Here is a 72089-nt window from a genome sequence, read left to right on the forward strand (position 1 = left end):
TGAAGCTAAGATGAAAAATGGAAATTAGGGCAAATAAATATGTAAGATTTTATAATCTGTTATTAACTTTTAAAGTTAATATGGTGGCTAGAATTGTATATGAAATTTGAATCCATAAATTTGTGTTCTTTTTATTTAGCTATAGTTTCCATCTTGCAACCCTACTATTCCCAATCAACTAGTACTTTCCAGCATATGTTATACATTTATTGTCCCTATCATCACCATTACAAGAGAATCAAAGATTACAATTATAAATCGTTTCTCTGATAATTTTCTAAACTCTCCTTACTACTACTAGTCTGGTAGCATAGTCATTTATAATCATAATGGATATGAAACATTTTATATAGACTATAATTCTTATAGCATTTTAGCTTGAGATTTGTGATTTCTTTGCTTTATTAGGTTTTGTTTTTGAGGATATTTTCAACATCTATTTGAACCTAATATATTTTTTTCAGTGGAAGAGCCAACAGCCAAAGCCAAAGCCATAGCCGAGAGCCAGAGCTAGAGCTAGAGCCAGAAAACTTGAGAGCTTTAGAGATAGGGATAAAATGGTGTTCTAAGCCCATTGTGTTCTATGTAAACTAGTGGAGCTGAGTGTGGAGCTTTTAAAAGGACTTTTCCATAATCCGAGAGAGCCTAGTCGAGTTGACTAGAGCTCAAGGAGACGTAGCCCAAGAGTTTTGGCTGAACTCCACATTATATTGCTGTTATGTGTGATTGTTTGTTACTGCATTATATTTGTTGCTTTATTTCCTATTATATGTTTTATATCAGTTCAAGAAAATAAGCTTAAGGCACATAAACAGTTTAAAGACAAACAAAAACATACACCTATTTTCAAGTATTTTTTAATTCCACAATTGGTTAATCATTTGGGTCTTGGGAATATTTAAGCTTTGGAGGTGGGAGAGGTTCTTGTAAGCTGGAAAAGAAGCTTTAGTGTCCCATTTTCATATCACTCCCTTCCCAATCGGAACTGCAACATTGACCACAACAATCCCGATACATAGAATGTTGTGCCCTATCATAGCACCCACACCTAATTAAAATCAACCAATCATACGCTCATCTCTCAAATAGAATTCAATAAACCCACTATCATCAACCTTTCAAACCTAGTCCTAGACCACACTTCCCAATCCATCCTTCAAAAGGGCCTTAATTTCACCATCACCCCTAATAAGATCCCTGTTGATGATATAATTAGTAACATAGAAATAACCATAAAAGATTGAAACCTAACCGAAGCAGAAGAAATCAGATAAGACATTGCAAAGATTCTTAGAAATGCCAAACCACCATCTTGCAACATATCTAAGGAAGAAAAAATCGCTCTAAATAACCTGAAATGCTCATCAATCAGGGCTCCTCTTCGGACTGCTCCATCTATTCTCCCTTGTGGCTCACCCCCAACTGGATTACCCTCATGCAATTTAGCAAGTTCTGTGGTTTCCTATTCAGCTTTCCTCTACTCCCCATTTGGTTTGGTCCCTTTGTTTGTTATGAATAACTTCTCCTGTGGCTTATCAAGCTCTGACCATGGTACATCCTCCACTTTGTCGACGATTTCTCAATCCTCCTCTTCTCACCTATGCGTTGGAATCCCGTCCACCTATTCATTCCCCCCTCCTTCCCCGTTTGTTGATTTAGCTTCTGTTCCACTAGCTACCATAGTGAATAATGACGGTCCTCTTCTTTGAGCAGGAATTCCACTGCTCTTTTCCCCTGCTTCATTCTCGTCCAGCATCCTCCTTTCTCTACAGATCCTCCGATTGTGGCCGATCCACCTTGCATTACACCCTTCCCTCAACCAACCCACGTCCTTCTCCCTTGGCCTCTCCTATTCCTTCCCCGGCCAATCCCAATATTCCTTCACCTTCATTGAGTGATCGATTGTTGAATGGCTTGGAGATCCCAGATAATGGGGTTTTGAATGGTCCAACGCCCCTTCAACCTTCATCGTTGGTTAATTCCTTTAACTTCTGCCTTAATAATAAATCTAATAATAATAATAGTTATAAAAATATTAATAATAACAATGTAATTAATAATAGTAATAACTATAGTAATAATAATAACAATGTATTTAATAATAAAAATAAATATAATAATAATAATAAGAAGAGTAATAATAATATTAATGAATTTGATAATTATAGTAATAATATTAAAAATAATAATGAATTTGAACTTATTAATAACCATAATAAACACTGTTATATTAACTTGGAACCCAATAATATTTATCTTTCTTCTTTAGATAATAGTACTGGCATGGGGAAGCTGGAAACCCTAGAAGAAAGGTGGGAAAGCGGCGTTCGGCTCCAAGAATGAACCCTGGTTCTGCCGCCTCCATGCCCTCGGCCGCCGGCGGGGCTCGGATCGTTCTGGCTGCGAAGGGGGTCGAGAGACTCAGGCAAAAAACAAGATTCTTTCTGTCCGCTGCAGCTTTGCAAGACGGCCACACCAGAAACGCAGGCGCCGCAGGCTCAAACGCGCATGCAGACCTCTTGGCCGAGAGATCTGGGGTAGCATGGCCCCGATCCCCTGCTGCCGTAACGCGTTTACTCAGCCCACTTCAGAATTATGGAGCAGCGGCTAAGAATGATCACGCAGATCCCTTAGCTACTTATCCTCTGTCCGTGGCTCCTGGGAAAGAAGGGCATGCACCGATTGGCTGTACGCCTCTCACGCCCATAAGGCAATTCCAGGAAACAGAAATCAATCAATGCATTTGCCTGTCCTCTCCACAGATCTGCAGGGGAAAGGGGCTTTCGGAAGCCTCTTCAACATTTCAGATACAAATCAAGCTCATTACAGGCAAAACAATGTTACTATGGGTAAGCCAGATGGATCTAGTGCAGCATCTTAAGCAGACACTGAACATCAAACTGGGGATCCCCTCTGCAGCACAACGGCTCCTCCATGAAGGTAAACAACTTGAGGATCTCTATCCCATTTCTTTTTACGGCATTAAGAAAGATGCATCTATTATTTTAAACCTTCGTTTGAGAGGAGGAGCGGCTGGAGAGCCATCCTCAGCTAAAGCATTTTCATATAAAGACGCAGTCCACGCTAAGAAGCCTGACAAGACAGAGCCACCAGCTCAGGCTTTACCCAAGCCTTTTTTGGTTGACAAAGTGGAGGAGGTTCCCTCTGTAGAGATCTCCTACTCTAATCTGGCAGACGACACCCAAAAATTCGCTGAAAGGGCCATCATATGCAGATTCAATGGGCTCTGGCCACGCTCAAAAGATCTTCTGGACTGGATCTATGACAACTGGACACGCAGCTGCAAGATCTACTTCTGTGCAAAGGGGTATTTTATAGTGTTGTTCGACAATCTCGAGCACTACGAAAAGGCCTTAGAGGAAGGTCCTTGGTTCATGGGGACGGCAGGCCTATTCCTAACACCATGGTTCCCAGACTTTGACCCAGCTTCTGCTGTTATCACAAAAGCCCCTGTATGGATCAGACTTCCAAATCTTCCAATATATCTGTGGAAAACAGAAGTATACAGGCAAATAGGCAACGCTCTAGGCTGCTTTCTAATGGGAGATTATCAGAGGGAACAGCAAGGCCTCTACACATACGCCAGAATTTGTGTAGAGCTAGATCTAAGCAAGGGTCTGCCAGAGCAAATCAATCTCAAGATCAATGACACTGTTTGGACACAGTTTCTAGATTACGAAAATACTGCCTTCCGATGCCGCCATTGTCACCTAACAGGGCATCTTCAGACCTCCTGCCCATCGCTGACAGCAAGAGCGAAAAAGGGAATCTTCGCAAAAACCAAACCCAAGCGTTGGGCTCCCTGTGCTCCGCAGCCAGCTCGAAGCTCCAGCTCTCCAAGTTCGGAGGACGGGGATAGCGATTCAGATCCAGACCAGGTGCCTCAGCCGATGGATTCACCCATGAACACTATGGGGCACTCCTATGACTCAGCTATAGCCCAGAAACGCGCTCATGAGACCTCCTCAGAATCAGAAAAGGAATTCCCGATGAAAGAGAATTCCAGTCTTCAAGTTGTCTTAGCTCATTCCCCCCAGGATGGCTGGACAAAAGTCAGCAAAAAGAAAGGGAAAAAACAATGTGTTGTAGTTTCTGCCCCTATGGGGTAATCAGGCAGTTTGTGATTCCTAGTCATCTGATGTAGCTATGAGTTTGAATCTTTCCTCCGGAACCGAGGTTGATGGATCCATCATTTCCGGTTTGCCGGTTTTCTGCTTTTCCTGATTGTACTATATTTCACTTAATAGAATTAGTCTTTATCGAGAAAAAAAAAAAGATAATAGTACTGGCATTAAAAAGACTTACTATTCTGGAAAATAGGTTGTTAATCTTTCTAGTTTCTCTTTTGATTCCCATGTTTTTAATCTTTTAGAAAAAGGTCTTAACTTTGCTTTGGCTCTTAGAAAAATTCCTGTGAATGATATTATTTATGACATTGAATTTTGGATTCAAGATTTACCCGATTCCAATAAAGATATTATTAGGCAGGATTACACAATAATCCTTAGAAAGGCTAAACCCCACAATTTGAAGCTCTCAAATCTTTAAACAATAACAGGGACATCCTTGTTTTAAAAGCTAACAAAGGGTGTGCAACTGTCATTCTTAACAAGGAGGATTACTGCAAAAAGATGTTAGATCACCTTTGTAATAGCGGAAGCTGCAGATAGCTTGCGAAGAACCCTCTAAAAAAGATTTCGAAGGCTATTGCTCTAGCCATAAAATCGAGTAGTTTTGTTAGCTCCCTTAGCAAGAAGCTTATTGAAGGCAACCCTCTTACCACCAAGATCTATGGCCTCCCTAAGATCCATAAAGAAGGGGTCCCTCTTTGCCCCATTGTCAATAGTATTGGTGGGCCCACCTATCCTTTAGCGAAATTTCTTGCTAATAAGCTCAAACCCCTCATTGGACAGACATAATATTTTGTTAAAGATTCAGTGTCATTCGTGAACGAGTTAAAGGATTTTAGATTTTACTCTGAGGATCAGCTAGTGAGTTTTGATGTGGTCTCCTTATTCACTAATATTCCCATTAATAAGGCCATTGATGTTATCTATTGCATCACTGATCTTGATACTGCCTTTTTAGTTAAGATTTGTCTCACCTCTACTTTCTTTAGTTTCGAAGGTGAATTCTTCGAGCAGACCTGTGGAGTGGCTATGGGTTCTCCCCTATTGCCCATTGTGGTCAATCTCTTCATGGAGCATTTTGAATCCAAAGTCCTATCTCCGACCCTTTACCAACCCAAACTTTGGAAAAGGTTTGTGGATGACACTTGTGTCATTTGGTCTCATGGTAAAGAGAAGTTGGAGCTATTTTTCCATCATCTTAATAGTCAATCTAACCATATAAAGTTCACCATGGAATTTGAAGTTGATAATAGCCTTCCTTGTCTTGATGTTCCTATCTCTAAGAAGGATGATGGCTCTTTTTCCCATCAGGTTTCTCAGAAGAAAACTCACACAGAGCAATATCTCAATGTTGGTTCCCATCATTTTTATGCTCAAATGCTAGGTGTTCTCAACACCTTAGCCACTTGAGCGATGCGAGTTTCCGATGAAAATCACCTTGAAGATGAGAAATCCCACATCCTAAATTTTTTTAATAAGAATGGTTATAGTAGGTCTCAAGGTCTTAAGGCTTTTCAAAATGTTGAGAAAGGCCCTAAGAATAAAATTGACCCCAAGGATTGGTCTTCTGGTGTTTGTTTCCTTTTATTCAAGGGACCACATATATAATCGCAAGGATCTTAAGGAAGCATAAGGTTCATTCTTCCTTTACACCCCTTAACACTATCTGAAGTTCTCTTCATTCTGTTAAAGACCCGATTAATCCCATAGATGGAAAGGGTGTTCACATTATTCCCTGTTGTTGTCGAATTCCTTATATTGGTGAGACTAACCGATCCATTAACCAAAGGATTCTAGAACATGTTGCCGACCTTAGGCACTGAAGAGCTCACTCCCCTGGTTTGGCAGAGCATGCAGAAAAAACAAATCATCACATCTGCGTCGAAGAAGCTAAGATTATTGCGAGGATTGACCAATTTCATCATCGTAAATTCAAGGAGACCTTGGAAATCGAAAAGAGACCTGTTAATTTAAATAGAGATGATGGTTGGAGTATCAGAAGAAACTTGATTCCTGCACTTTCTTCCTAAAAATTATATCTATATCTATATATATATCTATATATATATATATATATATATAGATCTCTCGCTCTCTCTCTCTCTCTCTCTCTATATATATATATATATATACATACATATATATTTTAACCTCTTTTTTATATGGTAATTTATTCTTCTTAATTACTTTTCCCTTAACCTTGTGGTAAAATCCCTTTTCATTTTTCCAATTTCAATATCATTATATTATATAGTCTTATAAGGTTGACTATCACATATTAATTGATAATTATTTGAACAAGATTAAATATTATTTCCTTTTAGAATATCCTTTATTGATAGTACCCAATTTATGACTGTTAAAATTAATTTTAATATATATTAATTAATATAGTTATAACGGTTATTATTTTTCTAAATTATAACTTTTTACATTATAAGTTTATCCAAAAAATAACAATAATAACCATTTTAATCCTTTCCCTTCCTTTTTGGTCATTAACCTTTTCTATTTCCTACCCTCAGTCAAACTAGCTGTTGTCCCTAACGGCTAGTTAGAAGCTCTATACATCTATTTATCTAAATGCCTAGATCAGATTCCTCATCTTTTCCTGACGACAAACCACATTGGCTAGTTGAAAACCCGTCGATGAGAATCTCTCTTATGTGATTCTTCCGAAAGATGTTATGATAATTATTATGGATCAGAGAAGTCTAAGTTCAAAAATAAAGATATAATTATCTTAAAAGTAGACAAAGGAAATCCCACTGTAGTTATGAATAGATCTGATTATGACATGAAAATGGAAGATCACTTAAACAATAGTGGATGCTATAAAATCCTTGATAAATATCCTAGCGCTAAAATTCTTAGGGAAGTCACTAAGAAAATAAAAGATTCATCTCTTGACACCATTACAAAAAAGAAAATCACCCCAACTAGTTCCATCACTGCCAAAATTTATGGTGCCCCCAAAATCCATAAAGAGGGCACCCCATTAAGACCCATAGTCAATACCATAGGTTCCCCCACCTACCTCCTTGCTCAATACCTTGCAAAAAAGTTACGTCCCTTAGCTGGAAACACGTCATCCTATATTAATAACTCTGCATCATTCGGTCTCAAACTCATAGAGTAGCAACGGGATTGCCTCTCTCTCCTATCATTGCCAAGATATACATGGACCATTTTGAACAAAAAGCCCTCAAATCCTTTCCCTACTCCCCTGAAGAATGGAAAAGATTTGTCGATGATGTTTTCACAAAATGGAGCCATGGTAAGGACAAGCTAGAAGAATTTTTAACTCATATCAATGGTCTTTCAAATCACATAAAATTCACAATCAAAGTAGAAAAAAATAACTAGTTTCCCTTTCTTGACATCCTCTTAACCAAAATAGATTGGAAACATATCTCGACCAAAAGAAAATCCACACAGAAAGATACATTCATGCTAACTCTCATCACAATCCTAGGCAAAAACTGGGAATTATAAAAACCCTAACCACAAGAGACTTTATAATTTCTGACCCTAAGCACCTAAAAAATGAAATAAAACACCTTTTTCAAGTCTTTGAGCATAATCGTTATAATAAAAACATTGTTAACAAAATCTCTTTACCTTACCTAAAAGGAAAAACTAATAAAATTTCTAGAATCCTAAACAAGCACATCATAAACATTGCTTTTACTCCTCCTAACACCATTAGAAAATTTGTAGACTCTACAAAGGACCCTATAAACCCTAAACTACAAAAAGGGGTGTATGTGGTCCCTTGCTCATGTGGAAAACAACACATCGATGAAACATAAAATATTTAAACATTAGGCTCAAGGAACATGTTGCTGGCATATCTAGGAACAAAGCATCAAAATATGCTCTTATAGAGCATGCTCTCTCCTCCTCACACTACATTTGTATGGAAGAAGCCAAACTCGTCATCACAGAAGATCACTACTTAAATGGAAAATAAAGCAGGCCATTGAAATTGAAAAGAGGAAAAAACAATATAAACTCGGACAAAGGCCTTATCATAAGCAACACTTGGAAACTCTTAATAAACCATTCCTCTCTTAACAACAATTCTAATAATATGATCATTAACTTATAATAAAATTTATAAACACATAAATTTTGATTTATTGCTTTAACTTATATTAATTAAAGGAAAAAAAATAAAATTTGTTATTAGCTTTAATAAATTTATTAAGATCAAACTTAGTAATCATTAAAATATCTAGTAAATTTAATGCAAAAGAATAAAAATAATAATTAAAAAAAATCATTGTGAAATGTTAAATGATTAAAATGAATTTATAATCCTATTAACTTCAATTCATTACCTTAACTTATAATAATTAAACACAAAATTTATTATTTATTAACTTTAATAAATTTATCAAGTTTCAACTTAATAATAATGATATATTTAAGTAACTTAAACTATTTCTCACACATACAACTCCTAATAAATTAACAAATACTTTTAATAATAGTGATCTCTAAAATCAACCATAAAGTTAAATCTCATTCAAATTCATAATAACCTAAACTAAACCAAACATTACAGCTACACATTTTTAAATAACAATTAAATTTAATATAAAAATTAAAATAGTTAACAAATCATAATAAAAAATAATACATATTTTTTGAGTTTAAATATTTATATTCTTTTGATCATTAGTTTTATATATACATTATATAATAGTGTAATTTAAAATGAACTATGAATTAATTTAAAATATAATAAAATAATTTTATCATATATAGTTAATAGAATTGCTTTATAATTACAAAAAGCAGAATAATAATTTACACTAGTGAACCTCAAATCATTCTCCTTATAAATCAATCTATCAGTATATATATCCTACTTATCACTTGCCCTAATCTATATCAATCTTCTCAAAGAATCTAGGCATTCCCTAAAGATGGACTCACATAGTAGTCCAAAACGTTGGGTTTAAAAAACTCTCAAGAGGTTATTCCACCATTATTTTAAATCATGCTCCTTCTATTTTGTTTCACTTTTTCCCATTTACACGTCGTTAATGTTCTACCTTTTCTCCTCCTCCTCCTTTCTATTTTACCTTTTTCATCTTATTCATCCTCCTCATCGTTAATGTTTTACCTTTTCTCCTCCTCCTCCTTTCTATTTTACCTTTTTCATCTTATTCATCCTCTTCCTCTTCCATCTCCAATTTTGGCTTTTGTCCCATTTTCAATATTCCTTTTTCTCTCTTTTAGTTTTAGTTTTTGACCTTGGGAATTAATTTTAGAACAAAGTAAAATTGTATACCATTTTTTCATATATATATATATATATATAACTACACTCGTTTTCATTACAAAATATATATAGAACTACACTCGTTTTCATTACATTTATTTTGTAATTATTTTTCACTAAGAGTGTACCCTGTTAGAAATATGAGTATTCATGATGACAATCTCAATTGAAATGCTATGGAATAGTACTAAGGATATAAAACAAGTAGTAACAAACATTAATGACAAAAGAAAAGGTGAACGGTCCTTCCCAATCACATGTTTTAGTTTATTCATGAACACTGAATCATTAGGGAGTGGAGATCAACCAAATATCCAATGGAGTAAGTAGAGGAAATATGTTAGTAAATAAGCTTCTTCATTTAGAGGAAACATGTTAGTAAATGAGTTTCTTCATTTCTTGTTTCTGTCTAAATAAATTAAGATAAAATTTTAAAGTTATGGAAACATTAATTATGGGTTTTATTATGAAATAAAACGACAATATTATTGATGCTAGTCAACTTACAAGGAATTGAAGCATGATTTAAAGAAAATCAAGAAATGAAATATGCATTAAGGAAACTTCATGTAAAGTTGGTGAATGACTTCAAATCTATGCTAACCAAGGTAAATTATATTTATTTTTTCATTTGGCTATGAAAATCAGTCTGAGTTATTGTTGTTTTTTCTTTGAGAGAAAGTTATATTTTCATAGGGCTTTATCAGATCATGTTTACCTGGAAAAAAAAACATGATTGATCACTTCATAGAGTTGTCGATGAAGAGGAACAAGAAAACATAAAATAAAAATACAGGGGAGTTTGCAGGGATTCCCACTCAAAAAGGATCCAACAATAAAAGTGGTCAAAATACTGCAGCAGAGATGGAAGTTAATATTGAAATAATCTCATACCACAACCCTTGCTGGCTGAGAACATTTCAAAGAACATGAAGCCCAGGGAGAGACCAACTTTAGACAGCACGTCAACTTCCATGTTCTTCTCTCGAAATAGATGTTGAAAGGAGACAACAGAGAAAGAGGGGAGAATGTCCTGAATCAACTAGATCCAATTGCAAAGAGGAAGAACCTCAAGAGAACAATGACCCTGAATGCAGTTGATTAAGATAAGTGAGTCACCGATTATAAGAAGGTTGTCAATGTCTAGCCAAGAAGAGCACTTGAAAGCCCCCCACAACGCAATCAGCTCACCTCTGCAATTGTCCCGCCAACCACCATGCCATGAGAAATGATAGTGGACAATGGGGTCTAAATGAAGTGAGACTCCACAGCCGCAAGTCCCTTCAGAGGAGGCATCATCAAATGAGCATATAGCATCAATGCCAGAGAGATCAACATATAAGACAACCCGAAGAGATTTCTTCAGTCTCGGGGGACTAATTTCCTTCAAAAAAACCAACAATATCCACGGCAATAGTCAATTCCACAAGCCAAACGCCTTCGAAAACCAGCGCATTCCTAGCGCACCAGATCCCCCGAAATACATAGAGGAGAAGAGTTATACTGGCTCCATAATCAGAAACATTCGAGAATAAATAGCACATCGTTGATCTAAGGGACACCCAAAATTGTAGCTACCCCACCTCAAATATTAATAGCAAAAGGGCAGCGAAGAAACCGCTGGTGTAGTCCTCGGAGATTTGTCTACACATGCAACACCATCCGTGTAAGGTCCTCGAGTTTAGCCTGGCGCGGTTGGGCGAGCCGGTGCAGTTGGGCGCAGCGAGCTGGGCCGCACGACGGGTGAGAGAGTGGGTACGCGGGCGCGCAGGCGCACAGGCGGTCGGACGTGCGGGCGCACAGGCGGTCGGACGCGCGGGTGCACAGGCAGTCGGACGCGTGGGCGCACAAGTAGGCAGGTGCGCGGTTGGACAGGTGGGCGCTTTATGCACGAGTGGGCGTGCGGTGAATGACGGGCGCACGGGTGCATGGGTTGGCACGCGACGAGCTAGAGCACACGGACGAGTTGCGACATATGCGACGGAAGGTGCGACAATAAAATGAAGTGCGATGGTTTATACCCACACGAAGTGCGTTTGCGGTGAAGGGGTGGCCGACCTACAACGATGGGGTGAGGCCGACTTATGGAAGTGCCCAAACGATGCGATGGAGGGGTGTGTGGGCGGTCGGCTGGGCAGCCCACCCACGCACAACGTTGGATATATATTACATGCGTTGGAGCTTCATTTGGCATTCAAACTTGGACAAGCACTTCACACAAGAGCTCAAGGGCAAGACAAGTGCGTAGATTTAGAAGGGCATGCGCATAACTCATGCGCACTTCTTTAAGGTGTTCACTTGGTGATACTTGGAGTTGGTCGAAGGTTGGGCACGGTGTGCCCGAGTTGTTCTAGAGTGCGGATTTGTTCCGGACTTAGCGAGGGTGTCTTGGTGGCTCGGGTGAGCACCCGCCCATCGTGCAAGGTGTGCACAAGGTTGTAAAAGGCAGGGTTGCCTTTGATTGTAAAATTGGTTAAGTATGAGACTTGGTCTCGCCAAGACATACTTGTATATTGTAAACTGATATTCTTAATATATTATTGGGCATAATCATTGTTCAGGGAGTTGCCCTTCCCTTTATACTGTGCAATTGTTGTTCTATTTTATAATCATTGATGATAATGAATGAGTATCGGTGTTCATTAGTATAAAGGATAAACATAATATTACTTGGTTGCGAAACACAGACTAAGGAAAAGTGAAATAGGTGTAGTCCACGAACATTAGTATTGGTGAAAAGAAAGTGTTCGGTGGTGCCGCACCTCTCTATAAGCAGTTGGATGACTACTGCAGGTGTAGGGGCATGACAGGTGGTATCAAAGCTTCGGTTTGAAGTCGGTGAGCAAGAGTTGCTCGTGACAGTGGAAAGGGTACTTGCAGGTGAAGGAAGCCATTTCACACAAGTGGAACAAGGGTTGGTTCAGGTTGCAGGTGACTTGGTGAAGCTATTGGATGGTCGAAACTAGATTGCAGAAGAAGAAGAAGATGTTAGAGATGGCGGCTGAATCTCAGGCTGGGTCTACTCATGAACAAGATGCTACTATAGCACTTATGGAAAATATGTTGTTAAGGATAGAGGTTATGGAAACTTCCTGGGATAAGAAGATGGACTTGTTCACTAAGGAGCAGGAGGCCAACTCGAAGATGAAGGAAGAGTTTGATGAACTCTGGACACAGCATGAGTACACCGATCTTATGTGTACACAACTTGAGATAAGGGTCAAGGAGGTTGAAGAAGCAAGGGATCAAGGTCTTGCAGAGATTGTGAACTTGAAGAAATCTCTTGACGAAGCCAAGGATGAGATCGCGATGTTGTGGAAGGCCGTGAGGCATAACTCAAGTGGAGGAGTGCCTCATGTGAAGGTCAAGGAACCAGAATCTTATGATGGCACAAGGAATGCAAAAACTCTTGGCAACTTTCTATGGGACATGGAGCAATACTTGGAACGGTTGGGTCTATCTGATGAGGAGACGAAGGTCAAAGTAGCTGCTCAGTTCTTAAACAAGGATGCCAAGATGTGGTGGCGAAGGAGGATGGATCAGATTGCCAATGGCAGTGCTGATGACATTACTTCATGGGATGGCATGAAGAAGGCTTTGCAAACCCATTTCAGTCCTCAGGATGAAATATGGGAAGCATGGACGAAGATTAAGTACATAAAGCAAACTGGGAGCCTACAAGAATACCAGCGAGAGTTTGCAAGTGCAGTTCTGGAACTTCCTGACATGGCAGAGAGGGACAAGGTGTTCAACTTCATTATTGGGTTGAAGCCTTGGGCACACAATGAAGTGAAGAGGCAGAAGATTAGGACACTTGAGGAAGCTTTTGCTGCTGTTGACAGGTTGGTCGAGCATTATGATGAGACTTCTGATGAGAAGAAGAAGTCCGATAAACCGAAGGAAAAGAAGAAGGATGGTGCTTCGAAATCGGATGATGGTTCGAAGACAAAGAAAGCCTTGAAGTGTTGGATATGTGTAGGACCACACATGGTGAAGAATTGCCCTTCTAGACCAAAGGTGGCTGCTATTGCACAGTCTGATGCGAAGAATGAAGATCAGGGAAAATTTTAAGAACCCCCCCTAAATTTACATCTATAATAAATGGGCGAATCTCCATGGTATATAGGAAAAATGGAAGGCGATTTTATCAATAATATGATATGTATATATAATTTTTTGGCGAATCTCTCACCAGGCATGGCGAATATTTTACTCAATTATAAAATCTTGTGTTTATTGAAAACACAAATGAAATCATTGCATTTCTTTAAAATATCTTTTGAAATCAAAATTACCGAAATTACTTATTGATAACCTAGTGGGTGTAGGATAAAATTCACCCGTGCCATTCACAGAAAGCATGAGAAAAAACCTAATACTATATATAAAACCAAGAAAAATTCAAATTCATCACTTCTAGGGACCTCGTAACCACCCTGCCAATACACAAGTATGTTCCTGTTTGCAATTAGAAAAATTACCCAAATTACAATTTGTTTACTCCAGCATATGTTGGAAAGTTATAGAAGGATGACTAGTGCAATCGATGCATTCCTATTAGCCCGGATTTGGTTAAGTTTAAAACAAAAGTATACAAATATACATGTCCAATGTCTATGCTTTAACCATTCACCTTAAGATGTTTTTACAATATAAGTTCCTAAGTATATTTAATATCTTCATTATCATAAAAACTAACCTATATCCATCTTAACTCCACATCTACCACTCTTAGGGGGATGAAATCTATTTATCCCTCTAGGCACTTGGTAGACCCAGAATTAAGATGGACCTAAGATGATAGAATTTCCCCTTTAAATAGTCTATGCTCACATGAATACCATGGTATTACCATGGGTCAATACCATGGGTTATCATAAACCTGGAGCTTAGAAATTACTATTAGTAATTTATAAAAATTAATAAAATTAATAGTTGATTTTTATTTTATTTTTTATTCTAACCAAGCTAAAATGTTTAACATACATTAAATTACAACATCCATTTTTACTCTTGATCGGATCAAATATTTTTTCACTCTATGCTAGTTTGCATATCACGATATTTGATACCTCTTGGGGTTAGTAGATCCAGAGTAAAGATGGATCTATGTTGGTTTAATTCCTCCATTTAAATAGGCTACATTCCAGGTGAATACCATGGGTCAATACCATGTGCCATTTTGGTGAATACCATGGGTCAATACCATGTGCCATTTTTATTTTTATTAATACTAATATTAGGGTTAATAATGTTTTTTTTGCATGGTATTAATAACAATCTAGTCCATGGTATTTGTCCCATAGTATTTTGCCCATAGGTTTCACCTAAATATAATGCATTTTTTAGTGTTCGTAAATATAAGGTGACTTATGGAGTAAATATAAAAAAATGTTTTATTTGTTTACCATACCTCTGGTTTATTTATATTTTTATTAATTTACCATACCTCTTTTACAAATATGGTATTTGGCCCGTAGGATTCACTTAAATAAAACCTCTTTCTTGAGCTTTCATAAATAGAACGAGGGTTATGGACTAAATATAAAAAGAGGTTTTATTTATTTACCATGCGTCTAGTTTATTTATATTTTTATTTATTTACCATACCTTTTGAGTAAGTATAAAAAGACGTTTTATTTATTTACCATACCTCCATTTTACTTATATTTTTATTTGTTTACACCCTTGCATGTATATAAGGTGACTTATGGAGTAAATATAAAAAATGTTTTATTTATTTACCATACCTCCCATTTATTTATATTTTTATTAATTTACCATACCTCTTTTATAAATATGGTATTTGGGCCTTTGGCCCATAGGATTCACTTAAATAAAACCTATTCTTGAAAATGAGCGAATGGAAGGTTGCAACTCCTAATTTCAAGGGCTAAATTTACCTTTTTTACCCTCTCCCTTAAAATAAGGTGGGCTATTTGAGGTGATTTGTAAAAATGTACTGTGATACAAAATATTCGTCCACTAAAAATTTAAAACCCCTTAATTTCGCCAAAGGGCGAATATTCGCCCCTAAAATTTTCTATGATGAAGATGCTTCTGTGGGGATGATGCAGATACTTGGTGCTTATGCTACTACGAAGGTGGCCTCTAGGAGGGATCTTGAGAGGAACAGATTGGACTATATTCGAATGAAGGTTGGAGGTGCTGATGTACTCACTATGGTGGATAGTGGGGCTTTTCACAACTTCATGGGAGAAGATACTGCGAGAAGAATTGGGCTGAAATTTGTACCGGCAAAGGCACAATGAAGACAGTGAATTCTCCTCCTATTGAAATTCTTGGTATGGCTGAGAGGGTGGACACTACACTTGGTGAATGGATAGGGAAGGTTGACTTCACTATAGTGTGGATTGATGACTATGAAGCTGTATTGGGGATGGAATTCATGAAACAATTTGATGCTATGATTGTTCCAAATTTGAAGAAGCTCTATATTTACGATGGAAGGGAAGATGTACCCATTGGTGTGCTAACCATTGGTGCGACGAGGCCTGATTGTAAATTGGGAGTGGTGCAAATGAAGGATGAGAAGAGAATGGGAGATATGAGTAAGCAGTTGTCTACTGTTGAGGCAAAGCTTACTGAGCAGTCATTGGTCATCAGGTCAATTTCAGATAGCATCTTGGATTTGTCAAGAAGGCTAGAGTTGGTTGAGAATGATGGTGATGATGAGGAGGTATATGTGAGGCCGGATGTCCAGAAAGAAGACCAGGTTGCTTATCTACAAAGGATGGAGATTGAGGATCCTGATAGATGGATCGAATTGATTAGTGAGGGAGAGCCTTCAGGCTCTACTCCCTCTACATCTTCTTAGATGGATGAGAAGATGGGGCTCATTGTTAGCTGCTCATGGCAGTGAGTCCCTAAACATGTTGAGCAGGTATGACTGATGGTGCAGGGATGGTTTGGCATCAAGCATCATGACATGTTGCAGATGAGATGGATGGAGTTTCCATGGACCTGAGCATGGATTATGGAGATAGATTCTTGATGAGTCAAGAATGTGGCAGGATGTTTTGAGGAACAACTGATGATGGCATGAGGATGTTCACTCTCATGGTTTGAGCGTGACAGTTGGATTAGCTACCCAACTAGTTCAGACATGGGGTCGCGAAGTGTGCAGAGATATGTTAGCATTGTGTTGGAGTATCATGACAGAGGTTCACATTGAAGACACATGATGAGGTTGACACGACATGTTGCAGTGGAGATTGTGGCAGAAGGGTCGATGATTATGGATCGAGATGATATCTAATGGAGGACATACCGTCGAGGTGTATACCTTGATATGGTTATCTTGGTGACAGTTGGTTACTGAGATGAGACATGATGGAGATGGAGTTCTAAATATATTGCAGGGATGTTTGCCTTACATGGAGGAGTTGACATCATGGATAGTGATGATCTTGGTGGATGGCTACCGAGATCGTATGTTGTCGAGGACAATAACGATTTCAGGTGGAGGAGGATGTGAGGTCCTCAAGTTTAGCCCGACGCGGTTGGGCACGACGAACTGGGCCGCACGACGGGCGAGAGCGCGGGTGCACAAGCGGGCGGGTGCGTGGGCGCACAAGCGGGCGGGCGTGCGGTTGGACAGGCAGGCGCTTGGTGCACAGGCGGGCGCGTGGTGAACGACGGGCGCGCGGGTGCACTGGAGGGCGCGCGACGAGCTAGAGCACACGGACGAGTTGTGACATATGCGACGAAAGTTGCGACAATAAAATGAAGTGCGATGGTCTATACCCACACGAAGTGCGTTTGCGGCGAAGGGGTGGCCAACCTACAACGATGGGGTGAGGCCGACTTATGGAAGCGCCCAAACGATGCGATGGAGGGGTGTGTGGGCGGTCGGCTGGGCAGCCCACCCACGCACAACGTTCGATATATATTACATGCATTGGAGCTTCATTTGGCATTCGAACTTGGACAAGCACTTCGCACAAGAGCTCAAGAGGAAGACAAGTGTGCAGATTTAGAAGGGCATGCGCATAACTCATGCGCACTTCTTGAAGGCGTTCACTTGGTGATACTTGGAGTTGGTCGAAGGTTGGGCAAGGTGTGCCCGGGTTGTTCTAGAGTGCGGATTTGTGCTGGACTTGGCGAGGGTGTCTTGGTGGCTCGGGTGAGCACCCGCCCATCGTGCAAGGTGTGCACAAGGTTGTAAAAGGCAGGGTTGCCTTTGATTGTAAAATTGGTTAAGTATGAGACTTGGTCTTGCCAAGACATACTTGTATATTGTAAACTGATATTCTTAATATATTATCGGGCAGACTCATTGTTCAGGGAGTTGCCCCTCCCTTTATACTGTGCAATTGTTGTTCTCTTTTATAATCGCTGATGATAATGAATGAGTATGGGTGTTCATTAATATAAAGGACAAACGTAATATTACTTGGTTGCGAAACACAAACTAAGTAAGGAAAAGTGAAATAGGCGTAGTCCACGAACATTAGTATTGGTGAAAAGAAAGTGTTCGGTGGTGTCGCACCTTGCTATAAGCGGTCGAAAGACTACCGCAAGTGTAGGGGCGTGACAATCCGCGACCTATGAAACCTCTTCTAAATAGATTGTCCCAAATTAGTATGCGTTTCTGTTTTCTTTAAAAATGCAAATTGAATCTTATTATTAATTGTATGTGTGTTAATTATTTTTTAATGTTGTTAATGGAGTAATATTCATAATAATAGTAAGAAGATGATAATGATGGGGCGGCTTTTTGATAATACCCACAATGTTGACAATAACTCAAAATATGATTAAAGATAAAAAGATAAATTATTATATAAATAAATAAAATTAGAAAATCATGAATACACTTTTCTAAATTCAATTTTACACTATTTTAGAACCACATACTATGCTGGGAAGTGAAAATATTCATGTGATTACCGATTCGTACGTTAAAAATTTATGAATTCACCGATGTTTTGTATAAATATTCAAACCTGAAAAGCTTGTTCTTCCCGCCCGTGTTTTCATTCATAAAAACAAAGTGATTTAAAAACAAATAGAAAGCAATTTGTTCACGTGAATTTCAATGTTAGTAGTCGTCACATATAGTAACATACTTGGAGTAAATGTTTTTCTTATAAAACTTCGGAAGTTTTTGGCCCTTTGCCAGCGTTGCCAGATTTAAACTCAAATCCGGAATGTTCACTTGTGAAACTGTAAAATGGTGAAATCAAAATGTCCAACTTACGTAAAGATCGTTTCAAACGGTTTCGAGTAACAGTTTCTCTTGAAATTAATGTTCTTTTAACATGTTAGCGGTAAAATATATAATAAAGTTTTCACGATTTTAATAAAATAATAAAAATTAACCACTTTTTTTTTAAATATGAAAACTAAATCCATATAATCTTAAAATTTTCCATTATAATTATTTTATTAGCTTTCTATATGTTAATATCTTTATAAAATTCAAACCTTTTTGACATGCGTTTTTTTTGCTATTAATCAATCAGAGATTAGTCAATTTCAAAAATAGTATGAAACACAAGAATCCCACTGCTTCAACGTTAAAAACTTCAAAATGAAAAACTATTTCTTATAAATTTAATATATATTTATCATTGAAGTCAAATTCTAAAATATTCCTTAGGTTACTCAGCCAAATTATGATCATATTACAATGTTTTTTTTAATATTAGAATGTTTTTCTTGATCTTTTTGGAATATAAAAATAAATTTTTAAAAATTATAAATAATCTCTTACAATCTAGTTATTGAATATATTATTGAAACTGAAAAAAGAAACATTTTCTTTTAAATTTAATATCTATTTAGATGAAGTAAATTTTAAAATATTTCCATGAATTACCAACCCTCTTATCATCTAAAACTTCTCTGAAAAAAAAATTGAACATAAAAACAAAATTTTAATTAAATCCAAATATTCTCTTACATCATTAAAATTCAATAAACCATCAGCACCTTATTCGGAAATATTATTAAAATTAAATTAAATACCTGTAGTTTTACATTTAATCTATGAATTGATTACTTTCCAAAATACCGTGAAACAAGTTTTACACTTAACCTATGAATTGATTACTTTCCAAATTACCATGAAACAATAAATGGTTGATTAAAATACTGAAACTGAAGAACATTTTTTTTCAAAATTAACATATATTCAAATTAAGTATAAATTTTTATTTATACAATCCTCGTAACCTCTTAATTTAGCGGAACTATTCTTATGTTCTGTAACCTCTTAATTCAGCGGAACTAATGTTATGTTCTAACTTTTTAATTTCTAAGGATAAAAGAATATATCACTTTTATTTTATTAAAAAATTGATAATAAAGTTTTTTATATTTTAAATAAAATTTGAATTTTGAATATTTATAAACTTACTAAAAAAATATTTTGAACATAAAAATAAAATTTTGAAAACTTTTTAATAATCTCTTTACTTTTTAAAAACACGATAAATCATATGTAATCTCTTACAATTTAAAAATGCCCACTAAATCGTCTATAATCTCTTACAATTTAAAAACGCAATAAATCATTATCGCCTTACCATCACCACCTTACCTTCTATGCGGAAGATATTTACACGTAAAGGAACACAAAAAAACAATAATTTGAAGATCTAGTTGCAGAGAAAACAAATCGATACAAAGGAATCCGGTACTTGAAAAACCAACAATTTAAGATGGTGGCATGAGTCCGCTTACTGTACTTGCAGTGTTTGCAGGGTCCTTAGATAGGAAGCATTAAAGGACTAAATTAAAGGATTAAAGGATCCCGGTGGAAAATTTCGATTCTCATTGCTGCAAACGAATATATGCTAAATGTACGTATTGGTTTGAGGGTGATGGAATTGACTGTCAAAGTTGATGAACAAGTATTTGTGATCTGAATTCGGTGAAAAACAATATCCAAGGTTAGAAACAACAGTTAATCGGTGCGAATACGGAATATTTATATTGGAGATATGAGGTAATGTACGTCATAATTTCACATGGTCCAAAACAAAATTATTATTATTATTATTATTTATATACACATAAATATATATTTTCTATTTAGCTTATTAATATGTTTGCTTGTTATTGTTATTATTTTTTATCTACAGCTAAATATATATTTGCTATTTAACTCATTACTATGTTTGTTTACTAATAAGGTATTTATGATTTAAAACTATCTCATCAAGAAAAAATGTTTGGTTAATACTCAAAACACACATGCTCAACTCATTAATATGTTTGTTTACTATTATTATTATTTTTTATATACAGATAAATATATATTTGCTATTTAACTCATTAATATGTTTGTTTACTTGTTTGGTTAACACTCAAAACACACATGCTCAACGTTAAGGCCCAGTGAATAACTGGAGGTGTTTAGACCCCGTGCCTTTATCTGTGGTAGAGGATTCACTTACCATTACATTACATTATCGCTCCATGGTTTAATTTTTGTTATATCATACCTTTACGGTGCTAGCCATGTTCCTTGGATTATGCGGCTGGTCTACTGGGCTGACATTTGGCTAGCCCACATGATGGTCAAATAGGGATGGTAAAGATCCATCGAAGCTAATCCAGCGATGATTCCTCCTCGGAACACCATTACGGTTACTACCCCACCCATCCCGAGCCGCTCTGACAATGTCGGTTTAAGTGGCTGAGAGCTCAGTAAGGGTTTTTGTTCAGCTAAGGTTTATCATAACACTATGTAGTCTACGTAGTTTTTACACTGGTGCTCTTGTCACCCATCGTGTAGCCGGTTCAGTCCCTTCGAGAGAACAATGGTTCTCACGTATCAAACCCCTTATTTGTTTAATGTGACTCTGGCATTACAGAGACCATCTAACTATGTGTTTTTCTTTTTGTTTTCTTGGTTATGGTTCATGTTTTAGAGTTTCCTTACTTAGGCTTAAGGTTATTTTAGGTTTACATTCCTTGGTTCCTTTGTGTAGGTTTGAGGAATATGGATAACTTAGTTCCTTCCACTAAATGAACCAACGTTTCTTTGCTTCTTACTTTTGCTAGGAAACTTTTTTTTTTGGGGGTGATTTAAGCTAATTTGTACAAAGAGTTGTAATTTCCCTTCTAGCCGTATAGATGGCAACAAATTTGGTCAAGCAAGCAAGGTCGCCACTTGATAATTCAACTATGGTTTTGAATTCTTACTGTAAAATACATTCAACGTGAGGGTTTTAATTTCATCAATTTTATCCATCTTCTAAACTCTTTCTCTTCCTTTCAGGCTCGAGTGAAGCTCCTATGGCAATCCCAATTGCTTCCTCCCCTATTGTTCACAATAGTGAGACTTTAAAGCTACCATGCATGTGGTTAAGGGATTATTACTCCACAATTTTTCTTTTCTCTAAAATATTCTCCACAAAAATTACTCTCTCAAGTTGTTTTCTAACTAATGTTGTATTGTACTCTTGTTTGGACATCCACCCCAACATTTTCATAGTGGTGACATAGGTTTTACTTTTCATTCCTCTAGTGCAACCTGATATTGGCTAGCTAAGGGCCACAGGTAACACTTGTGGTTTTAAACCCTCAGTTATTTACATTACATCATATTTTTTTTAGTAAAAAAATGGTTGGAAACTCTCTGTTTCTAAATTACTAATCGAGAGTTTTCCCTTTCTGTAGAAAATGGGAGTTCTAGTGTTCTACCGAAACCCATGAGGTAAAGTTTAAAAACCCTTTACTTATTTTTTCAGAGTTGAGTATAATTATATATGCTTGGGTGTGCGCGCACACACAGAGATATATATACCCAACTAAACAAGGTTATCCACTATTGTTCTTTCATGTTAGCTATTACTCTCAAGTTGATTCGATGTCTTTGAACTTGACATTCTTAGCATTCCACGTACTCAAGAAAAAAACTAAAACTTTTTCCCTATCTTGTTGCAAGTTATGTCTAAGTCTAAAGGGTTTCTTACCAGCCTATTATAGTTGTAGCCATGATTTGTCTACTTTTTCTTCTGTTCTAGATTGAAGAGTTAAGCTTTCAACACTAAGTCAAAGACACTCAACTTTCCATTGGAATGTAATGGGTTCTTCCCATTATTTCATGTTGAAAACAAATATATTGATTATAGTTCTTCTTGTACTTGGTTTTATTAAACCTCCCTTATTATGTTGTAATTGTAACTATTGTGTCACTATAACACCTTCGTTGCTACCATATATTACATCAACATGTTTTTTTTATCTGACAAGATTTCTTGTGTAATCATTCACTTCCATTGGCAGTGTAAATAAATAACTTTTAATTTCAACTGATTAGTTTTTAAGAACACTATTTCTTGCAATAAATTTCTTCTTGATGCATGTCTATAAAGTTTTCTTAGTCTCCTTCCTTTGTTTTTGTCGAACACATAAAATTTATTTTCACATTTCCTTATTTCCTGTATGTTTGACTTCCTTCAATTATGCATATACATATTTAAGGAATTCACAGTGAAAGTTATTTCATATAGAAAAATGATATCTTTTTTGCTTAGATGTTTCTCTTGTTTCATTCTATATACAATTCTTTGGTCTTATATATGTCTAATATACACACAGTCATGTTATTTGTTATACTTTAATTTTTCGTTTATTTCTATCTCTGTATGTCTATTTTATAGTAGATCTCTAATTCCTAACTTTGTAGTAGAGAATGATTATTGATCCCTTGAACATAGTTTTTTTTATTTGATTTATTTGAATATATAATTACCTCCCCACATGTTGGAAACCATTCTTCGGCCTATTAATGAGACTAACTCTAATAAATGTCCTTGGTACAAAAGCAATTAGGTGCAAGAATCCTGGAATTCAATTTTTGCATCTACTCACATGGATTTTAACTTTTTCACTTTGATAAGGAACTACATTGGTCAATTGATAACACAAGGTTAGCCTTTGTACTGTCCTACTACTTATCATAATCCTACTATTTTCCTTATTCAATTGTAAACCATAAATAACTCATTACATTATTCAAAATGTTAAACAAAACAAAATCCATGATTGAGAATTAGTTATCTATCAAGAAATACAATTAACAAGTTATGTGTTCCACTACTTTCTCTTTTCCTTGCACATAAATTCATAATATTTTTGCAAAATAATTTTCTAGGAGATCTCAAACATGAAAATTTGTTTAGTTATCCAAGTATTTGAATATATAACAGGAGAAAAAATGCTCCTTCGACCCAATAAACTATTAATAAATAATTCCCCCACAACTTCAGGATGTCCTTGTATAAAAAATCTTGATATGTGTTTTTGTTTTTTTCTCGTTACGCCCTACCAACGTTCCACTAGATCAGCGTATTGAAATTTTGTATATTATTTTTGGTCCATTCTTTTCTCTTTGTTGGGACTTATTTTAAAATTTCCTTTATCTCTTGTAATCCTTTTTCCTCTCCCACTTCATGAACTTTCATCAAGATGTCCAACTTTAGTCTTAGCCCCATAGTTATAATTCAAATTTAAATTTTCGCAAGGAAATAAAACCATAAAAGTCTAACAGGAAATTAATTACATCAGGGTTACTAAATTTCCCCTCCCCTTAAATGAACATTTTCTATAATGTTTTCTCTACATTCATCGTTTTTGAAAAAGTGGAGGAAATGTTTCTCTCATTTTTATTTTCCATCTCCGAGGTGGCCTCCTTTGGTGAAAAGTGCTTCCATTGCACTTTACCCTAGACCATGGCTCAATACGAGAGTATAGATCCCCTCCTGACTAAAATTTGTAGAGGCTCGACCTAAAACTAACCTTCTGATTTCAGTTGTACAACATTCCAATGAATAATATGATTTGGATCATGAATGCATTTATTTAATAGCGATACATGAAGTACATTGTGAATTTTGATATGGGTTGGTAGTGTTATCTACTGGCCACTGGTCCTACTCTTGCTAGTACTTCAAATGGTCCACAAAATTAGGGTGCTATCTGAGCACAACTTCTGAGTTTTAAAGTACTCTTCTTAGGCCTAACTTTAATGTCTACTTTCTCTCCAACTTTATATTATTTCTGTGTCCTTTTAAAATTTTCATAGCTCTTTTCTTATCTTGGTCTAACTTTAGCTTTCGCTTTAAATTTTCAGCTATATTTTCCATCTCCTCCAATAGATTAGGTATGAATACAACTTTGTCTTTTGGTTGACTCGAAATTAATAGAGTATGGCACTTTTTCCCATAGAGTAATTCAAATGGACTCATCTTGAAGGATTCTTGATAGTTTTTATTATAATAAAAATAAACTAGATGTAAATAATGATCCCACTCAGTGGGTTCTCTCATCACAACACATGAAGCATGTATTCGAGAATGTGATTGGTCATTTCAGTCAATTTTTCTATCTAGGGATGATATGTTGTCTTGAATTTCAGATGTGTACCCATTCTTGCAAACATTTATTTGTATAAATTGGAAGGAAATTTTGCATCACTGTTAGATATGATAGTTTTTGGTATTCCATGTAGTATAAATATTTCTTTCAAGAAAATTTCAACCACATGAACAACAGTATATTTTGATTGAAATGGTATAAAGCAGGAAGCTTTATTTAATTTATCCATTACAACCATTATTGAGTCATTCTATATTCTAGTTCTAGGTATCCCCAAAATATATTATAATGAGATAATTTTCCATTTCAATTTCAGAATAGATATGAGATTCAATAATATGGCAGGATGTTGATTCCTCTTTGGAATTCTTGGCACTTTGCCAAATATAGTGGCCACTCCTTTCATTCCAAGCCAAAAGAATTCCTTCCTAAGGGATGTAATAATTTTCCAGTATCCAAGAAAATGAATTTAGGTGAAGGAGACAGAGAGGAGCAATAAGGAGCGGAGAAGCTAGGGTTGGAGTTGAAGACAGGGGTATGGATTCAGGGTACCAGGGTGGGGAGTGCAGGGGGGAGTGCTGCTCCCTCCTATAGCCAGGTAGTCACAGGAGGAAGTCATAACGTGGGAAAGAAACATTTCAAAAAACCACTAGAGAAGAGCTCAGAAACCAGAAGTTAGGGAACAACTGGAAGAAGTGACGATCAGGATCGGGAAGGGGATCACCACGAAACGAGAAAAGAAAAAGAGATTGGAGGCAGTAGTGAAAAACCAGCTTCCAGAAAGACTGCGGGAGTTTGCAAGCCCAAGTCAGGTACTATTCCTCGGGTCATATTAAGCAACCTGGCGATACAAGCTCATAGAGATCAGATGATGGAGCATGCAATTATATGCAAGTTCATGGGGCTATGGCCAAAAGAAAGGGCTTTACATGTCTGGATAAGGAGCCATTGGAAGCCAAAGGGGGAAATACATTTACCTTTAGGATCTAAGGGTTTTTTCATAGTAGTGTTCGCAAGTGTAGAAGACAAAGATAGAGTGTTTGAAGCGGGACCCTATTTCTATGTTGCGGCAGGACTCTACATGCAACCATGGATGATGAACTTTGTCCCGGAATGTGAAACATTCACTTTAGTATTGGTTTGGATTAGATTATATTCCCTTACTCTGGATTATTGGTTTCCAGAATCTTTGAAAACCATAGGCAACAAGCTGGGACATTTTCTAAGAATCTCAGAGGCAACTCTGAAAGGGAGATATACCTTCGTTTCCCGAATATGTGTGGAAATGGAACTATCTGGAGCCCTATCGGAAGTGATCATTTTAGAGGTATATGATGAAGAATGGGTGTAGAAAGTGGACTATGAGCACATACCATTCAGATGGCACAAATGCCATGAACATGGGAATCTATATAGAGACTGCCCTACAACAAATAGGGAAGATAATAAAAAAACCACTCTCGTGAGAGACCACGAGGGTTTCACCAAAGTTGGGAGTAAAGGAAAAGGAGGAAAGTGTCCAAACAAGAAGGCAAATGAGGAAAAACACTCAAGAGAAAACAACTTCAAGATCTTGGAGGAGGAAGAGGGGAACAAGGAGACAGTCCAGGACATGGAGAATGTAACAAAAGAACACAATGGGGTAGCTGACATGGAGGATATCTCAGTAGATAAACAGCAAAATGATGATCTATCAAGCCTGATGGAGATCAGTAGGGACTAGGAGATGACTCCAATTGAAACAAGAACAGAGGACCATGACTTACAGGAGATTATGGATAAGGAAAATCTAGATTTAGAGATATTTCTGGAACAAGGTAAAAAACTAGGGGTGGACTCCCTGCCAAAAGAGGACTATGATAGAGTACAACAACTCTTTCTATGGAGGTCACAAGTGAAGGGAGCAGGAGTCAAAAGAAATAATAAAAGCCAGGAGCCAAGTGGGGTCAAGATGATCGAGAATCCTCAAGCACAATCTTTGTTTAATACTTAGGATTTTTAGTTAAAACCCAAGTATTATACCTTGATTATCCAACAAGAACCAAATGTTAATAGCCCCTGAGACCAAGAATATAATTAGGCTTTATAAAACCTCAAGTATTAGAAAATATGGGTTATTCAATTAAAAATAATAATAATAATATGAGATTTAATTCCCAATTGTTTTGTTCTCCATAAACTCTAACTCATCCTACTTCTCGCATCACAAAGTTTCGAAAGGCTCAAGACCCTTCTTCCATTATCCATTGTGATTGTGATTAGACCGGACCCAGTGGCAAGATTAATACAACTCTATGATTTCCTGACGTCTGTGGTTATCACAATAAACCATAGAGCTTAAGTCTCATACCTTAAATAATTGCGATATGTGATAAAGCCTGGACCCAATGGGATTATATATGTCAATCCATAAAATCCAATGTCCACAGGCTATCACAAAAGTTTCAAAGAGTAAGTCCAAAGGGTCTTGCCTCATGCCGATTTTGATTTGCGATAAAGCCAGGACCCGACATCATTATAAAATCAATTCCATAAAAATCTCATGTTAGGAGCTATCACAGTTACCAAAGTGTCATGTCTCATGCCGATTGTTATTGCGACAAAACCTCAGACCAAAAGGTGTTATTCACTCCAATCCATAAAATCCTGAATCTGTATGCTATCGCAAAAGTTTCAAAGCTTAAATCTAAAGGGTCCTAACTCATGCCAATTCTGATTTATGATAAGCCCTAGACCTGATAAAGATTATATGTCATTCATAAAAATATATTATCTATGGCTATCACAGTTCTTTTACCCATGACACTTATTCCAAAGAATCCTACCAAATGAGATTGCGATATGAAAATAGGCCCAAGCCATCTCCCATGTCATCCCTATCGTCATGTGTGACATCATTCTCCATGCAGATTCTAGGTCATAGTGACATCACCATGATGTCATCCCTTACATCATTACGTAGATTGCAAATTGCAAATCTTTCAAGATCGTTGGTGTTGTACGGCTCTATTATTACGATATGTGATATTGTTAGACCCGACAGGATTATACAACACAATCCATTAATTCTCACATCCACGCAATTGCAAAAGTTACAAACCTTAAGCCATTCCTCATCTACCCATTCCGATTGTGATTTGGTCTTATTCAGATTTTCGTCTATTTCAATAGGGATTCTCCTTTCTTGAAATATGACAATAATTCAACACCCAGTCTAAAAGTGATTCTTATTTTAGGATAAGATCGCAACATTCTAACTTGTATTACCACATACCTCACTTTGCATTACGCTTGATGACAGTTGTGTTTAAAATTTATTACGCCTCTATGTTTTTCTTGATTTTCTGCAAAAGTGATTTGTTTCAAATAAAACTCGCTTATCAATCTCATTTATTTCTAGCTTATCCATTTCTCTTTTCCTTGTTTAGGTTCATGAGAGGGAAAGACAATTTTGTTGATAAGTGGAAGTTCAGTTCAGATAGACAAACAAACATCTAGAGAATCCAATGGAACAAGAAAAGCTGATGAAGATAGCAAATCACTTTTAGAACATTGCTACCAATTTTTTATTTTTCTTTAACCATATTGAAGGGATCTGTTTAAATCTCGTCAACACTCTGCACAATAGATTCAACTATTTTCTACTATTTAACCTTACTTGTTGAATGAAATAAAGGTCCTAAATTTTATGAAAAAAGGCTTATGAAAGCTCTTACTATTATACTTTCATCCTTTTCTCAATAGAATGACTTGAACATTGTTATGGATTTTCATACAGAATTTTGAGAAGTTGCATTACTGTACTTCTGGAATGATCTTTGTGGGAAGGAATAAACTGCTACTATTTCTTTTATGAGCTGAGAAAAGTACATTTGGTATTTTTATCTTTGTACCTCTATTTATTCATGAATAATAGCAAATTTATATTTTTTAGATTGCTTATTACATGTTATTTAAAGAACAATGTTACATGTATTCATTTCTGATCATGCTGCCATTGACATTTTTAAATGCATGTTAAGAAAGTAGCTTTGATATTCTAAATGTGATATGAGTTATACACATTATTTTGATTAACTATTTAATCAACGTAATCAACTTGAAATATTTTCATTTTCATTGGTGTTTGATCAATATATATTATCATTTACTAAGGAAAATGATTGTAGATCGCATCTAGAGAAATGTTAAACAATCCTGGGTTATAGATTAGATTAATGCATATGTTTTTCATTTGATTCATTGCTTCAAATCCATCTATTTCACTCCAGTATAAGAATTAAATAGTCACCTAATCACCTTTCATTGGGTAACTGGTCCCATTATCCCCAGTGGAAGCCACTACCTAAATGGAAAAGGAGCTATCTTAAAGTCCAGACCGGGTGGTCTTCTTCCTATTGTTGAAGCAGTGATTTTCGAGGCCTCAATAATTTTTGGTGCTAGAAGGAGGGAATGCAGACTATGTGTTACACAAAAATATCGTCACCATGATTATTTGCAGTCAGTATGAGTCTATCATCACTTGAACTGTCCTCCTAAGCAAGTCTCAAACCTCAGCTCTTCAAGTCAAGATTTGGAAATGAGAGAAAGACATTAAAAATCAATGAAACTCGGGTTCCGCACTTTCTCTCACTGTCACCTGCGGTCCAGCACCTTTTGTATACAAGAAATGCGGACCTGCCCGCTCTGTCCCTAACGGTGTGGGTGCGGACCCCTGTGAAAGTCAAAAGGTGCAAGTTTTATCTTAAAAAACTCACTTTGGGTTAATTCTAGAGGACTCTAGAAGGAATTTTGACGTGGATTGTTTGCTCTGAGGTGGTTCATGCATCCCAAAAGAGAATGAGCTAATCCCTTGATGAGAGGAGCTATCCCTTTGAAGGAGGGCTTTATCCCTTTGAAGGAGGACCTAGTAACCTCCCTCCATTGCACTATAGATACAGGCATTGGGCTAGTTGCTGGAGAGGTTAGAAGCTGAACATTTTTGAGGGTAAATGCTGGTGAAATCAAGACTTCCTAGTTGAGCTTAAGGGGAGAGATCACATACCTTTTTGGCTTCATTGGGGAGTGAGTGAAACTTGTCATAGTAGAGGATACTTCTTGCTGGACCCTGGGAGGAGCTTGTACAACGTCAAGGCACAGGTTGTAAAATTCTTCTTCTTTTGAATTAATACAATCAAACTCATTTTTCTCAACAAGTATCTCATGTTATTTGTTTCATGGACTCCTTGACTTTCATGTTAAATATGTTTTATGATATTGGTTTTTCAGGTGCTATTTAATTTGTTTGGCTTGTTTGTGTTTGCAGATTCGCGACGAAGGAGCTCATTTGGATCAAAGGAGCGAGGGCATACACAAACTTGCTTTGGACCTAAGGTAGGCCCTAAAAACACTTGTTTGCTATTGTTTATTAAAGCATATTTAGAGAAAGATAGTGTCTGGTTGGTTTGCTTGTCATTAGGTCTTCTTTAGATTCTAGGAAGGGCTATCTTGTCCGCAAGATTGACTTATTCCATGTGACACTATGCATGGAAATTAAGTCCAATCAAAAAACAAAAGGCCATTCTAAGAATCATTCTACCTCAAAATCTCCTTCAACTTCTAGATCTCCTTGAAAATCTCCTACTTTTAGATCAGGAGTTGGACAATCACCTAACAAGTCTCGTAGAATACTTCATGAGGTAATCCCTACAGATTATACTCCATAAATTGGAAGACATCCCCATTTTAGGCAAAAAGGTGGAATCATCCAAACTTTATGAACTATAACTTCTATTTTTCAAGGAACTGGTGCTTTAACTTCGTCCCGAAGTGAAAAACGGGGCATCTCACCATTTGAATTTCCACTTCAATCCTGCAAAACTAAAATTTCTACATCTCATTCCCAAACATATATTAGTGATATTACCTCATTCTCTCATTCACCAACGTCTCCATCTCTTCCTTTCTCATTTCCTTTCTCTCTACTGATCACTTCATCTATTTCCATTTCCTCTACACAAACAACTAGTTCTGCCTCAAGCACTACTATTACAAGTACCATTTCTTATTTCATCACATCCACCTCCGGAACTGTTACAATGGTAGCTAGACCATCGTCCAATCCGGGAGTTGTCCAAATGCCAGCACCACTTCATCCTCTACCAAAACATCCTGAACGATGGCTTCCCAAATTCAATCTTGATGATGGGCTACATTCTGAAGAGAAACTTCATAATTATATGTTAGCCATCAATATTAATGAGGAAGATGTTGTTGTTAGATTATTCCTATACACTCTTATAGGATCAGTGGGGTCTTGGTACTTTTCATTATCAACTAATTCTATTACTAGTTGTGATATTTTTGAAGAACTATTTTTGACTAAATTTGTTGATGATCATTCAACGACATATCTTATCAATGACCTTTCCAATTTAAAAACGAATTTAGGGGAAAAGATAATAGATTTCAATTCCAGATCTAACAAATTTTTAAATAAAATCCTAGCTACTTCGACATTGGTGTCGATGTACAAAATGAATGGTATATTTCATCTCTTCCTTATAACATAGAAATTTTTGTAGATAGAGCTAATAAAAGTACGTTGGTAGAAAACGTGAAAGAAGTTGTGTCAGTACAGAAGGTGATAAATGCACTAGAATATAAAAAATATTAGGAAGACAAAAAATTAAGAAGAGTTACATTTAAGGATGAAGCTAAGAAGAAAGCACCTAAATATCCCTTTGATATTGAAGGCTTACAACAAGTCCTTAAAACTTTATCTAACAAGATGGTAATGATAAAAGAACAAGTAGTTGAATCTTCTTCCAAAAGACCTTTTAGACCATTAAGAAGAAAACAACCACCTAATACATAACCTCCAAACACAATCTCTAATGCGGAAACTGATGACGAAGATGAGGAGGAAGCAAAATTTGCTACTGATGAATCTGAAGATGAACAAATAGTTGAGTTAAATGGAATTTGGGATTTTCTTCCTCTTATTTCTGATAGTGAAAATGAATATGAAGCATTTCCTATTAGCATAAGATGGAAAGGTCCAGTTAATCCTATATAACTAATTCAAAAACAAAAACCTTCAACTTAGACTGGTGAAGATAATGTTGTTGTTAAAAAATTCACTTCCACTTCCCCCCCAAGCAATTCCTTCTTTATCCAATTCTCCATATTCTCCTAGAACCTTAGTAGTTTCAGATACTATTGAGTACAATATAGTTGAAGATATGAAGAAAATAAAAGAAAACATTTACCTTCAGGAACTCACTAAACTCAAACAACAACATAAATGTCTACTGAAAGAATTGAACGCAGTACCTGCTTCTCTTCTTCCTGCTACTATGGTATCCAAAGCTTCTAACAGAATGGGTAAACCTCCTGGTCATTCATTATCAGATTCCTATGAAGCTATTCTAATAGGTGACACACCTAACTCACATACCCATCCTTTTCTTTTGAATTTTGAAATATTTAATAAAAATGTACCCCAAAAAACTGCAGTTCACATTATGCAACTCGATAGGACAAAAGAAAAATTCATAGGAGAAATGAATTCAATTTTTATTAGATTATCTATGAATCCTAAATTTTTTCAAATAATTGATTTACTTTTTGTTGATATCCCATATTTCTACGGTTTAATTCTTAGTAGAGATTGGTCAGAAAAACTACACAGTTATTTTTCCACTGATTGGTCTCACTTATAGTCCCATTTAGTGGAAATTTGAATCAAATAAGAATCAACAGAGAATAATATGTGAAACATTCAGTAACAGATTTCAAAGGTGAAAATAAGGAAGTAACATTTAATAACAATATTCTTGGAAACTACTCTCCTTAATCATTTTTTTCAGAATTTAAACACACAAACGTCGCCATTTCTAAGTAATTCTATAACTTTTCCAAATGTGTAAATATGTTAGAAAAATCATTGGTTAATTCTTTATTCTATACATTATATTTTGATGGGTCAAAATCAAGTGATGGTGCTGGAGAATGTTGCATATTGATTAATCCTGAAGGTGTGAAGACAATGTTGACTTGCAGATTGGAATTTGAATGCACAAATAATATTGCAGAATATGAGGCATTAGTTCAAGGTATGTACAAATCAATTAGCCTTGACGTTAAATACCTTCAAAGTTTTAGAGATTCAGAAATTGTAGTTAAAGAAGTAAGAAACATGATGCATTGTATCTCTACACACTTTAAGCATTATCGACCTTTGGTTTAGTCTCTCACTTCACATTTTTTAGCGTTTAACATTTCTTCGATACCTAGGATTCAGAATGCCAGTGCTAACCTCCTTTATCACGTTGCATCAAAATTAATCCCATCTAAAGATTACAGTCCCAATATATTTTATGTAGAATTAATGTTTAGGCCATCCATTCCTAATAAAATCAGTAATTGGTGGGTATTTAATGATGATGAAGATATTTTAATCTTCTTAACTTTTGAAAAATCATACGATGACAAAATAATTGATGAAGATGAACAAGACAATCGATTAAAACAAAAAATTGAGGATAATTCTATACCCAAATATATTGTTAAACTTAAGGATCTATATGATTCAAAAGACAGATTTAAAAGAGTTACTAATTTAAAACTACAAAATTAAGATTTGAGATTTAAATTAATAAATCTTGGGACAGATCTTAAACCTCAGAACATCAATTTAGGACTTGGTCTCTCATGTAAAGAAAGATTATCCTTCATCCATTTGTTAAATAAATATAAAGATTTATTTGCTTGGAGTTATGAAGATCTCAAAACATTAAACACTTCCATCATTCAACACACAATTCCAATGACATCTAGTGATAAATATGTCCAACAAAAATTAAGGAAAAGTCATACGAACTTAGAAAATCAAATCAAAACATAATTGAATAAAATACTTAAGGTTAAAATCATTTTTCCTGTTAAGTATTCAAGATGGGTTTCGAACATGGTACCTGCTAGGAAGAAAAATAGTGATATCGCATTTCTATAGATTTTAGGAATTTTAATAAAGCGAGTCAAGAGGATAATTTCCTGCTACCCACTATGGAACAAATTTTAGGATTACTTGTTGGTTCCGAACTTATGTCTTTCCTTGATGGTTTCCCAAGATATAATCAAATCATGGTCCACCCAGATGATAGGCTAGAGACTACTTTCTAACATATGGGGAACTTATGCCTACCAAAAAATGCCATTTGGTTTAATAAATACAGGGGCCACTTTCCAATAAGCCATGGACATAGATTTCAAAGGTCTGCTAAATAAAATGGTTGATTTTTATCAAGATGACATTACTATTTATTGAAAGAATAGAAATAGTCATTTGCAGGACTTAAAACAAATTTTTGAATGTTGTAGAAAATATGGCATTTCATTAAATCCTAAAAAGTATTTTTTTCTCTTAGTGAAGGGAAACTTTTAGGATTCATTGTGTCAAAAAATGGAATTTACATTGACCTCGATAGAATAAAATCAATTTCAGAAATTTCTCCACCATATAACAAAAAATGCATGCAATCATTTTTTGGACAAATCAATTTTGTCAAAAAGTTGTCCCTAATTTCTCACAAATTATTTTTCAATTACAACAAATAATTAAGAAAGACATAGTTTTTTAATGGGGACGTCATGAAAAGTAGGCATTCAATTTAATCAAAAAGGAAATTATCAATGCCTCTTCTTTAAATACCCTAAATTTCTCTAATCATTTCATCTTATATACCTTTGCTTCTTCAACATCTTATGTCATTGTTTTGACACAAATTAATAATCAGAAAATGGAAGCAACCATATCTTTTTTCATTTCAAATTTTCAGGGTGTTTAGTTGAATTATTTAGAAGTAGAAAAACAAGCATTTGTTGTATATAAATTTGTAGATAATTTTAGTCCCTTTTTTTCTGTTAAAAACACACACGAAAGTAATAGTCCCATTCCCAAAAGTGAGGTAATTACTAGTGTAGAAATAATTAGGAGAAAAGAGAGAAAATTGGGTAACAACTCTGTAGGAGTACAATATTGAAATAAAACTAGCCAAAATTGTCAGAGGGCAATGTTTCTGCAAGCTTCTTACAGGAGAATCCAACATACCAGCCAAAGAGGACATAGATAAAAATGAACACATTTTTGAGGTAAGTTTAATTGATGTTGATTCCCAATACACTGATTCATTTTTTTACTTGAAAAATGGATATGCTCCTCCCAAACCTAGATATAAAAGAAAAATAGATTTATAATAAAAAGAAAGTCATTATGACATTGTTGATAACGTGTTATTTGGGAGAAACTATGATTTCATATTGTTAAGATGAAAGGGAATTTTTCTGTTTACGCCCTCCAGGCTCGCCAAAGTTGGTGAAAATTGTCCAGGTCTGGTTGCAGTCGGTTTCGAATTTGAAACCCATTTTCTTGATGCCACTCGTGATATTTATTTTCTGCTTCTAATATTTCATATGCGAGTTTTGCCAACTCATCACTACATCTGTTCAAGTAACCCAGCATCACAAACATATAGATCCACATGTTTACATTCCATCTTGCACTGTATCCACTAATCCACCTGTAGATGCAACTATAAGTACCGTGCCATATCGCATGATGTATAACTGGATGAGACCGCAAGGCTCAAATCTGCTAGGAACCAACATGAAATCCAGAACCTGCTCGAGATTTACACATTCTTAATCCTGTGCTTTCCTGTCCTTCTACAATTCTCAGGTGAGAGCGTGCCATTTTCATAAATATAGAGCATATAAAGGCCATTATTACTTCAGATAAAGTGTTGTTGAATTCAAAGGATCCTGTCATCGCTCCTTTCGCAGATTACCTTTTAGCGTCAGTTGCTTGTCGGTTGTTGCATGCTGTTGAAGTGGGAAAGTGGAACAAGAGATCCTGATATGGAAACAAGCAAAAACACTAATTTAATAGCACATCCATTTTCCAGAGAATCAGAATCAAACAAATGTGAATGGTAGAAGTCTTTCAGAGACCCTTTTTCTCAACTGTGCCATTGTTGTAGTTGGAGTACTTGGCATGAATATCCATTTCTAGGAATTGGTGATCGAGGCGTTGGGCAATGCAAATTAGTTTCATTCTTTTTCAGAGAGGAGGCTAAGTGAAGTTGAGTTGAAAGTCAACCGTACGGAAGAGCCGTGATGTAGCCACCATGGCGGAGCTTTCACCGTAAAAATCTACAACGTGGAATACTTGCCTGTGTGGAAGTCAAAGGTGAAAATTGCATATATGGTTTTGTTTTCTAGGCATGAAGTTCATGGTTTGAAGATTTAAGTGGGCACATTTTATATTAGAATATGCTTGAAAATAAAGAAGAAGGTATAAACGAATGGTTTGAAGATTTAAGTGGGCACATTTTTTAGAATATATTAATTCATGCTTGAAAAAAAGAGGTGTAATTGAATATTTTAAAAATATTGTAAAAAAATATTTTATGGAAAGTTTTAAAAGGGTGTTATGTAAAAGTGCTTTAATATATTTTGGGGAGATGTGTTTTTTAATGTAATTTATTTTTTGAGTGATAAGTGAATTTTGAGATTTTTGAAGTGATGGTGTGGAGTGATAAGGTGATTTTTTTGTAATTTTGGAGCAATAAGTGTTTTGTAAATTTGGAGAGATAAGTGAATATTTTTACTTCCAGAAGGTTGAGTCAATTTTTTGAAGACATTTTTCTTTCAAAAAAGTTCTGGAATTCCGATTCCATGAAGATGTTCTGAAGCTGAGCGATTATGTACTCCAAAGTTTAATAAAAATATCATTTTTGTGGTGATTGTGTCCTAGATCCACCCAAAATTGAATAAGTGGATCTTAGGTACACGAAGAGTCTGTTGATGATGGTGCATGCTTCATGTTGTTTCTTTTTTATTTGTGTCTAGTTTTGACACATAAATGATCTCTTTTAACACACATAAAGTTCAATGCAAGCAAGCAAAACACTTGTAATCAAATAGTTTCAAGGAAGGATAATTAAACTCAACACATGCATTTGCATCACTACAACAACTAATCAAAGTTTTCAACATTGGCATGCTACCTCAACAAACAAATTCACTCAATATAATCAAGTTCATGAATTTGCAAAATCCAGCATTTCAAAGCAAAGTCTACATCACTACAATCAAGTTAATGAATCTGTAAACTTCCATGTTTCAGAGAGCATAGTCTACATCAACATTATTGAACTTGTAATCAAACTAAAATTACATTGAATTGTAAGGGTGCATCCTCGGTTAAAACCGACACCCAAGTCTTGAATTGATTCAGATTGAATTCATTGTAGTGAGTCATTAAATCATTAAGCATTTTTTGGGTGCATTTTTGATAGTGTTCGACACCCTTCCTTTAAGCAAAATCAAGTGAATGGATGAATTTTAACTCTAAATGAAACAAACAACAAGTTCACATTTCCTCCAAGCGAGCGTGAATTCCAGAGTTTAAGCAAGAAAGTTCTACAACTATAGCAAGTGTTCCCAGCAAGTACAATAAGCAAGAAATCAAGCGAGTGTGCCTTTCAAGTCCCATAGAAAGTGAGCCTGTCATGCAAGTAACAAAATCAAGTGAAACAAATCAAAGCACGACATCATTGACAAGAGAGCTTGATTTCAAGTGAGCAAGTTTAGATGGTACAACATATTTAGTTGTTAAACATTCTTCATAGTTTGATCATCTCCAATGATGAAGACATGGTGCACATCAGCAAAGAAACTCTTGTTGATCTTTCACGGCATCTACGACAAACACATGAAACGATTGAGTTTCTTCAACTTGAGTCCCAACTTCAAAGGAATGAATTGCAAGAAAGGGGTGATACTTTCAAGTCTTTGAACCATCCAGATGATAAGTCATTCATCCCAACAGCTTCAAGTATCGAAGTTTTTCCAGCTAAAATTTCTTCCAAACCCATCATTAAGCCCTGGGAAGAAATTCAAAATAACAAGAATCGACAAGCCTTAGGATATGTCACTGATGACACCAACTTACATATCCCAGATTACTCCAAGCCAATTAAGTTCGTTGATGCAGTATTTATTGCGCAACTTACCTCAGGAGGTTCTGAGAAAGTTGCAGACAAACAGAATTACACGCAACCTGAATTTGAAGTCCAACCGAAATGTTCTCATTGTCAAAGAACCGGTCATATGGAAGATCAATGTTTTGATCTCCATCCTTGTCACGATTGTGGCAAGCAGAATCATTCCTTAGAAAAATGTTGCAACCAACAAAAATCAACCAGATTAAAGATGTACATTATGAATGGATCGATCCTTGGGAATGGTCATCCATAGTCAAAAGATTGTCTCAGATCTACAGCCAACTACAATCACACATAGTGCAACTAACAGTGAAATGATGATGGTACTCTCATGTTGTTGAACGAGGGAGTACAACCATGAAACTCTCCTACACCTGAAGGGGGGGAGATCAGATATATTTTGGAGAATATTGTCTCTCCTTTTAGCTGACAAAGGGGGGAAAAAGTTAATGAAATTGACAAGTGGTTGTCAGACTGAAAGTCTCGACAACATCAGCGAAGCAACCAATGGGCATATTCATCAGCCAATGGGCATTTTTCTTCAGCAATGAGCATCAGAAAATTCACCAGTGGACGATTGATAGCAAAAGCAAAAGTGAGCATCTTTCATCATAGAAAAATCAGCATTGACTTGTTTTTCAACATCATCGGCCAGTGGGCGATCATCATCACAAAATACGCTAGTGGGCGTTCATCAAATTGTGTCAGTGGACACCGGATGCTGTTTTCAAGCAAGGATAGTTGGATCCTTTTGTGGCTTGGCACATGATGGAGTTTTCAAGCATAATTCAGAGATGAATCATTCATGCATCTGAATCAGTCTCTTCATATTGCAGTTTCTTCAGCATCAAGATTTGGCAGTTTTTTCAGGAAATGTTTTTTAGGATAAACATGAGAACTTGGAACATGGTTCCTCATTCTTATTTTGGATTTATCATTGAAGGGGGGAATGTTAGCCTCTCTCACAAAACAATAATAAATCCAAAAATAAATTAAATATTACAAGTTAGGAATTTGTGTCTAACTCTTGGGTTGTTCCTCTAAGATAGGAGTTAGTTTAGGTAACTCCTATATTGGTGTGTGTCTGGTGAGAAATTATCTCAACCAAAGGTGTCTAAGATAGCACACACTATCTTGAGACACTATCTCTCATCTATTTATTTGTAACACTACATTCAATTATTTTAATGAGAGAGGGTACCTGAGGAAGCCATGAGGCTAAAGCCTCCTCTGCCAATATTTTATGTCTGGTTTATTATATGTGCTTTATATATTTTTCTGAGTTAATTTCATTTTTCAATACTTATAAAAGTCTGAAGCACAAATAGTTTTGTAGTAACTTCATGATGGACCAATAGGTGGACACTTTAGAGGAGATACAACCGCACACAAGATATTTCATGTTGGATAATACTGGCCCACTCTCTTCAGAGATGCCCATGCATATGTCAAGAAATGAAAAACATGCCAAACTACTTCTGGAAGACAAAGGAAACCAGCCTTGCCTCTGCAGCCAATCAACATCGAACAACTTTCGAACAATGGGGACTAGATATCATAGGTGAGATCGTTCCTCACTCTTCTAAACAACATAGATATATTCTGACTACTATAGATTACTTCACTAAGCGGGTGGAAGCAATTCCTCTAAATGTAGTGAATTCTAAATTTGTTATTGAATTTATTGATCAATTTATCATTACAAGGTTTGGTTTGCCTCTTGCACTTATATTTGATGATGAATCTTACTTTTTGGTTACCAATATGATTAATTTTGCAATTAGGAGAGGTTTTAAACTCAAATATTATGCTAATTACTATCCACAGGGAAAGGGTTTGGCATAGTCCACTAACAAAAATATCCTTAGAATGATCAAAAGAGTTGTATATCAAAATCAAAGAACCTAGAACAAATCTTTAGTATCTGCGCTATGGGCTGATAGGATAACTCAAAAGGCCTCTATAGGCACTTCTCCATTTAGCCTAGTCTATGGGAAGGAAGTCATGATTCCATCACATTCAGCTCATCCTTCATTAGCACTAGTTCAATTTATTGAAGAAACACCTTTTTCTTCTTCGCAATTGAGAAATTCACAAATCCTAAAACTAGAAGAAGAAAGGGAAGAGGAAAAACACACACACACCAAACATCAAAAGATGGTGAAATCTTATTTTTATGCAATTTCAATCACACAAAGGTCCTTCCAAGTTGGAGATCTAGTTCTCAAGTGGGACAGAGCACATGAAGAAAAAATGAAACATACCAAATTCCAAAAATTATGGCTTGGTCCATTTTAGATTGTTGAATAGATAAGCTGATCTACCTGTATACCTCAAGATTTATTAGAAAAGACAGATTTTATTCCTATAAATGGGCTCATCTTAAAGAAATTATTTTCTTAATTTCTTAAAAAAAAATAGAATAAAAAGAATAAAATATGTAAAAGATCACTTCCATTGTACATCCCGCTGTAATTTATTTTTCCTTTTACAAATTTTGTTAATAAAATGTTAAATACTAATCTATTGACTTTTCAAACATCTCGTGAAGTTATTTTTATTTTTTCATTTTGAAGATAGGAATTTTTAAGAAGCGGTTCTCAAAATTGAAAATTAGATAAAAATTATAGAACTCTAAAAATATTTTCCATTCAGTTGTAAAATCCTTAAAACAAAAACCTTAAAAATTATATCCTTTTACTCTATTTTCAATCAAAAAAAGGTTATCCTTAAAAAGTAAAGACCATTTTATGACTTAAGCACTTTCAACTTGAATTTGTCATCCACAACTCTTAAGGAGTCAATGATCCTCTGCATCCATTAAAAATAAAAAATTTAGAGTGTAATTCTAAAATACAATAAATCTAATAAGATAAGAGGTCTCATCACGAGCCTACTTAACATGTTCATAGGGAACCAGTTAAACTAACATTACCATTTTGAACACCAAATCAGGGTAATGGCTTACAATTTTAAATTGTAAGACAAGGGGTCTCATCATGATCTAGCTTGTTCAGTTTAATTATTACTGGTGAATGGCATTGTCATTATCTGGCCACCAAACTAGGACAATGGCTTTGTAGCATCAAAATAAATAAATAAAAATTACGTCTAATTGGTGCACTATTAAATGGCTGGTACACTGGATTGTTGTTGGTTAAAAGGTAACCTTGACGAGGCTATGAACATCTGCTGGAAGTAGTGGCTCTTCCTGTGACAAATGAGTACAGTACAAACTGAGTGGTAAAAGGCCCCCTACTTTATTTTCATAAATTGATTAATGACTGATTCAAGTAAATAGGTTTTTTTCGTTCACAAAAGGTTTTTAAAAGAAATTGTAATTTAATGTGTTTTATAGTCAGAGTAATTTTATTTATCTAAATATTTCAAAAAGTAGTTTTCACATATTAGATTATTTCTACTAAATTTCTTGAAAATTTGATTTATCATAGATAAATGGTTCTTCTAGTGAATTACCAATTTTTGTAGTGTTCAACAACCCCCATTTTAATATATTAAATTTCCTATGAAATTTATTATATTAAAATAGGGACCCTTTAGTTTTAGCAAATTAAGATAAAATTTGTTAATAAAGAACTATAACCAAAGTTTAATACTTAGTTTTTTTAATGAAAACCCAAGTATTAAACATTGCTTATTCAAAAAAACCAAATTTTGATAGGCCCCGAGACCAAGACTATACTTAGGCTTTATAAAACCTCAAGTATTAGAAAATATGGGTTATTCAATTGAAAAAATAAAACAATCAAAGTTTTAATTCCCAAAGGTTTTATTCTTCATAAAATCTAACTCATCCTGCTTCCCGCATTTTAAAGTTTCAAAAGGCTCAAGACCCCTACGCCATTATCCATTGTGATTACAATTAGACCGGACCCAACGGCAAGATTAATGCAATTCTATGATTCTCCCGCATCTGTGGCTATCACAATAAATAACAGAACTTAAGTCTCATACCTTCAACAATTGCAATATGCGATAAAGCTCGTACCCGATGGGATTATACATGCCAATCCATAAAATCCTGCATCCATAGGCTACCGCAAAAGTTTCAAAGTTTAAGTGCAAAGGGTCCTACCTCGTGTCGATTTTGATTTGCAATAAAGCCCAGACCCGAGAGGATTATAAAATCCATTCCATAAAAATCCCACGTCCGAAGCTATCCAAGTTACCAGAGGGTCTTGCCTCATACCAATTGCGATTGCGACAATGCCCCATACCCGACAGGATTATTCACTCCAATCCATAAACTCCTGCATCTGTAGGCTATCACAAAAGTTTCAAAGCTTAAGTCCAAAGGGTCTTGCCTCATGCCGATTGTGATTTTCAATATGCCCCATACTCGATAAAAATTATATGTCAATTCATAAAAATATATTTTCTGCAGCAATCACAGTTCTTTTAGCCATGCTGCTTATTACAAAGACTCCTACCAAATGCGATTGCGATATGCGATCAAGCCCAAGGCATCTACAACATCATCCCTATCATCATCATTGATGTCATTCTCCACTTCAGATGCGACGTCATAGTGACGTCACCATGACATCTTCACACATATCACAAATCGCAAATATTTTAAGACTGTTGGTGTTGTACCACTCTATTATTGTGATATGCAATATAGCCAGACCCAGTAGGATTATACAATGCAATCCCTAAATTCTTGCATCCATGCGATCAAAAAATTCATAGACCTTAAGGCATTCCTTCTCTGCCCATTCCGATTGCAATTTGGTCTTATCTAGATTTTCATCTATTTCAATAGGGATTCTCCTTGCTTGAAATATGACGATAATTCAACCCTTGGTTCAAAAGAAATTGCGATTTTGTGATAAGAGCATAAAAGTCTGACTTATATTACCACAAACCTCACTCTACATTAATCTCCATGATGTTTTTGTTTGAAATTTATTACGACTCTACATTTTTCCTAATTTTCTGCAAAAGTGGTTTGTTTCAAATAAAACTCGCTTATCAGTCTCATTTATTTCTAGCTAATCGATTCTTGCATTCCTTGTTCAGGTTCCTAGGAGGGGAAGACAATTGTGATGAGAAGAAACAATTGAGTTCAAACAGATAGACAAACATCGAGAGAATTTGACAGAACAAACAAAATTGATGAAGACAACAAATCACTTTCAGAACATTGCTACCAAAAAATTGTTTTTCTTTAATCATATTGAAGGGATCTGTTTAAATTCCCTCAAGGCTCTACACAATAGATTCATTTATTTTCTACTATTTAAGCTTACTTCTTCTATGAAATAAAGGTCCTAAATTTTGATGAAGAAAGGCTTATGAATACTCACACTATTGTACTTTCATCCTTTTCTCAATAGAATGACTCCAACATTGTTTAGGAAATTTCATAAAGAATTTTGAGAAGTTACATTATTGTACTTCTAAAATCATTTTTGTGGGAAGGAATAAACTATTGTTATTTATTTTATGAGCTGAGAAAAGTACATTTGATATTTCTATCTTGGTACCTCTATTTTTTCATGAATAAATAATGAATTTACCATTTTTAGATTGCTTATTCAATGTTGTTTAAAGAAAAATGTTACATGTATTCATTTTTTATCGTACCGCTATTGATATTTTTAAATGCATGCTAAGCAATTTGCTTTGATATTCTAAATGTCATATGACTTATATAAATTATTGGTACTAAATATTTAATCAACATAATCATCTTGAAATATTTTCATTTCCATTGGTGTTTGATCAATCTATATTGTCATTTACTCAAGAAAATCATTGTGGATCGCATCTAGATAAAGGTTAAATAATCTTGAGTTATAGAGCATATTAATGCATATGTTTTTGATTTGATTCATTGCTACAAATCCATATATTTCACTCCACTAAAAGAATTATTCACTCAAATACGTTTCATTGGGAAACTGGTCCCATTATCCTCAGTCGGAGCCACTACCTCAATGGAAAAGGAGTTGTCTTAAAGTCTAGACCGGGTTGCTTTACCCTTGTGTTGAAGCAATGATTTTCCAGGCCTCAACACGACCCTTGATTCTAAGCCACTTTTTCATGGCTAAGACTCAAGCCTCTTCCCCAAACTTCTTGAAACTTGCAGAAATAATAAATAATATGATGACAAGGCCTCTAATGCAAAACTTGAAAAAGGACTGGACCTGACAAGGCCTAGTCATGATAGACATTTTGTATAACACATCATGAAAATGTAATCTGCAGGTCATATAAACACATTTTAGCATAGATACTTCATAATTATTTGATATTTGTCAAGAAGGTCTGATGCCCTCTCATAATAATTACATTATCATCTATTAGGTCACACATTCACCAACATTTCATTTACTAATCAGAACATAATGAGAGCCATAACCAATTTCTATCATAAACCATGCTTATAACCAACATATAACTATTAGAATAACAATGATATAAAAACCATTAAAACCACATTTTAACAAGTATATTTACAAATAGAATACAAGAGGAAAAGAGCTCTTATTAACATATGCAAAAGAAAACCAAGTTAGGGTCTTCCAAGTACCACCCAACCATATATTGGGCTAAACCAAATATTTCTTCCCTCTTATCACCCTCATTGCATATTCCAAGCATGAATGTGGGACTTACAAAAAAAACTGGGCTTTCCTCAATATTTACCATAATCCACCAAGGGATTCCTAGGCCCAAGCCCTCATCTATACAATCAGGTTGTATTACATTCCCGCCAAGGGATTCCTAGCCCAAAACAAGAAACATACACTACCATGCTTTATCGCAATTCCATCACATATCAATCCAGGGATGAGTAATGTTATAAACGCATGGATGCCTCTAGATCTATCCACCTATACCATGAGGAATTTGTTTATATCCACCTCTAGGATTTACCATGTATCCCTCCATTACCAATCAATGGATTCCTAGGCCCAATGAGGCTCCACCCTATAAGCTTATTGTATATCCCACCATTCAAGGGTCAGGGATTCCTAGGCCCAATGAGGGAATACACAATCAAGTTTTACCGTAATCCCACCTTCAACGGTTGAGGGATTCCTAGGACTTATGTTTCCTCCTTGAGACTACCCCACTCAGTTTGAAACCATCTGAAAATCCACATCAACCAAATATGAGAAAACTCATCACACCATGGGGAAGCAACCATCCCTCTTCACTACCGTCAATATAATGATGAGTCATTACTTAGCGTGGAAGAGACCAGATTTCAGGATTTTCGGAGAGCCATCCTGAAATGGCATGGCAAGGATGAAAGCCACTGTCACACTTGGAAAGGCCCATGCCATTGACAATAAGAGAACCAAATACATACATACATTTACCATGCATGAAAAAATTAGCAAGGAAATCATACATGCAACTCTATACCTGCAAGTAATCTTGTTGTCACTTCTTTATGTCACTCTTCCTTGCTTGATCTTTTCTTCCCTTTATTTTCTTGTCCTTCCATTGCCTTTATTTCCTCAATGCTATAGTATTCTAATAATACTCGGCGTGAGAGAGAAGGGAGTGAGATATCCACCCAAAAACTATCAAAATCCATGAATTAATACTCAAAAGCCTATTTATTAAATACACCTCTATTTCCTTCAGTTTCTATTATTTTCCTTCATTTTTCCCCCTACATGCCATCAATGACCTTTCACCTTCCTTTCCTCCTAATTTCCCTTATTTTGATAAATAAAATGCCAATAATTTCCTCTTGCCTTTCCAAAGCCTTTTCCATTACCTTTGTCGATTTCCTTTAGCCATAATTAAACAAATGAACACCCACACAGGGACGTTTTTCCCGACATTAATCTTCGAATACATGTTCCATGACCTTTGTCTTATTTTTCCTTTATTATCTTTATACATGGATTTTTAACCTAGGGCTATTAGAAACCCCTCCCCCTTAGGGGAACACCAACTTTTGTGTTCAATGACACCAATAAACTAGCAAACCAATGGAAAAAAACATACTCCCCATGGAGCTTTATAACATAACTCATTGAAATATTTACAATAACATGCTGCTAAAAACACAACAATCATATCATTTATTAGAGCTTTATAAAACAACTCATTATGATATCTACAATAACACACACATATATAATCATACTCATTTTATTCAACCAACAAATAATGGTACAAACTATGGAGCTTTATAAATCCAAATTGATACAACATTTACAATAATATATTCATACACATACACATTTTCTTCATGAGAAAATAAAATAATACGATGCCTACATCCACAAAAATGGAATCCAACGGTTCACACCTCCACCCTCAGATGTAATATAAATATTCACATCCATCCTAGCAAGTCCAGGATCCAATGCCAAAATCAAATTCTTCATCTATTGTCCAATGCTACAATCTTGCACCCCTGTCCTCTCAACAAACAATTGTCGACTCATTGTTCCAAGGCACACTCCCAACATGCATATGATTCGATCTGGCAATGCCAATTATCCAAAACAAAACCATCCCCTAACCTTCCCTTCTATACTATATAGTCCCTTGATAAATTTGGTCATCCCCTTCCATGTAGTCACTCCCTTTCCATGTTTCTAGACATCCCTTGTCCCTGGTGATACATCTTTTGGAAAGGTTTTATCACATCGAAAATTCCAAAATCCAAGGCACATCCTTGCCTCAAAACCATCATACCTGTCACAGAATTCTTCATGCAAATCAATGGACACTATTGGGTACTAGTGTCCCATAATGGTCATTCTCTTCAAGTCCTTTACCAACATACTGATGCCTATTCCAATTCCTTTTGTTTTTTTTTGCTAATTCCTGCAGTTAGCTTCAAACACTCAATTGGGCATTTCCATGTGTTCCTATACCAAGCCCATGATTTCCATTAGATTCAAAATAAATTTAAATAATTTCAAATCATACCTCATTGGCGGCCTGTCAATAAGGTACACTTGCAATGCTATTTAATTCCTGTGACAACAAGTCAAATTATATGGTTCATCAAATCATCATGTATAAAATTATCACATCTAGTTAGCTCAAAACATAAACATCATAGTCAAAATCATGAATCGCATGCAACCATCATAAGCTAGCATCATTGATCGGATGTAACCATCATAAATCATGATCATACATCACATACATAATAAAAATAAAATAAAATACAAATACAAATACTTATCCTTGAATAGATCCTTTTCTTCTACCTTTGTCCTTTGTTCTTTCCATAGACAGACCAAATTGATTGCCACACCCAGCAGGCACCTAGTGCCTCCACTCCTCTTCCATAACATACAGATACATAGTGTAGGATACAAAACCTACACCCACACACAATGTACAACACCACACAATACATACATTTATGCCCGGTGTACAACACAACACACATACCGAAACCTAGTGTACAACAACATACATATACGTATACAGAGTACAACACAGAAAATTCACATGTCACAATACAAGGACTACACATAACATAGTACCACATGTATACAAAAAAATAATGTATGATATGTACACAATACCATATGTACATAAAAATAATTTGTACAACATGTACACGACACCACCTATAAACGATACCACTTGCATAATGTGTATACAACACCACATGTACACAACACCACCTACATGGTGTGTACACAACATGACATGTACAAAGCACCACCTACACAACGTGTACACAACACCACATGTACACAACACTACATGCACAATGTGTACACAACACTATATGCATGACGTGTACACAACACCACATGTACACAGCACTACATGCGCGACATGTACACAACACCACCTGTGCACAACACCCGATGTAAAACATGTACGCAACACCACATGTACAATCATGCATACAACACCACATGTACAATCATGCACTGAACACCACATGTACCTAGCACCATATGCACAACATGTAGACCATGCCATATGTATAAAGTAACACATATGCAGCATGCACAAAGCACCATATCTACACAACAACGAATATCCAACATGCTCGCAACACCATCTATGTAGAGTAGTGCATAAACACAATCTACATAGCACCATATATATAAAACACCTCATGTATACAACATCATAGGTAAAACATGTATAATATGTACAACATTAACACAACATTAGTTCTGCACATCTAGAAACCGCACTAACTTTACCAAGTGACCTTATTTCTAGTGTCTTATCAACTTTCCATGCTTGTCCCAGCAAGTTGCAAATTTACTACATTCATTCCACTAATGTATCCCTTAGCATTACATATTTATAACATAAACATTGACATAGTATATAATATCAAATCATATCCACATGATACTAACTTCATATATTTTTCAAGAATACTATTCCCACATGATCCCTCATAACTAGGAACCTCTTCATGCCATTCACCTGCATAAGCAATCATTCCTCCACAAGAATGATTTCTAACGTCCCTGTCAGAAAACGACATACATAAATACATATCTAGATATAAACATAAATAGAAAAAAATCATGATCCCTGACAACCCTGTCAGAAAACATCATATGAACATACATATATACATATATAGACATCATCATAATCATAATCAAAACATAATTACCATATATCATAAGGTCTAGGTTAAGAGAACTTCCTTTATCCATGGAAGACATGCACAACATTGAGAACAATAGTTCCCAACATATCCAAGGAATCAATTATCTCGATAGGAAAAACTTGGAGGATTGGGAGTAACTTATTAGAACAACCCATCAATAGTGAAAATGCATTACTAGTCAAGGTTGGATCCATTCTTCTACGACTTTTCATTGGCAAAGAGGAACTGCAAGAATATTTGAAATGTAAGTCTACATGAACATGAGAAATTGTTGCAGAAAGGTGTATGAGAAGCCTATAATATGAAACATAAAAGGCATGAAGGAACAATTATTTTGAAGCAAGAAGTGTGGAATATATGAAATCATGGGGAAATAAAGTGGACAATATTGGAGGTGATATTAGAAGTGAAGAGATTCCTATACAAATATGTTTTGTCAATATGAAAATGTAAGTGGAAAGAAAAATGTTTTATGTGTAAAAAAAAGGAAAAAATTAATATAGTTCCTATTCTAGGATGGGTTTATTATAGTGAAGGATAGGTTTTGAGGGAAGAGAGGAAGGGTTAGGGAGGTTTTTTGATGTGCTTACTAAACTTGAATTTATTTGAGAGCATGAATATAAGTATTTGTTGTTCAAATTGTAAGTAGTATGTGTTTCTAGAGTAGCATGCGTAGTTTTTTGTTTTGCTTGAAGGTTCTAATATTATTTAAGATGTTATTTTTCTTATGAAATGTGTTACCTAGGAGTGGGTGCATAATTTATAGATGAGAGTGGAAATGCAAGAACATTTGAAATGTAAGAATATAGAAGCATAAGTAGATTTTGTAGTGGGAAAGAATGGAGGTGGTAGTAGAAGCAATCAAATTCATAGACATATATGTTTTCTGATTCTTGCGAATGTAAGTGGAAAGGAAAATGTTTTTGGTGTGAACCAAAAAACAAGAAGTACATTTCCTCTTCTGAAATGAGAAGGAAAATGTTTCTGGTGTGAACACAAACAAGAACTACATTTCCTATTACGAAATGATTTTCTTTCGGTGAAGGATAGGTTTGAGGGGAAGAGAGAAAGGGCTAAAAAGGTTTATTGATGTATTTAGTAAACCTCAAAGTTTTGGTGAAGAAAAGAGACTCGACTAGATATGTGCTTTTAATATAACTTGTGATTGCTATGTAAATAAATTAAATCTATTTTTATAGGTGGAATTTGATGGAAACTAGTGCAACACAGACCCAGGCATCGTTCACTCCGATGATTCTCATCTTCATCATAGATTTTATGAATGGAATGATAAATCTCGTGCTTCTTAGTTTTAAATATTATATTTGAGAAAATGGTTTCCCCAAATCCTTTGATGCAAGATGGTATTATTTCCATCCATCACATTGGAAAAGTAAGGCGAGAAGGAATAAATTCTCAAACAATTAGGTTTCTCAAACATAACTAATCACACATTATTTTCACTTGAACATTTGGAAAAATACTCCTCTATTAGCAATTTTTACTAGGTGTGGCAACATTTTTTTGGTAAAGATTCCATGAAACTAACAACAATTTACAATGCTAAGCATTAAAGGGAAAGAAAAAATCATTTTTTTGTGCTAAAAGTAGAATTTCACACAAGAATCCACTTCACAATATGCAGGATATATTAAAAAAATCAATTGGGAGAGGTGACACATGATATGTCTTGTCAGTAATAGCCAACAAGATCTTTCCAAGTGTGCATGATTACATTAACAAATCATGACTAATCAATGCATGTGTAGAGATACGTCAGTGACAAATAACACATGTACCCTTGATACTTGCATGCTTTCATTTTAAAACAAAATAAAGAGTCTAAGAATAATGTTTGCATGACACCATTACCATAGATATTTCAAATATTTCCTTTTTAAATCAAATGAATTACTAAGCTCCAAAGTAAAAAATTATGTTGAATTATTCTTTATAATATTTAGGAGTCCATTAAATATTTCATTCCTTTAAATTATAAAAAACTCATAATTATTAAAAAAACTAATTCTCCTGGTTAATACTATTGTTTTTTTAATAATAAAAACATATATCTCAAGACTTCCTTTATCAAATACTCTCACCAAATGTCCACTAACAATTAATCTATTAAAAAATCTTTAAAATAACACCACATACATGACTAACATCCTTGAATAAAAAATATATTATACCTATCAAATGAATTCTTCGTCAACTTTTCACGAACTATTAAAAAACATACTATTTATCTTCATAAATCATGTACACCTTGACTCTCTAGACATTTCCCTTCCCTTTGGCTCCCTTGGAAAATTATCTTCCTACCTTCCCAATATGGTCGACCTATCAAACAAATCCTCCATTAATTATTCACATTTTATAAAGAAAATCACCTCTTTTCATCGAACATATCTACCTTGATTCCATCACTCCTTCAGGGTTCCTCTTCGAAATTTGGAGGGTATGTGAGGAAGAGTTTCTTAATGCTCATAAACTGTTTTTGTCTGCAATTTGTGATTAGCCCTACATGTACCGTTTTAAATTTATAGTTCCATCACTTTTTTAGAGAGAGAAGATATAGTACTAAATGCAAAGAAACATATACTTAAAACATTATAACTATGGGTAGGAAAAAGAAGATGATTATTATCAACCAAATAAGTTGTTCAAGGATTGTAGCTTGCATTGGGAACTTCGAATTAAAATTTGAAACTAAAAACTCTTGAAATCTTCGATATAATGAAGTCATTTAGCCTAACTTCAGTCACCATGAAGTTTAACAAAAATTTCAGCGGTAAAAAAACATGTAAAATGAGAAATGTTGCTTAAAAAAAACTGTTTATAAAAGATTCGATGTTAAATTGGAGAAATTATATGATCCAAAAAATTTCAAATACAATAACATAAATTTGAAATTGTAATCAAATTGATATGTTTTTAAAATAAATAATATATAGACATAGAGAGATAACAGAAAACATTAACCATATATTCCAAAAAGACCATATTTTATTTAAAATTTAGAAACATGTTAAGTGTGGAGACTTGAAAGTATTACAAATTGATATGTTTTTAAAATAAATAATATATATAGACATAGAGAGAGATAACAGAAAACATTAACCATATATTCTAAAAAGACCATATTTTATTTAAAATTTAGAAACATGTTAAGTATGGAGACTTGAAATTATAATACTTTCAAATTTAAAGATTGATATTGGCAAAAGGCATTTACTAAAGCATGTGATCACTATGTTCCTGAAAAATAGATAATCCCCTATATGGGGCAGCAGGCAGTTTCATTGTCTTTCTATAATTTCTAAATAATATTATCCATATGATTTTACAAAATAGATAGTCCCCTACATGTGGAAGCAGGATGTTTCATTGTATTTATATATTTAGAAACCATAGACAACATTCAGGAAATGGAGATAAATATCCATAACATTCCTATAATTTCTTCTATATTATATGAAATAAAACTACAAAGTTGTTTAACAACTCCTCACACCCTAGCTACATTTTGGTGCCTAAAAATTTGGCAACACTTCGCTTGAATGAATACTAGTTCATGTCAATAGAAAAATAAGTCGATAGCTTGCAACATACCTTTTCCTATCCACATGCAATGGTAAATTTTCTTGTGGATTAGAAACAATCAAAGATGAAAAGCAATTGCAGCTCGTAATCATTTCCCAGTAAACTAATTTGCAAGGACCACAAGCAATATTAACCAGAAATAAATATTGAAGCAAAACCATTACCTACCTAACACACATTCAATGTCAGTAAAAAACCATGAAAACCAATACACATAAGTAGTAAAATAATCTGGTAACTTTCAACATACCTTTCCACACGTAGCTTCTAATTATTTCATAGAAAACTAATTTACAAGACCCAAAAGAAACATTAAGCAGAAGTAAATATTAAAATAATAACATTACATATAATAGACCGTTTCCATAATAGCACATCAGTAATCCTACACGTGACAATTTTTTCCCAACAGACTAATTTGAGAGAGCCACATGCAACATTTTATAGTGTAAATAACTATTGAAGAAAAGTATTATCACATGTCTTATGGCATAATAAAAAATCAACATTAATTACCATATGTCTTATGGTATAGCAGAACATCAACATTCTTAGAGGTGAACATCAACATTCTTAGAGGTGACACTTTTCAAAAGATATATGAAAAATTAAGTACAAATACTCTTAAACTAATATCACTACCCAAAAAAAGCCCTGCCCTAACAGAACCTGAAAATCCTCCCAATCGATAGGATGCAACTCTAGAAACATGGGAGAGGTTATTTCAAAGTATAAATGTTCTCACAGATGAACAAACTTTCCCCCAACAAAGAAATTAAGGGCAAGAACATAGTAACAAACACATCTGTAGAGAAACGTTATCACCATCATAAAAAATATCGAGAAATTTTCAAAAATCCTGGGTGTGTGCTTGCCTATTTAAAGAGACTTTGAAATGCAGATAAGCATTGTTGTCAGTATGCTCACCAAAAATCTTAAAATATCAGTGTCCAACACTACGAAAATTGATGTTGGTAATAGTCCATGGAATTCTTAGCACCTGCCTTTCTTTCTTTAAGACCTTGATGATTGATAAGAATAGAACACGCATAGAAATGAATGTAACTTAAAATCCTTAATATTACAGCATCTTAGCCCACCAATAGATATGTTGTTATCATGGTCATCCTTACCTTACAGACAAAAGGGTTTTATATATGCAACTATTTTCCTAAGGAAGAGAAGAACAATAAAAGTTTGAACAAAAGGGCCTAAATGAAATCTACTCGAGAAACAAAGACTCTTCAGAGCCAATTTGACTCATAAAGTGAATCCATGAGAGCCAAATCAAAAATCATTGTGGGGTAAAACCTGCTGCAAAACCAAAATGGTGAAATAGCCTTGTCAACCAAAATCCAAACCAAAAAATTCAAATCCAAATACATGCCACCAAATACTATTATGGGCATAGATGCAAAAAATACATTAAATCTCTAATCACTTTATCGGGCACATATATAAATCGAGAACTGAAAACTTAAATTCATATACATTCCCACAAGATAATGTGATGGACATAGATTTAATCGAAACATTAGAGCACCAGTCACGTACGAGGCACATATACAGACATCTAATTAAGGAAAAAGCAAAAGAAATATACTTAAAAATTAAAAATTGGAAAACCGAGAATATGACATTTTTAGAACCGAGTAAGAATGAATTCTCACGGGAAATAGGACATTAAAAATTTGAAAAGGGTAAAACTATTTATTAAGTGAAGGCTAAAGGAATACATAATTGCAACATTTTCATGTCCTTAAAAATTTAACTAAGTCACCAACCCAGTGTTGTTTGATTATTAAGGTCAATGAAATGTCAAGTCTCCCATTAGGGTGGTACTCTGTGATAAGCAGTTAGTCTATACTGTAGTGCCACAGGCCCTAGGGACTGCAACTTAATAAATAACACACAACGTAAAATTGAAATCCACACCATACATATGCACATAAATATTCATAAATAAATAATTAATAAAAAGAATATTTACAAGAGAATTCTTAGACTACTCATTGTCCTCTCATTCTTCACATACTCTTACTTACATACACGCCTCATGGGCTCAACTATATTTATACAAGTGGATCTGAACACAAAGTAGGTTCTAGATCCTAAACAAACTCCCAAATTATCTCTCATGATCCATAAAAACTCTCACCTAATCCCTTATCTCTAGATAATATTTAACTAACTAACAAATCTCTCAACTCTTCCAAAATTCTCTGGAACCTTCTCCTATTTACAATAATTCTCATTCTGTCCTAAAACTATAGGAAAATCCAATAAATAATTAAATCCAAACTTATGAAACTAAATCCTTTAGTAAAGATTCAACCCTACGTTAGATGCACCTACATCAGAGAACCCAAGTAAGAGAAAAATCATGGTCTCATGATCACATATCTTCATAAGTCGATAAAATTCCTCTTGGATCAAAAACTTTCACTTGCAATAAATCAATTGCTATGTTATGTTGTTTTTGTTTTATGGTTCTCTTCTCTTGTCTTCCAGGCTTCAAATATTTATGTTGTAATTCTCCTCCTGCTTTGTTGATGTATAATTGTGCACTTAAATTTATCCTGTTGTTGTTCTTCTGCTTCACCTCGCAATATTTGGCTTAAATGTATTTCCCATCTATTTTCTTAACTCTTCAATTTGCTTATCCAATATAGTTTCCATCTCAAGTTTACCATTACTAGCTTGGAATATCAATCCACAATCATTAACATTAAATTCAGATTCCACATTTTTACTACTTGAACATTTCTATTCCTTATCTACAATTTGATTAGATTAAGGTTCCATCGACATCTTCTCTAGAAATTGTAGTTCTTCTTCACATTTCATCAACATTTTACAATCATTTTCAGAAAGCATTTCACGATATTAATATTGATGCCTACATGAAACACAATCAATGTCTTGTCCATTATCTGCAATACATCCTACATCCACACGGCAATTGTTGGATTTAAAAGCAGCCAAATTCTTATGTTCCATCGATGATTCGAACATCATATGTGGATCTTAAACATTTTGTGGTTCCATATGTGGGAATCTAATGCACATTTACATTAGCGAACTTCATTTCAGCATCATCGTCATCCTTACCAAGCATCAGTCCCCGTTCTACTTGACAAATGCACACATTCATTTTGGTTATCTAGATTTTTTCCGCTTCCCTTAACCAAACTATCAACTTGTGTTTATGTATCCTTGCAATCAACTTCATGATAGGGCATCTAACTATATTCTTCATTATCCATCCATGTTTCTGATTTTGTAGTAGCCCCATCAATACATCAAATTGTGCCTTCAAATCAATGATCTCTTTCTCGAACTCTTCATCATGTATTCCAACTGCTAGGGCATCGGTGTGGCCTTTTTATGAATTTTACAAATGAATATCCATAGTCATTTTCATCTCCTTCTTCCATTGCATAAGGTCTTTTGTACTCTGCTTCCTTTTCTATAAACAACTGTAGTATACATTGACCAAAATTTTGGGTGTCAGGCTCTACCGATCATGCACCCATTAACAAGTTCAAATGACTTTTACGAATTCAACTATACAGTATTTACATCGAGTGACTTTAATTCTATGGACTTTTGACCATTTCCGCTTGACTTGACAAACTCACTTGACCATATTATTTCATTTGATATCAATAAATACTTTGACGTAAATTTTTACATTGAGAGACTCTCTCACTTGAACTCAACTTGTGCAAGGAATTTTGTCCATTTGATCACTCATAACCTCCTTTGGATTTCACAATTATGACTATGACCCCAAAACTCATGACTTTAGACAAAAAGATTCATTATATTTTCCTGCAAATATGTTTAGGGTACATTATGTTTCAACAAAATTCAGATGCAAAATGCTATTAAACTTACCACACTTTCATTGTGCTCCATGTATTTAAAGCTATGCCAAGTTTATCATTTCTTCCAAATCCCTATAAGAAATAACAATCCTTATGTCTATTATTCTACTAATTTTCTTGCATAATTCTTGTAGTAATATATTATGAAGTAAAAATGCTCGTTCTTTGTTTGTTTATAAATTAAAATGGGAAGAGTCGTGAAAATGATGCCATATTATGAAGTAAGAATACTCCTTTACCTCTTTATAATTTGAAATGCGAAGAGTCATGCAAAGGATGTAATTTATTGTTAAGTTTCACCTTATAGCATAATTCATTCCACAATACAAATGTCACACGAATTGCATCCAAACATGATCCAACACATTTCACATTTGAACTCTTCTGCCTTATTTAACACTTATGCTCACACTACAATAATTCATTGAGATAAACACAACTTACTGTTGGAAATTATGTAGGCATCCACACTCTTATATGAGTAAGAGCGTTTGACCATAAATTGATCCCCACATTTCACACTACAAGATTGTATTCACACCGGAGAAGTGCACTCTTCTTATTTACCTTGTGCGACTCCCAAATTTACTTGATCACTTCAAGCTTCGTGGAAATGTCCACATCCAGGCTGGCACATGTAACTTCACTTGAGGCTACCCAAGGTAGCAGGGGAGGGTGTAGGAACTAGGTTTCTGCACCGTTGGGATGTCTTGATGTGGTCTGGAAGGTTTGCGCACTATTCTGTGGCTTTTTGCCACTTTGCTCCGCGTAGATCCAGACCCAGGAAAATCCTTAATACTTATTATTAATGAGCTGTTATAAATCAGATATGGTCTTTAAGCAAACATTTAATAAAGATAACCAATTTGCGCACCCAAGAAGGGTATAAATTTGCATAAAATCATAGCATAAGCATAAGTGCATAGATCAAACAGATATATCAACCATAAATTAACTAGATCCACAAGATTTCAGATTCAACATAGTATTTCAGAACCAACTTATCTTTGTTCAATTCTTTTACCAATACATCCAGATCTGCCCTGCACACTTAGATATAGGGATCCGTGCACACAGCTATGAATTCTACCAGCCCTCTGCGCACACAGCTACAGAGCCTCTATCTACCCTTCAACGCTCTTCACTCCAACTTACAGACACAGAATGTTCTATAGACTCATAGCACTAAGATCCTTTCCAAACTCAAAAAAGCTACTTTCTACCCTTAGAGCCTTGCTCTATTTATACATTTCCATGGTCCATAGACCATGGGCGAGCCGACTTACTTCCTATTATTCTATATTATTTATTGGGCAGACAACCCTTTGATTCGAGCTATTACATTTCGCGCTCCGCATATTCAGAGTTTTACAATATTTTCATCCTAAATTATAGGCTCTAAGCCCTAAAACTATTACGTCAGATGTCCGCTACCCAACAAGACCCCAACACAATCAGCGTGACTCATCCCGAGTCAGTCGTCGGTGCAGCAAGACGTGCTGCCTAGGCTCAGTGGTTCACCTCCCTGTGAGTGACGTCCTTCATTCTGCTGCTCCTTCTTCATCTCCTGCAATGCTTCTTCCAACTCCTGCTTCATTGTTTCTACCAATTCTCGCAACCGATAATGCCCCTTCTGCTCTGCTCGGTTAACACAGAACACCCCCTCATAGGATTTTAGCTCTAGCTAGGGTGCCACATACGGGACCTCCTCATATCAACACAACCAATTTCCAATTTCGTATCTTCTCATTGCACTATCTGCTACAGCTTGTGTTACAATTTTTCAAGACCATTGCTATTGTCCGCGAGATCCCAATCTTCAAGATACATTAAAGACAACATTTTAACTACAATTCCACCATTTGTCTCTGTATTTACAGTGTTTCCCTTATGCTTTATGATTCACCAATCAGCCCATGGGTGAGGCTATGGTATCTGGACCAGTTTTGTTTCGTGTCCACAAATTTCCATCACATCCCCTCCCGTCGATGCTAAACTTTGCACGGTGCCCACAGCTGTCAACACCATATTCTTTAGAAAGCCCTGCATCATTGGCCATATCACAACCCTTGGGCTTACTCCTTGAGCGTAGATAATGAAGAGTTCCATAGCGGTGGGAAAACACAATAGCTTATGGTTCTCAGAAGCGCAACTCATTCTGTGGAGGCCCCCCTATGATTTATAAGTGTTTCAAAATTCAAATTCATTGGCTCCCACCTTTTCTGGTGCCCTCATGTTAAGCCTGCAGTAGATCGTTCCAGATCTAGCTCGTACCCCATCTCTTAATTGCCTGCCGCTCGTTCCCTTTTGCCATAACTCAGACATCTTGTCATCAATAGTGACAACAATGGTCACCTCTATGCTTGTCAATGCAGCAGTGCATTCCTTTCGGTGCAACCGCGATCTTTGTGACAGACCACATCTACGCACACCCTGTTGGTCACACAGCTTCCCCCCAGACTGCTTTATCGTCCTGCACTCTCTTTCAAATGGCTGTAGTGGTGAGACTATCCTTCAGTCAGTTGGTCAGGCAGTCAGCCCACCCATGTAGAGCTTCAGGCCACTGCCACTTACTCTTCCCGGGAAGGGGTCTCCATTGAGCTTGGCATGCTGGACCATGCCTCCATTTGTAGCTTCTTTGACTACATAGGGACCCAACCAATGCATTCGGAGCTTGCCAGGGAAATTCTTGAACTTACTATCATATAGTAATACTAGATCATTCTCCTTGAGAGTGCACACCTTGATATGGCGATCATGCCACGCTTTCTCGCGCTATTTCTGTACTTTCTGATGGAATCTAGCCAAAAACTGTTGCTCCTCAAGTTCCTCTAGTTGCGCGAGCCGTTCCTATAGAGCCCCGTGGTCTGACGTGCCTGTTATTGTTGTGATTTGCAAACTAGGTGTGATGTATTCCATGGGCATGACGGCTTCCTTGCCATAGACTAATTGGAAAGGGGTTTTTCCTGTCAACTTCTTACATGTGGTTCGGAAGGCCCATAGCACAGCAGGGATGCGCAAGTCCCAATCGTTTCATTTTGCATGACAGACCTTCATCAACACAATCTCCAAAATTTTCTTGAACGCTTCGATGGTCCCATTCGCTTGTGGATGGTATGGCATGCTTTGTTTATGATAAATCTGGAATTCCTCAGTGAGCGCAGTGATCATTTCATTCATAAAGTACATTCCCCAGTCACTCATCAAAATTTTGGGACATCCAAACCATGCCAACATGTTTTCGAACAAAAATTTCGTAGTTGTAGTAGTCGTGCAGTCTTTAAACGGCTGTGATTTTTCCCATCAAGTCAAATATTCTGTCGCGGTGATGATATAGCCAGTGCCCGTCTTCCCTTGAGGTTCGATAGGTCCCATGAAGTCAATTGCCCACTTCTCGAATGGTTGCAGCATCATCTATGGGTTGAGCAGCATTTCATCCCTACGCGAGGGTTTCCCAGTCCATTGACATACATCACAAACCCGACAGTACACTTTCAAGTCTTGATGTAGAGTTACCCACCATAGTCTTGCGCAAAGAATCTTCTGTGCTATATCGCGGCCCACATAATGTCCTCCAGCAACCCTCCCATGTGCTTCGGCCAGGATCTGTCCTCTCTCAAATTCAGGTACATATCTGTGTAATATTTCATTGTTACCCATTTTCTAGAGGTGTCCTGCAATAACAGTAAAGTCTGTTGCGCGTATCACCAATTCGTTCTTTTGCTGAATAGAATATCCCTGTGGCATGGTTCATGTGGCTAAAAAGTGGATTATATCCTCAAAATTTCCATCCGCGACCCATATTACATACAATTATCCATCCGGTAGTCCTTCCTCTAAGTTTGTGGGCTCTTCGTCATTCTCAATTCGAGACAGGTGGTCTGGGCCTGTGTTCAAATGTCCTAGCTTTATGATGACTTCGAAGTCATATTCTTGAAATAATAGCAGCCACCTACAAATGCAGCCCCCCAACATAGGCTTACTCACTAGGTATTTTAACACAGAGTGGTCAGTATACATCTTAAAATGTCCTCTGCCAATCTTTCTCACTCAGTAGTGGAGTAGTTCTTCTCAGCTTTTGACATTCGTTGACTTCCAAACACAATTGGATGATCAACTCCCTCCACTCCTTGAGTGAGTACCGCACCCAACGTGATACACAACGCGTCAACTTGCAAATGAAATTCGATGTCCCATTTTGGAAAGACAAAGATAGGGGATGATGCCATATTTTCCTTAAGCATTTCCAGACTTTTGTTGCATTCCTCATGCCAGCAATAAGTAGCATCCTTCTTAGGCAATTGTTCCTTTTTTTCCGTGATCTGCACATATCTTTTTATGAACTTTTGATAGCAACCAGTGTGTCCCAGTGTGGTGCGCAGTTGTTTGACACTTCACGGTGCTTGCAGATTGAGTATGATAGCAATCTTCACTGCATCCACCATCAGACCTTGCTTACAAACCACATGGCCAAGCAAGTTCTCAAAACGGATGAGGAAAGTATACTTCTTTAGGTTTAGTGCAATCTGGTGCCATTGGCAAGTATCCAACATTAACCGTAAGCTCACGGTATGTTTCTTAACTAGCTCGAATACAGTCCAATCATCAAGTTATACCTCTAAGAACTTGTGTATAATTTCTTTGAATGCAGTTGCCACAATGCAGGAGAATATCGCCGGCGCATTCTTTAGTCCAAAGGGCATCACTGTATACTGAAAACAACCCCATTCGGTGGAAAACTTTGTTTTACTCCTATCCTCTGGCGTGATCTTGATCTAGTGGTGTCCCGAGAAACCATCCATGAAGCAGTAGGCTTCCTCTCCTCCCACATTTTCCAGTACCTTGTCTATAAATGGCGTCGGAAATGGATCATTGACACATGCATCTTTGAGCTTTCTGAGATCCACACAGATGTGAATTTCAGCCTTCTGTTTCTTTTCCTGCACAACCATAGCACTTACCCAGTGGCACTCCTCGACTAGTTCAATTATTCGTGTTGCAAGCATCTTGTCCAACTCTTCGTAGATCTTTGCTTTGTATTTTGGATTCAACCAGTAAGTGCGCTGCTTAACTAGCTTTGCATCTGGATTAAGGGTTATGTTCATCATTCCTAGGTCACCGAGAATCCCTTTTAACTCCATGTCTTTTTTTGGGAATAAATATTGATATTCTCGAAGCAACTCGACTACCTTTTCCACTGTGGCATCGTCCCAATAGTCCCCTAGCGTTGCATACTTCAGCTCTTCCTATGTTATGATGTTTACTTGTTTTGTTTTCAGTGGCGTAGTGATGTCTGGATCCTCGATTGCTAGCTCACACACCTCGCAACTACCCTCTATTTCTGGAATATTAATGTTTCTAGGGTCGTCCTCATCATCTTCTACCTGCACATTGTAACATTCCAGGGCTTGGCTCAGCTGTCGCCACCAGTCTGTCTGGATGATTTCTTTTGGTTCCAATGGTATTTTGAAAATAGCAACCTTCATCACCTATAACGCATCGTCCATAGTATCCATCTATTGATATTCAAAGAGGAATGTTGATAGAAACCCTTTGCGCAAGATATCCCATTCGCCTATGCCCTGTCGGAGCTTGGTTTCAGTATACTAGTTCTTTGGAATGACATCCAGGGTATGATAAAATAAGTGTAGCCACTCTAGTTGAGGCTCTTCTCCATAGGCCTGGACTCATCTGGTCAGGTGCATGCACGGGTCATTACGTCAATTGTATTTCTCCATTATGCGTAGTTTCAACCTCCCAAATCTTTTCTGCATCATGCGCCTACAACCTCACTAATTGTCAAAGGATCATTCATGTGTGCCCCACCAATGCGCAGGTGTCATGTTCAATGCCCATTTCAATGCATCAAACTGTTGGTGCTCTGGTACCGTGCTTTCAAACTTGATCAAGAATTCATCTACTACTGTTAGCCCATCATACATCAGTAGTTCATGATCCTGAGCTCTAATGCAATACAGCGATTTAGTCACCATATTGCAGTTTAACGTGGTTACTCCATTCAACCGGTTATGCCACCACTCATCTTCTTCATCTGAATCTTTGGTGCAGGACTCTGCATGCCCCCACGATATTCTCCCTTCCACTGTCGGATTGTCCCACTCTTGATGTTGTGCAGTAATTTTGTAGATAAAATCTAATTCATCATCACTTCCTTCATCACGTACAGGTTCAGTGTAATGCGGTCCTTCAGCCAGGTCTAGCGGAATGACTACATGGAGTGACTTCTTCTCAAATATCATTTTCCGCTTCTTTAAATTGATAACTCCATTCATATCGGTGGCCCAGTATATTCCTAATAACACAGGGTAAGGGCTACTTTCATCCATGATTTCGATTACCTCAAAGTCCGTTCGGGTGCTCGCACCTTCTATATCTACCATAATTCCTTGTAGTCTTCCCATAGGCAGGATCTTCTGTTGATTCGCCATCCACAATTGAATAGGAGACCATTGCAATGTGGGCTTGCCCATGCGCTCCCAAGTCTATTTAGGTAGTACATTTGCATTTGAGCCCAAGTCCAAAATGATCTGATCCATCTCATAGCCACCAATCTATGCCATTAACCGCATTTCCTGCCTAGTCCGTGACGCATGTTTTCCCAATTTTCAGACCATGTGAGGTTCACTCGACCCTGCACACCTACTTATCAATTCTTGCAAGCCCTTAACCGCCCTATTGTCATGAAGCAATTTCATGCATGTCTCTAAAAAGGTAATCAATATCGAGGGATCCGGCCTGGGTTGATCCCTACTACCCGGGGTAGAGACCTCCATAAAGCTCTCCCTACCTTCTAGACATGTCTCCTTGCGAAGCCCTACGTCCTCCTTGCTTGGTTTCTCCTTATCCTCTCATGTGACCATGCCACTTTTAAGCACCATGTTTACGTTGGGATCTTCTTCACGTGGTTCAGACCTCATCATCTGTATGTTCTGTGTCACTGTAGGTTGTCCTACCCTTTTCTCACGAATATGTGCTATTAGTGTTGGGAAATCTATCAGTTCATGATCGAATTGCTTGTAGTAAGGGCATGATATTCTAGTTGGGTTGGTACAGTCTCGCGCGTAGTGTCCTGGTCCTCCGTAGTTGTAACAAATGAGCTACCCATAACCCCTTCCTGGCCCCATTCCTCACCGTCCTCGCCCACATCCCTGGAACCCACTGCGCACTATCGTCGTGGTTGGATCCGGACCTCGCACTTCAGTCTGCATTCTGTAAGCACGTGACTGGTCCATCAATAATTGATAACTACGAAAATCTTGTTCCTCATGGCCCACCGATATGCAAAAGTTGCAAAATAGCTGTTGGGGGGTCTGGTTAAATTTTGGCAGTAGATGACAGTTGTTCGTATTGTGCTTTCCTCCCACCTAGCAGATTGCGCAGCAGAGCGAGGGTGTTGTGCTTGGCCCTGCCTATGCCTCTGGTCGCAATGGTGTTGGTCCCCCCATTGCCACATAGTTCGCAAAGACCAGACAATGATCTTTATCATGACCCTGGCTTCTACACTTTATACACCACACCTCCTCCCAAGCTCCTGGGCAGGGTGCCTATTCTTCTTTTAACTTCTGCATTTCTAAACACAGGTTTTGTATTTTCACGTGCATTTACTGAACTCACAACCCTATATCCTGTATCGGAGTTTCGTGCAACCTCATCGCTGTCTCTAATTCTTCAGCCTGGGTTGAAATCTTTTGTTGTGACAAAGCCATCCACACATGTGGCATCAGTAACACCACAAACCACGCCTAGTGTTGTGCATCCGAGAATGTCATGTTCACCTCACGGATTGTACTTTTCAATCTCTGATCTAGATCCCATGGAGTTTCCCCAGGGATCATCGCGATCTCCTTGAACCCTATGATCCATTGTGTTTCTAATTTCGGCCGCTAAATTATTTTTTTTATTCAGTCTGGATCTCTGATGTTCCCACATTTGGGTGATCACTTGAGTACATTATATACCATGTCAGCACTCGGTCCTGCAACACTCTAACAAGGTAGCCTTTTTGATGTTATCGTCCATAACTCTGTGTGCTTCCCATACCGCCATTGCCATGAACCAAAATTGTTCTGGATCTTCGCTTCATGCTACTTTGAATACCAGTAACTGGATCGCACTTGTCATTTTTAACCTTAGTTTGTGCGTCGGTGTACTATGAACTCGTACTACTTCTCATCCAATCAATCTTCAAACTCTTTCTCTACAAGGTTCCCACATTCTAACATCAAACATTCCTTAGGTATATCCCGGTGCCGACAACGGAACCATTTGTTGGCTTATGGGGGCCTGACCCAGGTTCGAAAGAGTTATTTAGCTAAACAAATCCCGTAGCTACTAGCCCTTTCGGTAATAGCCCGCAGAGCATGGACTAAGGTCTCACTCAAGGTAGCAGGGGAGGGTGCTGGAACTAGGTTTCTGCACCATTAGGATCTCTTGATGTGGTCTAGAAGGTTTGCGCACCGTTCTGTGGCTTCGCGCCACTTTGCTCTGTGTAGATCCGGACCCAGGAAAATCCTTAATACTTATTATTAATGAGCTATTATAGATCAGATTTGGTCTTTAAGAAAACATTTAATAAATATAACCAATTCACGCACCTAGGAAAGGTATAAATTTGCATAAAATCATAGCATAAGCATAAGCGCATAGATCAAACAGATATATCAACCATAAATTAACCAAATCCACAAGATTTCAAATTAAACACAGTATTTCACAACCAACTTATCTTTATTCAATTCTTTTACCAATACATCTAGACTCGCCCTGCGCACTCAGCTGCAGGGGTCTGTGCACACAGCTGCGGAGTCTACTAGGTCTCTACACACACAGCTACAGAGCCTCTATCTACCTTCCAACACCCTTGACTCCAACTTATAGACGCAAAATGTCCTATAGACTCATAGCACTAAGATCCATTCCAAACTCCAAAAATCTACTTTCTACCCTTAGAAGCTCACTCTATTTATACATTCCCATGGTCCGTGGACCTTGGGCAAGCCAACTTACTTCCTATTATTCTATATTATTTCTTCGGTGGACAACCCTTTGACTTGACCTATTACATTTCGCGCTCCACATATTTTGGAGTTTTACAATATTTTCATCCTATCTTATAAGCTCTAAGACCTGAAACTGTCACGCGGGACCTCTGCTACCCAACACATCTAGTGCAAAGAATTTGAATGTGACAATAAACACCAACCATGTCTACGAGAACTTTAGATTTCCCTTAACTGGGATGGTTTTTATTTTTTTTCTAGAAAGAAAACATCTGGATTACCATAGATAGTTGGCGCAAGAACCGGTGAGAAATATCGAAAAAGTTGGGAAAATGTTTGTAGATTGAGAGGCGTGGAAAAAATAAAACGATATACATTTCATAGCACGCGACATCTATATTGAAACATATGTCGTTTTCTAGTGGTTCCAAGCGAAACAAAGCACATTCATGCCGGGACTGGAGGGTGATCAACAATATACATGTAGTTAGTAACATACGAGGGCATTTTCCTGAAACAACCCATGCCGCAAGTTACAGGACACAGATGCAAGGGATTTTTGAATTCGTGAAGAATAATATTGAGACAATAATGGTAGTTACGAGGGAATTTTTTGGAAACAACCCATGCCGAAAGTTACAAGACACAAGTGGAAGGGCTTTATGAATTACTCTAGAAGAAAAACGATAGAAAAGTGGTAGAAGTAGCATAATTTTGGTATGAAAGAGATTTGACAATGTGTTACAAGGTGAATGAATTTCTAAAGTGAACAGATATATAATATGAGCATATGCCCAATGGCTATCCTACATGTTGTATCTCAAGTTCAAAAGGAAAGCCGCTTAAGCGTCTGGATGGATATTATGGAATTTCCTTGCTAGTTGAATGAACTCACCACTTGCTAGCTAAATGTTTTGGAATATCTCTATTCTGTAAAAAAAAAGGTCCCCTCTGCACCATATATTGGTGTTGGAAGTTGGGACAATCACCTTAAACTCCACCCAACGCAGCAAAGCTAACACAGGGAGAATTAAATGGGGAAATTGGATGGAGGGCATGCCAATCCAATCCAATAGTTAATGCAACTCATATTTCGACTTATTTCAGGACCGAGGCTAAGATTTTTTATTAACGTGGAAAGAAAATGAGGAGATAGAAACAATCGAAACATTGATTGTTTATTTTTTCTATTCCTACCGCGGTATCAAGTTAGAAACCAACCAGGGCACTAATATTGTTACTATTTCATTCACAGCTCATTGGTTGAAAAATTGATGCATTTGATCTCCTTTGGTGGTTCAATAATAGGTATGTCTTCTTCCAAGCTGAGTAATTTCATGATGCATGTTAAGATGATTCATAGAACAGTGGTTGATTGAGATTTGACAGGTTGTTTAATTGTATTTCTATATTTCATTTCATTTATTGGTTCGATAGCTATTCCATGGGCATATGAATACAATGGCAGCTATTCCATGGGCATAGGTATACAATGGCAGTTATTCCATGGGAATAGGTATACAATGGCTAAGGCTATTCAATGTGGGAACAATTGGTAGGAGGAATATTGGATGAAAATACAATAAATGAATGGATGAGCCAAATGAATGAGATAATCTATTATTCTACATGGCAGATACCAAGTACGAGCTATGAATATGTGGACCTGTGGTGGGATACAACACTAGGTTTTTGTTGTGATCAACAGGCTAAACAGGTAACATGGCAAGCATCCCCTTGTTCTGAATTCCATTCTCTAGCCCAAACATAGGTTCGAGATATAACCCTGCAATGAATGTCATTATTTAGCACCAAGTTCCAGATATAACCCTGCACTTCACCTATCAAACACCACACTAGTAACACCTACAATTCAACATACACAAAAACTATTCACCAGTAGAGCTTTGTTCACTGTAGTTAACACCACCTATTGATGATGTTTAAATCGCACTTAACACCACCCACTAATCAATTTATGCTTTCTACTTGCTCTGGTTGAATCAACCCAAGTGACATGGTACAATATTTCATGCCAATTTCTAGGAGCCATTATTGGGTCTCTATCTTGGCGCTTTAATGCATATTCCCCTGTTCATCTTGATTACCTATTGAGCTCTTTACCAACCTTCGGTCATTAAATGATACAAAGCATGATGCATAGCACATGTAGACAGGTTGGATAGTATAGGTGGCATAACACATGTGACAGTTTTTAATTCATTGAAGGAGGAAGAAATTAGAGTGTTGTGATTGGCTGGGGAAAATAGTGTTTTCTCACCCCAAGGCCACAGAGAGAATGCCTTTTGGTGTAATTAGAGTGTATTTAATGGTTAAGTGTATATTATTACTCATAACACATCATTCAAGTAAAAATGTAAATATCACTCTTAACACATCATCCAAATAAAGAAAAGACTCAGTCTTTATTATTTCACTTTAGTTATGAAGTCCTTATTTTCATTGAATATGTCATTATATTTAAGAGAGTTTCTTTATTTTCCTACATTAAAAGTTTTTTATTTACCATTTTCTCTTTTCATCTTAGCGTTGGTAATTTAGGGTATAAAAAGAAGACTTCATTATTGCTAATGGATTATCCCCATCACAAGGGAGGGGGAAATATACTCATGGTTAATCTGGGAATGTTTCTTGAGTACCGTCCCCAAAAATATGTAATGGATGGAACAAAAGTCACTATTGACACAATTTTCTTTTAGCCAGGTATTATGAGTACAGTTGAAAAAATATTTCTTTAGTACCTTTCTTCTAAGGATGTGAGGGATAGAAAGAAATTCAATATTGAAAAAGTAAGAAAAGTGTAATTGGTCACTTTTCTATTTTATTAATAGTAATTCTAAAGGAAATGGATTTCAAATTGGAATTATCAATTTACATTTGTTGGAATATGTTAAAGCATAACTAATGGAGGGAGGAGAAAACCATAATAACTACAATTATGATAAACCCAAATTAGCTAACTCATAAAAACCATCGAATAGAGTTGTGGTTCACATACTAAAATTGCTTCAATTGGTTTAAAACAAAGGTATAAGTAGACAAAAAGTCTTATGGAGAGATCCTCTGGAATGGTCCTAGTATGCTAATAATAGCCACCCTAGATAATTTTAGCTCGTAAATGCATACTAAATTATTTCCTAAATTCAGGGTCAGTTCATCTACATGAAAATTGTGAGTAATTATATATATAACCCTCCCACTTAATTACAATCATTATTTCATGATGGTCTAAATTTTAGCTAGGCTTACAATATCTAGATTTTGTTAACAAAACTCAAAGACATCTCTGTAGATGGCTATGTAAATGTGTCATCAAAATTGTCTTTTGATTTACAATATTACAAGTAGATTTATCTATTATTTATAAGGTTTATAATGGAGTGATATCCCATATCAATATGATTTATTTTCTAATAGAAAACATGGTTCTTTCGTAGAGCTACTAGTAAGTTGTTGTTGCAATATAGTGTAGTGTTCCCTCTTAGTCTTGTTGTAGATAACCTAACACTCTAAATAACAAAACTACATGACAAATTCTTGTTGTTTGTACTGCATACATTTCTTTAATGATTAAAATTGTGACATTAGGTTGCCTCTTGACTGCCCATGAAATCAGTGTAGCTAATATGGAAAACATATCCTAATTTTTTTTTCCTCAGCGTCCATGCTACCTACAATATCAATGTCAATGTGTCCAATCAAAATATAAAAAATAATTTTTGAGTACAATATACCATATCCTATTTCTTTATCAATATATCTCAAAATTATTCTTACAACATGCCAATGTAAATCTTTTCAAAACTCCCTTAATCCAAAAAACAAAATGATATTGTGCATAGTGATTTTCATAAAGGCAGTTAAATACATGACTCTACTAACGAATCTCTTGAATAGAGTTGGATCTATGTTTCATCCTATATCTTCTATGTTGGGAATTGTTCCTATGGTAGTTTCTCCAATTGGTCTTTGTTTGAAATTCATTGTCCAGAACATTTTTAGAACATCCATGGCATAATTTTTCTTGAAACACAATATTATATGATTGAATGAATTCAAGGCCAAGAAACATTCTCATTAAAATTGTTAACTAATATATCTCATATGGATATCATGTCATCAACATACAGACAAACAATTATAATTTAACCTTGCTCATTCACCTTTGTATACATCGTCACCTCATTGTTTCTCTTGCTAAATATATATGAATTGATTATATTATACCTACTTTTTGGATCTTGATTAGCAACATAGAGATATTTTTTCAACTAGTACACCTTATATTCATGTCCTTTTATCACATACCCCAATATTTTCTCTAGATCAACTTCTTCTTCTAAGATACCACTTAATAATGCCAACGTTATATCCAACTAATAAGATTTCCACATGTTATGAGATGTTTTGTCGAAGATATCCTAATGTATCTAACCTTATAAATCATGCAACAGTTTCACCATAATACACTATAGGGTATTTTGAAAAACCTTTTCTTACTAGTATAACCCTGTACTTTTTAGCTTCCCCTTTGTCACTAATATTTTTCCTATAAACCCATTTAAAACCATGTAATATTTACCGTCTTGTAATTTTAATAGATTCCATGTATCATTCTTCTCTATGAAATCCATCTCTGGATCTATTGTTTTGAGTTAATTTTCTTCTTCAATTTTCCTTTTCAAAACAAGTAGGTTGAAAAACAAGCAATACAAAATTTGAACTCACATCTAAATATTCATAAGTTTCTCTCAAACTTATGATCCTTCTACATCATAAGGAATAAATTATAGGATCAAATTCAGTACTTCATTGAATAGTAGTAGAATGATTAGATGGAGTAGATGACTCACCTTGAATATAAATAATAATAGTTCTTGTTGGAGTACGTTTGATTGATGACTACGTTTGAAAACCTTATTGTTGTTCTCTTTTAATATTTCCCTTTTATTCATATTCTAATTAAGGTATTATTTCTCAAACAATTACATATTTCTTAATGCTTCCATTCCATTAGTATACTTCAACTTTCCAAATAATTATCAACTTCTTTGTCACTAAGTTATATAATAGGTACATCTTGGAGTAATGATTGTAACAAATAAAACTGCAGTTTTGACTTAGTTGTCTAGCTCCCTTCTCAAACATTTAAGCACATAAGCATATGCCAGACAACCAAATATTCTTAGATACATTACACTACAACTCATACCCATCCATACATCATGCAGAACTTTTTCCTTCAAGTTTTTAATGGGATATGTATTCAAAACATAAATTGAAAAAGTTATTGCTTCTTCTGAGAAATCATTTGAAAAATATTTTTATTTGAACATGCTTCTACCTATATTGTTAATGGTTATGCTATTCCTTTAATCTACGCCATTTTTATATGGTGATCACCTTGTTTTGAATTGTCTATTAATCTGATGCTTCATATAAAAGATGAAAATATTTTGAAACATACTCAATGTAACACCCTCCTCCCACATTTACCCAAGCTAACCAGTCCAATAGGGTAAAAATGTGTCTAAGAGTTACTATGATATGATTCAACTCCTCAAGTACAATTAAGGAAAGGGAATCAACAAACCAAAACCCAACTCACTTTCCTTGGGACCCACATAACCTTTAGGAGCCAACAAACCCCTCCAGGTGTCCAAGCCATGAGAGAAATTGTTTCTTGATTGAACTAGACCCCTAGTTGCTCCTATGACAAGCTTTCCATGGGACTCAGACCCTCTAGTCACTCCCACAACAAGGAATCCATGTGACTATGGACTTTTTCATGCCTTCTTGTGCCAGTGACTTTTTGTATTGTTCAACAATCTCTATTTTAATATATTATAAATTTCCTACAAAATTTATTATATTAAAATAGGGACCCTTTATTTTTAGAAAATTAACAAAAAATTGTTAAGAAAGAGCTATAACCAAACTTTAATACTTAGGATTTTTAATTAAAACCCACGTATTAAACCTTGTTTATCCAAAAGAAACCAAATTTTAATAGCCCCCGAGACCAAGACTATACTTAGGCTTTATAAAACCTCAAGTATTAGAAAATATGGGTTATTCAATTAAAAATAATAATAATAATCTCATCTTTAATTCCCAAAGGTTTTATTCTTCATAAAATTTGACTCATCCCGCTTTCTGCATCACAAAGTTTCCAAAGGCTCAAGACCCCTCCGCCACTATCCATTGTGATTGTGATGAGACTAGACCTGACGACAAGATTAATACAATTCTATGATTCCCCCACATCTGTGGCTATCATAATAAACCATAGAGCTTAAGTATCATACCTTAAATAGTTGGGAGATGCGATAAAGCCTAGACCTAACGGGATTATATATGCCAATTCATAAAATCCCACATCCACGGGCTATCGTAAAAGTTTCAATGATTAAGTCCAAAGAGGTTTTGCCTCATGCCTATTGTGATTTGTGATAAATCCAGGACCCGACGTGATTATAAAATCCATTCCTGAAAAATCTCGTGTCAGGAGCTATCGCAGTTACCAAAGTGTCCTGTCTCGTGTTGATTGTTATTGTGGAAAACCCTCAGAGCAGAAGGTGTTATTCACTCCAATACATAAAATCCCGCATCCGTAGGCTATCGCAAAAGTTTGAAAGCTTATGTCTAAAGGGTCGTAACTCATGCCGATTCTGATTTATGATAAGCCTTAGACCTGATAAAGATTATAAGTCAATTCATAAAAATATATTGTCTCTGGCTGTCACAGTTCTTTTACCCATGCCACTTATTCCAAAGACTCCTGCCAAATGAGATTGTGATATGCGAACAGGACCAAGCCATCTCCCACATCATCGCTATCGTCATTCATGACATCATTCTCCACACAGATGCAAGGTCATAGTGACATCACCGTGATGTCATTCCTTACGTCATTACGCAGATCGCAAATCGCAAATCTTTCAATACTGTTGGTGTTGTACCGCTCTGTTATTACGATATGTGATATAGTTAGACCCGATGGGATTATACAATGCAATCCATCAATTCTCGTGTCTGCGAAATCACAAAAGTCACAAACCTTAAGCCATTCCTCATCTACCCATTTCGATTGAGA

This window comes from Pinus tabuliformis, chromosome 7, assembly GCF_031772625.1.
Source record: "Pinus tabuliformis cultivar Carrire ecotype Pingquan chromosome 7, CPIR1, whole genome shotgun sequence".
Classification (NCBI taxonomy): domain Eukaryota; kingdom Viridiplantae; phylum Streptophyta; class Pinopsida; order Pinales; family Pinaceae; genus Pinus; species Pinus tabuliformis.